Source organism: Xiphophorus maculatus, chromosome 23 (assembly GCF_002775205.1).
Source record: "Xiphophorus maculatus strain JP 163 A chromosome 23, X_maculatus-5.0-male, whole genome shotgun sequence".
Lineage (NCBI taxonomy): Eukaryota > Metazoa > Chordata > Actinopteri > Cyprinodontiformes > Poeciliidae > Xiphophorus > Xiphophorus maculatus.
Genome location: NC_036465.1, coordinates 25,027,665 through 25,086,276, shown reverse-complemented (window position 1 = coordinate 25,086,276; position 58,612 = coordinate 25,027,665). Strand labels below are relative to the sequence as shown.

General features: G+C 41.1%; 3 protein-coding genes across 4 annotated transcripts; 1 reads left to right on the top strand and 2 right to left on the bottom strand.

The window, feature by feature from the left end:
- Nucleotides 1-33,618: 33,618 nt before the first annotated feature.
- On the bottom strand, nt 33,619-36,549 carry LOC102230313 (c-Myc-binding protein-like). Its single transcript, XM_023328228.1, has 5 exons — nt 36,425-36,549; nt 36,207-36,279; nt 35,638-35,686; nt 35,398-35,527; nt 33,619-34,951 (listed from the first exon to the last, which is right to left on the bottom strand). The coding sequence occupies exons 1-5, from the start codon at nt 36,437-36,439 to the stop codon at nt 34,877-34,879; spliced, it is 342 nt and encodes a 113-aa protein (XP_023183996.1). The 5' UTR covers nt 36,440-36,549; the 3' UTR covers nt 33,619-34,876.
- A 3,548-nt stretch (nt 36,550-40,097) lies between these two features.
- cysltr1 (cysteinyl leukotriene receptor 1) lies at nt 40,098-43,617 on the bottom strand. Its single transcript, XM_005810941.2, has 2 exons — nt 43,225-43,617; nt 40,098-41,655 (listed from the first exon to the last, which is right to left on the bottom strand). Exon 2 carries the CDS (start codon nt 41,594-41,596, stop codon nt 40,481-40,483), a length of 1,116 nt encoding a protein of 371 aa, XP_005810998.1. The 5' UTR covers nt 41,597-41,655; nt 43,225-43,617; the 3' UTR covers nt 40,098-40,480.
- A 7,634-nt stretch (nt 43,618-51,251) lies between these two features.
- Nucleotides 51,252-57,927, top strand: LOC111606907. 2 transcript variants are annotated; one of them, XM_023328333.1, is made up of 5 exons: nt 51,252-51,808; nt 52,750-52,802; nt 52,900-52,945; nt 54,599-54,772; nt 57,027-57,927. In XM_023328333.1, the coding sequence occupies exons 4-5, from the start codon at nt 54,738-54,740 to the stop codon at nt 57,718-57,720; spliced, it is 729 nt and encodes a 242-aa protein (XP_023184101.1). In that variant the 5' UTR covers nt 51,252-51,808; nt 52,750-52,802; nt 52,900-52,945; nt 54,599-54,737; the 3' UTR covers nt 57,721-57,927. The 2 variants fall into 2 exon arrangements, with proteins under 2 accessions (XP_023184101.1, XP_023184100.1); XM_023328332.1 differs by lacking the exon at nt 51,252-51,808 and having other exon boundaries at nt 52,691-52,802.
- Nucleotides 57,928-58,612: the final 685 nt, after the last annotated feature.

Below are 58,612 nucleotides of genomic sequence, written 5' to 3'. Positions count from 1 at the left end.
TATGGATACCACTCTTTAGTGAGCAGAAATAAGGCTAGGTGTTTACCTTACAAAACAAATAAATCAGTTAAATTGTAATTATTGAGACAGTTTTACTCATCTGGTTTGTAAAAAGAAGTTACAGGAAACGGATAAACCATTTAAGGTTTATCAGCCTAAGGCTGCTGGCCCTGGTTGGTTATTACTCTAGAAAAGCTGTGCAATCGTTCTATTACTACATGAAATGAGAACTAAAGCTTAAACAAATGCACACCACTGAATATTTTATCCTAATTCAAAGAATAAAAAGCATCTGGAGAGCAAAATCAAATAGTAAGTAAAACCTGAAATATATCTTTTAACACTAGTTTTGTTTTCTTTCTTAAAAGTTGCTCCCACATGTTTTTTAATGCTCCTGGATTTGTTTGTTCCAGTGCCCAAATCTACTTAGACATGTAACAGGCCAGAAAAACCAGAGATAGGGACAGTTTCCAACCCTCACATGCCGAAAACACACACACATACACACACCCACACACACACACACACACACCCACGCACACGCACACACACACACACACCCCAGCTACAAAGGCCCTTTCTCTGGAGTCTCTTTAATGACACCCATCCCCTGCTCTATTTTGGGAGGTGACTATTCCTGGGGCACCATTACTGTCATTAACACAGTCTCATATTATTACACCATTATCTGACATTAGCACCATTATGCATGGCACTCAGTGCCTTATTACTGTGCACTGGTGTGTGTGTGTGTGTGCGTGTGTGTGTGTGTGTGTGTGCGTGTGTGCGTGTGTGTGTGTGGACGTGCTGCTGTCCCTGATGCTCCACAGGATGCAGCCTTGTTGAATGGACGTTTATTGTTTTATGGGACATTTACTCTTGGAGAGCTACTGTAAAACGTTTTCTGCTTCCTACTCGCCTTTCTCAGGAAGCAGCAGAGCTTTGAACTCTTGATTAAAGTTTGTTTTTTTTTTTTTTGGCCCACCAAACAGAGGCTGATCAAAAAGAAGAACGCCGATAAGAGCGGGACAGATTGTCTTGGAGCTGAGATAATTGCCTGAGCTGCATGGCAGGGATCCACGCAGGTCCAGAGGGATGAACGGGAATAAAAACCACTCCCTAGATGGGATGTGTCTGTCTGCACCGCATGACGTCTGGAGCAACTTGCAGGCACCAGTAAGATCAGAAAATCCAATTGTTGTGGTTTTTAGGCCATGTCAAATCACTCAAAAAGTTTTTTCTTAATGGCAGTAACCCTTTTACCGCTATGGGTAAACTGGGCTGCCATTTAGATAAATTAAGAAGTTTATTTGACCTGCTGAATGTTTTACACTTTCTCGTTTGCATTATTGCAACATTTCAGACAATAGCGGGGGACGTTTTCTCTTCCTTTCCGACTTAAGGAATCTCGGCTGGAATTTCAAAACAAACATGTGTAGATGCGAAACCGTCTTCTGCCACACAACATTAGCTTTTTATCGGCTATCCAGTTTTTTAGTCGGCCAAACTGAATTTTCTTGTGGTTTCTCGATGAGACAAAATGAGACACTAACAGTCTTCGCCGTCTCACACGGCGGAGGAACGATGCCTGAAACAACACCGTAGACCACAGAGAAGGTTGTACTGGTCCGGTCCCATCCATCTAATTCCCACACCTGCTTAGTCCTCTATAAGCAATTAAGCAAAGATTGTGAAAGAATAATCTTTCTTAAAGCTGCAATATGCAGCTTTTATATAAATTTTTTTTATATATATTTGTTGAAACTGTCATCGTGTCATGGTATGAGACTGACAAGCTCAAAAAAAAATCAAGCCCCGCCCCTTTCTCTCAGGGCTCACCAGAAACAACCAATCAGAGCCAGGAGGAGGGTCTTAGCGCTATCAATCATGCTCGTGTTTTCGTTTTCTATAAAACATTCTGAAAAACCGAGTCAAATTGTCCTACCACCTTATGGTTTCCACTGCGTTGTTTCCCTCTGTCCTGATGAAATACTTTAAAAGTGACAAAATGCGGAACAATTTAAAGTGGTTTTCAGTGTAGCAGAAATATTCCGCAGAAAACCCAACGGGACACTGCGAGAAAATGTAAACTCTACCGAACAAGGTTATGCTGTCGTTCTTTTCTTGCCCACATTTAAACCTTTTGAATTTTGGAGTGCTGTTTGTTTCCATTGTCGGTTGTTCATCAGAACCGGTCACCCATTTACTTTTTTCCTTGCTTTCTTTCCCTTGGAGTTGTGCGCGCTAACTTCCTCCTCTATCCGCCGATATGAGACGTAGAGATGCTCGAACCATGAGGAAAAAGTACAAACAAACCCGAGGTCCCGTGCAGCTGTTTGCTATAATTACACTAATTATTTATGACCATCAGCAGGTCAAAAGCCTGAGACTCCCAGATTTTTTTGTTTGTGACTTTTATCTTCGAAGCCGATGGCTCGCAAATCTCTGGTTCGCTATCAAACGGAATCTCAACAAAGGTTTCATAAATATGTCGAAAGGAGCGTCCCAGCTGATGATAGCGATCGAGGGGATGGAGGTAAAGAAATCACTGACCGACGTTCACTTCGAATGATGCATGTGGGCTCTCAGACACCTTCACCATAAATTAGCCGGCGCCTCAAAGATGTAAACACAAAATCTGACCAGGTATTTCCTAGTTTCTCCTGTAAACATCTTAGTACAGTTGAAATGAGTTGCAAGTAACTTTTCATCAAGATATGGGAGCTTTGTTTAAGAAATATAATTTCTTTAGCATAGATGGAAAAGTACGAGACTAGATCTTGTAAAAGTGAAACAATCTGATTTGTTTTTATATCTATATCTTGCGAGTTAGTTTTTTTAAGTGTACTAAGATATTTGCGCTAGAAATTAGACCAGATATTATGTTTCTACAGTGCGACTCCCCATCAGAAGTAACTCTGCCTGCAAATCTGTGCTGTGTTTTAAGCGCAGGCCAAAAAGTGGGATTGTGCAACATGAAGCGGTGGTTTGCACACAGCAAAGAATGCAAACGAAACAGAAAGGAAGAAAAAAAAACATGCGCTGGAATGACAAAAGGCATTCAGGAAACATCTGATTAGTGGCGCGACTCTCCCAACACAGCAAACCGCACATCCACAACGAGCCGTAACGCTGCAGTTTCTGTGTGTTTTCCTTCCTTCTGTGATGTTCCACCGGATCAAAGCCCTGTGGTTGTCGTGTCGGTCTGAGATCGTTTCAGTCCTCGCCTCTGGGTTTTAGAGATCAAAACATGCATGGCTGCCTTTTTACAAGAAGCAGTTCCTGTTGTTTTATTTTTCGTTTCAAGAAAAAAAGAAGCATATTTCTGTTAGGAGAGAATGTTTTTTTTTCTGGAGACGACAGCTTGATTCTGCCCTCGACGGTTGTTGTTTCTTCTGCGGATATCCTCATCGGGAGGCCGCTCTCTCGCTCTTCTTCCTGTTTCTGTCTCCCCCCAAAGCAACGAAGACAAGAAGTACAGCCAGGGTTTCCGAACTGGTGTGTCTCCGTGCCGTTTCCCCTCCCCAACACTCACGGTTCCTTCTAGGATTTCCCCAATTGGTGCTCTGCTGGGAGATGGCGCGGTCTCAGGACGCTGACCTCACATCGCTTGGCCGACCGTGTAATGCGCCGTTCTGTTTCAGACAGACAGATGTTTGTGGTTGCTGGTAAAGGCTCCATTTATTATCCCACCTAACTGGTGTGGTCTTACAATGGCGCTTAATTTCTTTGTCTATAAATTCTGGTTTTAGAAAGTTTTTTTTTGCAATATTTGCAATATACAAAGAATGGCACTAACAGTACAAGCAATTGTGCTTGTTGATCTGTTTTTCATGTCGTTAGATTGAAATCTGCTTTGTTTTCACATCATGTTTCATCCAACAAAATGACATTTCCGTTATTTTCTTGCAAAATTCTATTTTTACCTCTACTTCGAATCTTGAAAATGTGCATAGAGTAGAATAGAAACCGCATTTATTGTCCCGCAAGGGGAAAATTCACGTGTAACAGCGGCAAGAGATGCAAAGGTTCACTCAAAAATTTCTTCAAGTGTGAAAGACAAAACATGTGATAGACAGAGAGCAAAAAGTACTTTTTTTGGTAGCAAAAGTTGCAGACCGTTAGTGTAAGATTATCTAACGGTACTCATGTTTTAAATTGTAATTTCAGCAATGCAGGTGGTGGTGTGACTTTTCTAAAAAAAAAACCTGGAGCATCAGATTTACAGTGAAAAGGTTTTCGTCACCTTACAAATATGAATTGTTTTGGATTTTTGGTTACACACAAATGGATCATTAAACTAGTATTTTTTTTTATATATACATATTCATTCATTCATTAAAGAAGAAAAAAAACCTGTTGATTCAAACCAAGCTGATTGTACATGAAAAATCAAACTCTTCTGTTTTGAAATCGTGAATAAACCTTGACAAACGTTTTCTTTTTAAACAGGTAAGGTCAACTTTTGTAGCCAAGAAGAAGAAGCTTAAACATTTCTTTGTTTGCAGAGTGAGACACTGAAACATCCAACTTGTGCTTGTGGTGTCACAGTGAATTAGGATAAAGTCCATAACATGACCTGACAAACACTCAACTTTTGAAAAAAAAATAAATAAATAAAGGACTAAAGAATCTTGATCGTGCTTAACTAGAAATTTCGTCTCGGATCAGTGACAAAACCTAAGGTAGATAAACATAATCCATCCTAAGACATGACTGAGAGTGACAAACACCTGAGTGTGTGTGTGTGTGTGTGTGCCTATAAGGTTTCTTGTATCTCTGGTATCATTTCTGACTAACGCTTAGTTGTGTTTCTGAGTTGCTTTCTGAGCGTTGCTCTTCCTCAGCCTTGTTAGCAGCCTTAGCTGCTCCACAGTTTTAAAATTTAAGAACTTTTATGATGAGTCAAAATATTTTTATCGAGTGAAAGGTCGGAACTTATTCAACAACAACAAAGTTTTTTGGTGTTTTTTTTTGTTGATGATGGCATATTGTAAGCAGAACAGAATTTGGCATTGTTCTATACATTAAACAAAAATAATCAAAGAAACAATGCCTGGATTGTGTCACGTGTGCCTTTAAAATAGATCTGTAGTAATAATAGCGACGTTATAAACACAAACGTTCCCTTATGTTGGCTCAACGATCTGTCGCTGTTAAAGGAGTAGTTCAGACTCTTTTCTTTTAAAATGTGGGGTGCTGGAGAGTTGCTATCTGTGCTTGGCTTCTTACTTTCGGTAGTCTGAAGGATCTCGGTTTACTTCTAGAGACCTGATCTGTTGGCTCGTCAGAATGGGGGGAAGATTTCGGTCATCTTAGACGGCTGTGCAGCGACTGGGCTTCTGCTGGTCCAGATTGATTTGTGGTTTCCTTCGAGTTCTGAACTGACCTGTCAGATCTGATGTGACAAATCCCAACGTTGTTTCTGAAAACTAAATCGGTGTATAAATGTCACATTGACCATAAGAGAAAGGAAATGAGCTGCATTTAGAGTCAGACAGAAAATGTATGGATTGTAAGATTACCCCCAATTTATGCGTGGAAGCATTTTTAATTAACTCCTATCAGATTTTTATTAAACTTTCGGAGTAGCACTGGCAGGTTGGGCCATTTGTGGTTAATAACGCTCAGTGTGGTTTTATGGAGTCCCAAACAGAAATGGATCAAAGTCAGAGTGACTTTATTCCTCGTCTTATTTTCAATTTCATTCTATCAAAGTGTGCTGTGTTGCTTTTTAAGATTATTTCGTCTACATCACGTTCTTAGACAAGTTCTATTCAAGCAAGGTGAATGGCTTTAAGTAAATAATCCCCCAAAATTGAATTCCAAAAACATTTTAAACCCTCAGCGTTCACCTTTTGATCACCAGCTAAGTCAGCCTGATCTGGAAATGTTGAAGGATTCCTCGTGTGATGCTGATACAGTTCTCTCCAGTGCAACAGAATCGATGCAGATCTCCTCAAATATTGCAGAAGTCATATAAATGGAAAGCTGAACAAAGATGGATGGCACTAAACAAGATGTAATCCTGAAAGAAAACCTGCGAGACAAAAATATTATTATTATTATTATTATTCAATCTCATGCAACTTTGCGCAGATGCTCTGTCTGTACTAATGAAGATTAGCTCACTTCAAAGCAACAAATCCTTGGAATGGCTCCTAAAGACGCACCCTTACTTATTTCTTTTAATAATAAAGCTCAAGTTTTATTGGCACTTGGGCGCTCTCTCTTACGGTGCATCCACTTCTTTGCGTTTTCTTTTTTTCTCCAGGTCATTAAGCATGAAAATAAAAGGCTAATGCAGTACGACACGACACTCTCCGTCCTTCCTTTTGGTTCAAACAAACTATCCAAAGCGAAAACAGAAAAGAGATACGCAGTCTTCAAAGACAGGACGGGACTCAGCTTAAAAACACGAGAAGCACGTTTTTAGACATGATTCAGATTAAAAATGGCAACCTGCTCAAACTTTGTTCCCCAGAGCTTTAACCCTCCTGTTATGTTCGTTTCTAGGGTGCAGCAAAAATGTTTGTGGGTCAATTTGACCCGGGGAGTGTTTAATCATGCAATAGTGTCAGAAACCAAAACATTCCTCCAAAACATTTTTGTGTCTGATTATTAACTCCAATACTAACAACTTCTATCAATATTTGTGCAATGAAGTTTTTTTTTTTTTGTTTCTCAGAAATTAAGGATCAATGACGACAACCTGCTCATTTACTCATTTGGACATAAAAAAAATGGAATTTAGATTTTTAATGTCCACTGAAAAAAATCTAGACACAAAAAAACTATAATTTCCTTGAAATGGATTTTTGGGTAAATTTTTTTATATTACAGTTTTGTTGTTTTTTTTCAATGATTGATCTTTATAATTGAACTTGAGACACACATACTGTTCAGGGTCAAATTGACCCGCTGATTAAAATCAAGATAAATGAGTCATGCAGAAAGTATTTATGTTTTCCTCCACATCTGCTGAGTGTCACTCAGTGTGGGTGGAGTTTGTCCACAGGAACAGAAAAGGTTCCCGTCAAAAGTTGTGTGAACACCTGCTTTCTCGCAGTTTCCTAGTGAAGTAAAGAGAGCAGTGAGAAAGTGGCTTGTGTGTGTCCACATGCGCACGCATGTGTGTGTTGTGTTTGTGTGTGTGTGGTGAAATATGGTTCATAGTTGCAAGGAAACATATAGAAATGGAAATTTTTTAATCTTTTTTTTGCACTTTAACTTGACTGCCAGGTCAAATTGACCAGAACTGTATCTATGTAAAAAGTAGACCCAGGGGTTGGTACAAATGTGTAAAATGAATAACTTTTCAATTTATATTTATGTTCTATTAAGACAAATAGAAAAATTTTCATGCAAAAAAAATGCTTCCAACTATTTTTAAAAACTTTTAAAACTTTAAAACGGGTCAGTTTGACCCGGAACATAACAGGAGGATTAAATCAGTGTTGTATAAAGTACTGAAATCTCAAAGTCAAGTAAAAGTATAGGTACCTCTCCAAAATATGACTTTGGTAAAAGTCCAAGTCACTGACTGAAATGTTACTTGAGTTAAAGTCTTAAAGTATCTGAAACTTCTTGTACTTAAGTATGGAAATTACTGTAAAAATGGATGTACTCAAGTAATGTAATGAAAAGTACAAGTAAAAAGTAAAACAAGGCAAATGCAGTTTGAATGACATTTTTTATATTTCGGTAAACTTGTCAAATACACTTAAAATAATGTACACAACCAAGTGCAGGCAAAATTAAACCTGCTAATAAATTGTTCCAGTTTTAAAGAGTAGCACATGTTAATGGTTTGTGGTTTTGAATTTGCATGCCTTTCCTATATTCGTTAAATTTAGTCTAAATTGCTATCGCTATGGCTTCTGTCCCCCCTTGAACAGAGGAGTCTAGGTAGCCTGCTACAGTCAACATTAGGCCTCAGCTAAATACACCACGTGTGGAACTGAAACAATGCCAAACAAAGTTCATTTATACAGGTAACGTTATGCTCAAGATTTCATAATAGTGTCTAGTGACCAAGCTATAGTTACTGAAACAGGAGGATTATAACCATTTCATAAGACGTTACCTCGATGTGTTTCTTCAAGTTGGACGGGGAGTTTTTGTAAGATAGAATTTCCACATCTTCAGGCAGGAATAACATAAACTGCATGCGGTACGACGAATCTTTAACACCCACGAAAGAGTGTATTGTGTTTAAATAAGGCCATGGGCTCTCGTCACCAGCTGGTGGTTCCCCTGGAGCAGTGTCCGACGTAGTTGCAGTCGTTGTGGTCTCCGTCTCCTCCTCCATGTGGCTGCTGCTGATTGCGAGACTTGCTTTGTGTTTAATGGGAGAAGCGAAACAGGTGTATCCTATTGGTGGTGATGAACAAGCCCAGGCAAGTAGGCTACGGACTTTGTTCGGTAGCCTACTTGCTACTTGCTAATCAGTAGGTGGGGTCAAAACACCTTGTTTCTCTCTCTCGCTTTTTTGTAACGAGTAACTAAACCACACATTGAAAATGTATCGGAGTAAAAGTACGCAATTAAGTTCGGAAATATAGTGAAGTCAAAGTGAAAGTCATCAAAAATTTTCATACTCGAGGAAAGTATGAAGTACTCCAAAATATACTTAAGTAAAGTAGTGAAGTATTTTTACTTCGTTACTATACAACACTGGATTAAATGAATTCGATCCAGTGCCGTCTTAGGCTGTAAACACTATAGATGTTTATTGCTGGCTTTGACCTGGTTCCTATCAGTTTGAGTGGTTAAAAGCCTGTTGCTTTGAGAGTAGGCTGGCCAGTGAACAATTTACGAGGCGGTGAACAGGCCTTGTAAAGGCTTTTTCTTTTTCTTTGTTTGCAGCATCTCGTCAAAGATATCTTCTAACAGGACGAGACAGAAACACCGAACAGCCGTGTCAAGAACATTACGTTATTTTTGTTGGCCCGCGCGATCCGGTCTCTCTCAAAACAAAGTAGAAAATGTCAAAAAGGTTATCCCAAACACTAATGATTACTTACTCACTATCTCGAACAATGAGATGGTGGTTTTTGGCACAATTTTCCCTTTCTTTTTTTTTCGCCTTTGTTGCAACGTCTCAAAGGTTAAAACATGTTTTCGGTTTCTGGTGCAGAACTCAAAGCAGAAGCAAAGTGACAATAAAACGGGAATCTATTTTGTTTTCCCTGCAGCTCCCACAGCTTTTGGAAACGGCGTTCTGGCATTTGGGGATCATAACGCATCTGGCAGTTATCAGTCCTCTGGCTCTGCGTTGCTTCACAGTGCGAGATGTGCCTGTTTGTGCGCTCGCCGCCGCAGTTCGGTTTGCGTCAGACCCGGGACGCCGCGGCCGAGAGGAGGCCATCGTGACAAAACAATGGGATTCCATGAACCCTGTTTTGTTTTTTTGTTTTTTTGAGTTTTCAAAGTGAGAAAAACCAAAAGAGAAGAAAAAAAAGCTAAAGAAAACCCATCAAAAATGCATGTTTGAATAAAGCTGCATGAGGAAACAGCAGGAGCGTGACCTCACATTGTGCTGAGGATTGATTTTTTTTTCTTTTTGAGGGCATTTATTTCTTCCAAGTGGCAACGCCGATAACCCCGGTTAACCACCGGAGACATCAACGTTTCGCGATCCATCATCGCCTCGGGAACAGGAACGGCACCTTGACCTCCAGCAGCAACGAGTTGGGGAGGAGGGGGTTCATTATTGGCCGGGCAGAAGTTGCAGTGTTTGTTAGTGTTGAGACAAAGGGGGTTTTAATCTCCCTGGTTAGCCACAGTATAACAGTGGAGGAAAAGCACAGTCAGGATAGGTGTGTACTTCCTTTCCGCTCAAGCTGAGTGCAGGAAGCCACATGCTGAGACTTGAGAACAGATGCAGGAATACAGAAAAATATTTAAAAAGTCATCCTGAGGGCTTGTTTCAGTTCCCTAGATGTAATCTAAAGATACATAATTACTTTTTTTCTATTAGATGAAAGCAGAATATGAATGCAGATGTGAGTTTTTGTTGTTGTTTTTTGTTTTGTTTTTTTTGCCTGAATTGACCCCGCCTCATCTGACACTTCAGAACAGAAAGCTTTTGTTGCTGGAATTATCAAAACCGGGAACTTTTCCACAGTTTGTCAATTTGCCACCCCCCCCCCCCCCAACTTCACTGAATTATTTCAGGATTTTGTGAGACAAACCAAAACAAAGCAAAGTGCATCTCAAAGCAGAAGGAAAAGGACAACGTGGTTTCCAGTAGTTGCTTTCAGAAAGTGGGAATCTAGAGTCCACTTGTTTTCTTTATTGTTATTATCACTATTTAACGTCCATCTGCGAAAGGCTCAGAGGTTTTGTTAGAGAACAAAGACCAAGAAATACAGCAGACAGATCAGGAAGAAAGATGTAAACAGCATAGACGTTTGACCTTTGACCGGGGTCGAGAGCCATCTTCCTGGAGGACAGCTATGCTAACAGGCAGCCAGAGCAGCAAAGGAATGAGACGCGTTATAAATCCAGTATTTGTAACAAAACTAAGATTAGTGCTTACTTCACTGGTAAAAATATTAACAATGTGTTATTTCTCTATTAAGCATTTTTGTTTGCGTATTGCTGAATGTTTTTCTCAAAGACAGTCAAAAGGCGCCATGTAGGAAGCTGAGAGTCAGTCAGATTCAGTAACTGCGTTTCCATGACAAATATATGCAAAACGTTGTTGACGTTACGCTATTGTCGGGGGAAAAAAAACGCAACAGTGTTCCCTATAAATCAGGAACGCAATTAAAATCACGCGTGAATAAGTTTGTTCACACGATAAGTCATTAAGTAACATCCTGCACCGTGGTCCTCCGACTACTTCCTGTTGTCTTCTTCTTCGCGGTTTCCACCAGCGGCAACATCCGGTTGTCCATCGTGTGACTGGTGTGATGCAAAAAGAGTTTTTGGATTCCAGTTTTGCTAAATAAACCAATTTTGATAAAGCCAAAAAACAAAACAAAACAACAACAAAAAAACACCACCTCATCCTAGCAGCAAAACTTTGATCAAAAAACACGTTTTATTTCTGAAATGTTAAATTGCGCAAATTATATGGTCATTGGAAACGCAGTGAATCACTATTTATTTATTACATGTAAATAAACAGCCAACCCACAGAATAATTAATGATAATAACAATAAAAACAAATTAACTCTATTTTTTTGTTGGCTGTACGTTCCTGCCTTCCTGGATGGGGAGCAACATTGTCGATATCAAAAGCTGCCATTTGAAATGTGAAGACATGTTCCTCCTCACTTACACACTCGTTCTTTAATTGATTTTTTCTTTTTCTCACACCAGCTTCTATCTGCCATTAATCCGTTCGGTCTGATGCCCCAGTGAGTTCGGGATCTGGGCCGACGTGCCGTCTGGTTTTCCCACCAGCAGTGGTGTGCTGTGCTGCAGGTGCTGCGGTCTGCCGTTGTCCCCCGTTGGACAATTACATGCTGATTCCCAGCTGCACTTCCAGAAAGAAAAAGGAAGGAAGCCTGGCAACTCTGCAACATTCTCATGAACTTTCTGATTGCTGTTTTAGCTTTCAGCCTTAGCGACTTTACAAAAAGTAGAGCGCGAAGATGGTTTTTAAGGAAAACCGACATCTGTCTGTCTTCCTTCTGTCTGAAAAGTAGCAGCAGAAAATCTGAGCGGCGAGTTGCAGCAGGGATTTAACTCCCCACCTATCAGCCTCGATCAACGTCTACAGCAGGAGCTTTTAGCGTTTCCCACAGGCTCTGGAAAATATAACTGCAAAAAAACCCGTCCAACGCGGCTGGCATGCTGGTTTTCCGCATTCCTTTAAGTGCTGTGTGTTTTTATCAAATTGACCTCCAAATTCCAAATGCGGTTAGGAAAATTAGGGTCCATTACTGTTTTCTGTAGATTAGCTTTAAGTAGATTATCAGCGAGATGACACGCAGCATTCCTGGAGAGTTCACTCTGTTCACCCAAATCGCTGGGCTTTTCTCCGTCCTGCAGCCAAACAGTGCGCACACACCGAAAACCCCACAGCGTGAGCTGTCAGATTATGTACACGTCATACGGTCCTCTGAGCCAAAAAAGAAAAGACTTAAAAAAAGCACGTGAATTATGTTTTTAACGCTAATTTTTTTTCTGACGCTCTAGAAAACAGCTGAGCTTTTCCAGATCAGTCTGAAATCTGACATAAGGCGACGTCACACTGATCAACAACTGTATACAAAGCTAAGCGGTTCAGTTTATTGATCATTGCCTGATATTCATATATATATATATATATATATATATATATTGACTATTTTAAAGTCTTTACTGGACTTTTTGCCTTAAACAAAACACAAAAAATCGGATGTTTTTTTTCTTTATTCGTCTTTTAGTTTCACATGTGTCAAAGTTAAATGTGAAACACAGCCACGTCTTCCTGTTGCATTACAAACCCGACGTACAGGATTCACGTTTACATTCAGACGTCGCACTGTTCTTTCAGGAATATATTTCTACGCACATCATCGACAGCAACAAATGCGACCACCGTCTCACCTTCAGTACACGTTGACAAGTGAGGTCGAATATTTACAGGAAGTGGATTTAAAGAGAAGTCATGCATCAGATGACCTCTGTACAAAGGTCACAGACCTCACAACTGCCGGGGGGCGGGAGGGGGGGGGGGGGGACAGTCTTCGCATTAAGTGGAGGGTCAGCTTTGGCTAATGTGCATTTTCATGCTTTTTCTTGCTAACAGATTGTGAAATTCGGTGTTCGTTTGTTTGTGTGATGGGAATCTTTCATTTTAATTTTGATGTCTTTCGATCAACGTCCAGCCCAGGAACTGGGTTTGCAACTTAGCCTGTGGCCAGAAAACCAGAGTGCAAAACAACTGGTGCTCTGTTTTTAACATGTGACATTGTGTTACTGTGTTGCTCTTGATTGAATGAGTTTGAACTGAACTCAAATAAACTGAATTTGAATTGAATTGAACTGAATTAAACAGAATTTGAACTGAACTGAGAAACACAGAAAACAGGCTGGAAATGTGAAACCTGCTGTGCAAATAATAAAGACAAGCAAATCCAACCAAAGCAAACTGAAAACATGAAGAGGAGGAAACCAGATGACTTGACGTGACACACTCCACTGAAACCAAGCACACACTATAATCCCTCCACTTCCACACGGTCACAAAAGCAAAATCACTCAAACACACAACTGGAAACCTCCCCGTCTCTCTCACAGCATCGAAAGCTGCTCTCCAACCAGCCTGTGATGCTCTACGTCAGATGTAACGCGTCTGTGCGAGTCAGCGCTACCGTTTACCTGAGAGGTCGGTCTGGCTCTCGGCTCCGGCTCCAAACTGCAGCGGCGCCTCTGAAGCCTCAGAGACAGGGAACAAAAAATGTTTGGGTTTTTTTTTTTTCAAAGAAATCAAATCTGGACTGTAAAACATTTGATTTTAGATATTTACTGAAGCACTTGTTTAAAACAAATAAGTTGTCCTCGAATGAGACTTTTTCCCTTTTTGCTCTCCTGAGTCTGTTTGATTTTCAAGATGCGATTTTATCTCTAGATTTTAACCGAGGAAACTCCCATGATTCCTCTGGGTGATCAGCGTCTCGGTTATCAGTTATGATCGAGGTTTGCGACCATATTTATTCAGTCCAGCTCAATGAGGCTTGTTTAGAGCTTCAAAAAGACAGTTTATTATTTTACATGTACATGTGAAATGCATGTACAAAACATGTACTTCAGGAAATGTATCTCTTTTAAATAGTCCCATCTGTTTTTAGTTTTTAGAATAAATTGAAACTTTTGGAGAGAAGAAGACGGATAAGTTTCATTACGTGGGATCTTATGTATGAAAAATGAAAAAGAAAAAAGTACATTGTTCCCAACTTCACGACCAAAAATATAATCTAAAACAATATCATTAGTATTTTAGTATTTTTTACATGAAAAAAAAAAAAAATAGGTAAAACAAGTATTTGTTATTACATTTTGATTTAAAACATTATTTGATTCCTTATCATCAGCTTTAGGACTTAATCTAGCCAGACATCCAGGTTTCCATGGATACAAGGTGAAGTCCTGTGCTGCTCCGCTTACGAGAAACGGCACAAAAACCCAACGTGGAAGGAAGAGTTTCCCTCCCTTCCCCTCCAAGAGCTGATAAGATGAACTGAAGTAGCGATAAGTGGAGATGTTCTCAGACAGAGTTTCTCAGAAATCCAATAAAATCTCCTAAAACCACATTTACCCAGCCTTTGTCCTGGATCCATTCAGTTATCACAGCAGAACTGGGTTGTTTTGTACTTATTTTTATGCCAGTTTGATTGATAAATAAAGTTACACACGGAATCAATAGGAGGCTTTGTGGTTTTTCTCCAGATCATCATGAGTTTCTTGTTATTAGATATAAAAACAATAGAGCGTAGCATCAAAATAAGTCAGATTGTTATGTATAACACAGATCACACAGAGGAAACGTAGAGAAATGTGCATCAGATAGGTAAACTGATAGTTTAATTGTGTGCGTTGAGGATGAGGATTACGTCATTTATTGATTAAACACTAGCATAACTTAGTACAGCGCTAACATACTAACAGATTGTCTTGCTAACTGCGTTAAGGATTTCCAGGAATCTGTTTTTCCCCAGTTGAGCTTTGTTAAATTTCTGAACAGTAAGTCAAAAAGAAGAGAAGAAGAAGAATGAGCTGTATTGCTGATAAAAAAAAAAGTAGGAAAGCTTTTAAGCCAGCGAGCCGCCATCTTCTCTTTCTTTATGCTCTTAATTTATTAGCTGTTGAACCGCCTCTGGGATCAAGTTCATCCGTGGCCATTATCCGCAGCTTTACTCTGTCCGCTTTCAGAGATTTCCTTCCCCTCCGGGAGCGGTGAAGTAAGTGTTGGAAAAACAAGCGGTTTCTCATTTAAGAAGGTAAATTTTTTTGTCCTGTTTAAAGACGTCGTGGTTTGTGTTTCCTCGTGTCTTGAGTGTGAACTCAAGATTGAAGGAACATCAATCCGAATGAGAAAATGATGAGCTTTTTCTTTTTATACAAGTTTTAATCTGCATACTAGTGCAGTCTTATCGTTGTGCGTGACTTGGTGAAAATATATTGAAGTGTGTAAAACGACCCGTCATGACCTCAGTCGCTATCCGTACGGCGATCGCGCGTTCGTTCCGGTTCAGATGTAAAGATTTGTAAGCATGAGACGCACAAACGTACAGAAGAAGAAGACACCAACTGTGTTTACTTTCTTTCTCAAGTGCCTATTGTGTTAGTCTCTACCCGTCACATGACACCTGGTCACGGTCTCCTCATCAGGCCTTCCCCCGCCGCCACCCTCCACTTCCAGCCTCACAAAAATACACACACTCACAAAATCATGCACTTCAGCGCACACAATGGCCCGCTTGTTTTCTCCAGCAAGTGTACAGGAAGGGAGATACGGGAGCCAAAATCATGATGTCGACGTGCTGCCCGCATGTTCCCCTTCCCCGCTCGCCCCCACCGACCTCATCAACGCGGCTAACCGTCCCCGGCTCAGATGCCAATATTAATGTGATCGAAAGCCAGTTTATGAGTTTATGAGAGCAGGAAGGCCTTGTGTTATTCTGTTTCCTTGAACGAGCAAAAGTCTCAATGCAAAGCCAGCATAAACATTCAGGGCACAGATTTTTATTTGTGTAAGAGTGTGAGGCATTGGGTTTTCACTAAACACACCATCGGGCTTCTTCCCCTACTTGGTACTAAAGGGCACTGAAGAGGGCGACGATCCAACCAGTGACCTGGTGACGGACTCTCAGGGTTTTTATGGCTTTCTTGGTCATGGTAGTTTGGGCTAGCTGGTATTCATCCATTCATCGAGACATAAAGTATCTATACCCGCTTTGTCCTGCTTTGGGCTGAGGGGCCGGAGGGGTCGGGTCTGTCCCTCCAGACGTCTGGAGGGTAACCCGTCCTGGTTCCGCCCCAGGACGGGTTACCAGTTCAACTTAGGGCCACAATGAAGACATACGAGACAAGAGGCTATTCATGCTCACATCGAGGTGCAAAACCCTAAACGCCACAGTGTGTAACGTTTTTAAGAAATACGCATATTTTTTTTTTTTTGCTGATTATTTTGCATAATCCAGGATATTTACTGGAAAATAATAATATGGGACCACGGCGGGAGAGGTGAGAAACGGTAGTTTCCCTGCAAAAACGTGAGACTTGACAGGTTTGTTGTAATGTGATAAAAATTTAAAAAGCTAAGAATTATCAATACTTCTGTGAGGAACTTTATAGGGGTCATTAAATAGTGTCTGGAAATGTACGATTAAACAACACAACGAAGCGACTGACTGACTGACTGGGGCGTTTTTCAGCACTTCTGCTCTGGCACCTTCATCACCCCGGAAGATTTTCTACTGGAGAAACATTTCATTTCCAGTCACAGCTGGAAATGAGACTGAAGGCCTGTGTGCCAGTCAGCAGCAGGCCGGACATGATGCAGGCGGAACGCAGTGAAATGTTGGACGGTTTTCATCCACACTGTACCTTAAAAAGAAGGAGGTGCAAGTTGGTTCTATTTGTGTTTTCAGTATTATTTTTTTCTCCCCGCATTGTGAATATTGGTAACAATAAATCTAATAATAAGATTGCATCTATGACCTTCAGAACCTTCAAATGAACTTTTCCCATACAGCTCATAAATCCCCAAACATTTTATGTATTTATTTTTATGCCGGGTCATTAAAGATGCCATATTTATTTCCAGATTAGATATGGAAAATGTACATTTTTTTCCATTCTATTTTTGGGGGCTACCTCTGCCACCTTATCGTGGCAATTTATGCCTGAACCCCTTCCTACGTGACCTTCCGTTCAACTACACGCATTCGGATTTGTAAGGTAGACGTGCGTTTTTTGGGGGGATTTCGAAAACAATTTTCCCGTCTTTTTTTTTTTTTTTTCCTGTTGCCGATGACGATAAAAGGCTGTTGCCGTTTTTCACATGGAGGGGAGGAAGGAAGACAAGATGTAAAGCAGATGTACAGCTGCGCCTGTTAGCGCAGCCAAACCCCCGCCACCCACCGAAACGCGCAGGACTGAGAAGCTGAAGCATAAATTCTGACAGGACACCACCCATACGGGCCGAGCGGCGAGGTTAGGCGTTGCAAAAGAGGTGGCGTGTTTTGTCTTCGTTTTTGTTTTTCGTCGACCTCCAAGTCTCATCCGGCGGCTTCGAAAACAACATCCGCGGGGCGCGCACAGATGCGAGAAAGCTGCAGACGTTTCACAAGATGTGGGACGCTAAAAGATGCTAAAAGACTCTGCTGCCAGAGCAGAGTCTCGCACTGAGATGGGGGGTGAAAAAAATAATAAAAAATCACCCCAAATCACATTTACTCTGTTATTTTCATGGCCCCTTTGTGAACTTTGAAAATTCTCCTTGTTTGCGTTGTGGATGAAACGTCAACGTATATTTTATCTGACAGAAAAACAACCGGCAGCTACGTGCTTCCAATTAGGCCGTCTGCCAGCCAGTAATGGGACGCAGGAGAGTCTTATTAGGAGAAGATGAACCCCTCAGTTATAGAAAAAAAAAAAAAAAAACGACCAGGACGTCTGCATCTGCACACACACACACACACACACACACACACACACACACACACACACACACACACACACACACACACACACACACACACACACACACACACCCTCTGTGCTAGGAGCAGCTGTGGACACTTGGTGGACACCCACTCAGCATTCCTTACCAGCTGCCACACACACTGAGCAGGCTGGCCCCTAGGAGCAGAGGAGCCATCTTTCAGCGGAAGGACAAAAGATTGTCAGGCGTCTTTGTTCCCAAGCAGCCGCTACGAAATGCCCTTGGGCAAAACATCTGTCCCTTCTGACGGACGTTTGTGCCGATCGACAGACAATCCCGCGCTTTGGCCTCCCTCTCCAGGGGGCCACACGCGTGACCACATGAGCACAGAAAACGGCAAAAACAAACAGCGCTTCACGCTGATGGCGTGTGAAGGAACGTTTGGTCGCATCTAACGAGGGGTTAGAACCGAAACTGAGCTCATTTATCTAAGAAACATCCGGTTCACATTAGGTGTGTGTGATGTCGCCGGGTGCCGATCTGTTGTAAATGTTGCTGCAGATTTGAAAGAGGCAACATTAAAGTTGCATCGTTCAGTTTTCCTGAATTCGTCTTTTAAAAAGTCGAATTCAATTCCTGGAAAGTAAACAAAGACACACAAGAGATTTAATGTGACGAGGTGATGACGCTGAATAACAAACTGTACAGAGATAACTGCCCAGTTACAGTGACACAGTGCATCCAGATAATCTACAAATGACAACTAGCTATAAGATATGATATGCTAAGCTATGATGAGAAAATCGATCAAGTTTATTTTTATAGCACATTTCAGCAACATGGCAGTTCGAGGTCCTTTACATCGTGGAAACATCAACAGTTAGTCAACAGCTGTGAAAACCAGCAGCAGACATCACATTTTGTCAAAGTGTCGTCGATAAAATCATCAATACAAACATGGTGGTCAAAGTTCCTTTTATTAATGATCAAAAGCAGCTGGGGCTTCAGCCTCGATTCAAAGGAGCTCAGTGTTCCAGCTGTTTTGCGGTTTTCTGGAAGCTTGTTCCAGATTCTGGATTCACAGAAGCCGAATGCTCTGCTTCTTCATGTTTGGTTCTGGTTCTGGGTGTGCAGAGCAGAACCATTAGACCAGAGAGGTCTGGACTTTAATCTGAATTCTGTCTTATCTATAAGCGATAGGAAACAACACGGGTTTTAACTGGGATGCATTGAGGAAAAGAGTTCAGATCTCCCAGCTGTAACACAACTTCAATGTTTTATATCGCACGAGTAATGAATGCTGCATGCAGTGGGAAGTCGGCGTTGTGCTACGTCGCTCTTGCACAAGCGCTTCCTGGCACCGTGCTGTGATTTATCACAAGTGCCTCAAAATTGACTGCCGCCATAAGTCAAACAATATGTTGGCGTAGGATCCAAACACAGAACAGGACATAGGCAGAATCGTGAGGGAAGTCAGGGTTTGATATAATAAACAGTTCAAAACAAGAACAAGTGCAACAAATAAAAAATAAAAAAAGAAGCAAAGCACAGACCACAGACTGGGCCTGGAGCATTTGAACATGGAGAAATGGAGGAAGGAGAGCACACGCTGTCCCTGGGGACTTTCCTGACCCGCACCTGCATTTCACGGGAGGAACAATAACACGCTGGTTGAAGAATGGAGCAGCGTGTGACCAAGTTATGACGAGGAGCAGCCGGCTGTTGCGGTTTTGTTTAAGATTTAGCACGCACCAGTAAAGCTACACAAATAAAAAGTAATAGTAAAACTGTTAAACTATTGCTTCCCAACTCAACTACCCAAAGCGAGAGAGAGGCAGGAGGATCGTCTTCCCTGCGCTCTCACTGACTTCTGTGTTGACTCCGTTTTTTTTTCTTCCTTGATCCATTTTCATCTTAAAACGGATTGGTCTGCTTCGTAAGATTTTACTACTTGGATTACTTTTTTTTCCCCTTGAGAGAAAAAAACAAATCCCCAAACGACGTTGCTATGCCTCTGTAACTACACTAATTTGGCAGCAGTCTCTCAGTGCTTTGGGAAACGGTTTCTCTAACTTTTACTTGCGTGTGTGGGCTGATTATGGCCGGTCCTTAATCTAAACAGGTTTTTTAAAAGTTGTATTTATTATTGCATAATTTAAGAGTTCTTTTTATTTTATTTTCTGTTGTACCTTTAAAAAAAACCAGATTCAATTGCGTGCTGAAGCCAAGTCCTGACCAAACTATCATGGGACTCAGCAAGCCTTCCAACAGTCTAATATGTTTTACTATAAGCACTGATGGATGTGTGGGACCGCAGCCCAGAGTGGTGGAGGCAATATCAGTGTGTGTGTGTGTGTGTCTTTCACCACGATGACCCAGTTTCCCTGCATGCCACTTGCTACGGCGTGTTAGCGTACGGTCTGTTCGCCCCATCCTCCCACTGACTTCTTCTCCAAATCCTCTTTCTTTTTTTCCCTTTTCCACCTCATTGATTTACAAAGTTTGTTTTTTTTTCTTCTCAGATTTGCTACGAATCGTTTCCTTTCAGCCTAAACTGTAACGTCTCTGCCCCACACTGTTGTTCCTCGAATATTTTGCCAAATATTCCCTCACAGTTCTGGCGTACGGCAGTTGCGGACTCTTACTGAGACCCACCGGCTCGAATGGCCAGTTGTGAACATGCTTTTTCCTCAGTAACCATCTGCAAGTCAGTGAGCAATTTAAAAAGGTAAATACTTGGAATAACTGTGAATATGTAGTTGTTTTTTTGTTTTTTTTTTGGAGAATGAGAGATTTAGGTCTTCGGTTTATGATGGAAATCAGCTCGAACTGCGTTGAACCAATTTGTTTAGAAGGGAGGGAAACTTTCAACAAACTTGGTCTCTGGGAGCGTAGACAAAAAAAGGAAATGACTCTTTTTCCAGTAAACAGCTGCACTCCGACTACAAAAGACATGAACTGGCTGCTTTACTTCATGTAGTACAGATTTCTCCAAAAGAAAGAAAAAGGAGAGGTTTGGTAAAAACTGCAAAACCCTACTGAGGATTTCAGTAGCTCACATTGCATTCAGAGAAAAACACAAGCCCCAGAATGTTGTTATTTTTTATTTTTTTAAATTCACTAAAGGAAAAACCTTTTTTTATTTATTTATTTTCTTTCTCTTCCTTCGTTTCCGTGGGAAATAAAAGGCCAGGGGGCTCTGTGTGATTTTTGAGGGGAGGGAAGCAATGTGGTGATAACATTTTTAAAGTTAAGCAAACTGAAGACCCTTTCTCTCTGCGCGCGTCACAGCGGGGGATAAAAAATTACACTGGCAGACAGAAATAGTTTGGGTGGGATACGCAGTCGCTTTCGGGGACACTGCCGCCACTCACAAGCTTCCTGTTAAGAGAGACGGCAGGCGGCCTGAGCGGTGCCTCGTCTGCAGGGTGAGGAAGGTCGAGACGAACGAGGACGGATGCGGGTGGCGCACGGATTGGCCTGTCTGAGGAGAGCTGTCTGTTTTTGATTGACGGACGTTTGGCTCGACTTAATTCCAGTAGCTACAGGCTGCAGGCTACTGTTACCATTTTTTTTGCATCCCTGAATGTGATGAGAATATAGGGACATAATCAGAGAGGCTAAACAAGCAGCCCGGGGCCGCAGTAGAGAGGAGCAGAACCAGTAATGCGGACTGACCGCCGCCAAGAGGACAGAGGGAAATGTTCACTGAAGCATGTTGCCTGATCTGAAGCCTTATAAGTGACGTGTGACGATGGTTCGGCAACTTACATCAAAACAGAATCGGCTCTTCGTGTTTTGCCATCTGGAGAACGGGGCCGTGCGATACGGAGGACGTCGGTATCGATCCGATATTGGGTAAATGCAGGGCTAGTATCGCCAATACAGACACCGAGACCAATACTTTTTTCTTGAAATGTCATTATTGTCGAACAACTGGCTGATTTGACTTGAGTCGGTGGACTTTGATTCTGATAAAATGCAGGAAAAAAAGATATTCACTAACTACGACGTAATAAAATGTAGCAGAAAGGAAATAACATGTTTCACTTTTCACCTTCTGCTGCACACGGCTGTCAATGTCAGATTTATTTGCATAACACATTTAAAACAACGGCAACTGAACACAGGGCTTCACCACCAACCATGATGGCATAAAGCAATGATTAAAACGATGAAAATAAAAACACAGAGATATTAAACAGAAAACAAGTTGAGTAAAAGTGTCTTAGCAACTACGCTAAAGGCCAGCGATAACAGATATGTTTTGAAAAAGGGTTTAAAAAGTGGAAGTGAAGATGCCTGTCTAATGTCGAAGGATCGGGTGAATCGTTTATTAAAGTCTTTAACTGCAATCTAATTTCCCTTCAGTATTTAACGCAGAAACGTGACGGCATGTTCTGTCTTATTAATACTTGTAAACATTAAAAAAGATATTAAATTCTGCTCTCTAGTTTAAATATGTGAGCTCTTGATATTTGGCCTTCTAACTCTGTGAGCAAGTCTGTGTGATTGATTGGACATATGAAACAGAAAATGCTAACGAAACAACAGATCTTATCTCGCTACCGTCAATCCAATACCAATACTCACCTTGGTGTCGATGGTATCGATATTTAGGTTGTTAGCCCCGCCCTGGTGGAGAATGGTGGTTATATTTAGTTTAATAACCAACATAAAAGAGGGTTGGAATTACAGAGGTAATGTGCAACTTTACAAAGCCACAACATTTCTAGTCAAAGATATGGGAAACTCTATCCAGTTGTGGTCATCACGTGAATTCATCCGTTCATTTCAAATTCGTGGTACTAGCCTTTCATTAAAATGTGACTTCTTTCAGCCGTGTGCCCTGCTTGAGACTCTTATTTTGAAGCAGAACAGGAAGTTGTATTTCTGTCGCTCTGCTCTCGGGACAGAATTAAACGTATCTTGCCGCTGACAGCGCTTCGTTACGTAAACACTAATAAAACTACCACAGAAAAGAAAAAGAAAACAAAAAGTTAACATTAAAAAGAAGTAAACACCCAAGAAGTTAGTCCATGTCAGAACAAAACCCCGGACTTTACCGACTGGTAGCTCAATCAGAGGCCCGTGTCTCTCCAGGCCAGCTTACATGCATTTATTGACCTACTGCCCCCTGGTGGTGCCGCTGTGCATTGCCATTTGGTTTCCCCTCATTTATTCTCGTAAACTCTCATCTCGTTGTCTTGAAGTGAACATCTTTCATTGTCTCAGCTGGATATTGTGGAAAGGACAGGTGTAGGGTGGGATCTGGTAATCTAAGACAAACATTATCCAAATTGTTCTGTAGAAAATTAATAAGACTTTCATTCAAACTGGAGATAAAGAGAATGGTTCATGCAGTATTTATGTGCTCATTAGAGCCAGAAACCCTTAACTCTTTGTGTGTAATGTTTAGGAGCAAAGGGTAACGCAAGGTCACGGACTGACGATCATGAGCTTCTGTTGGAGGGAATCATGTGAAGCCAGTAAACGGAAGAAGGACGAGTTTCGGTTGTTAAACTCTGGCTGCTTTTCACTCAAAGTCACCAAAGGAAACACACTGAGTTTGAATTATCCTCCTTATATCTACACATTCAAAGACATCTGAGTCTATTCCTTTATCCAAATCTAATCAACTTTTGGGTCTCTCTTGCTCCTTTTAACTAGCAATTTACAACTTCTGTGAATTCACAGTCACAGATTCCTTTAAATCAGCTAAATTTATATGGAGGGCAAAAAAGGGCAACATTGTCAATAACAGTAGCTCCTCCGGGCCCCACAAAGCGTCACGGCCAAAGTTTAAGAAGGTCATTAGATGCATCCCTGAATACTTGGCTTGCTGCGCTCCGAGCCAAGGTTAATTTAAATCTTTTTAGGGAAATTTATATCTAAAGTAATCCGGTTAAAGCTGATTTCAAATCCTTTACCATCATGCAGGGCGAGCAAGTAAACAGTTTAAAAAAGAGAGAAAGGATAGTGTGTGAAATGCAGTGTAATTCTTACTGTAACCTGGAGTTTCATATCATTGTAAAATGGATATAAAATCATCAGATTTGTCCTTTCACCTAATCAGGGAGAAAGGCCCAAAAATATAGAGACAAAAAATGATGGAAAATACAACAAGATTCAATATATATTTATCAAAGGTGCCGTTTGATGAGCCAAAAACAACATCCTCAGAAGATGTAACATTTTTCCATTTAGAGGGATTTGGAACCGTTTTCTACTCCCTCCATCTACAGTACGTAATTGTGTTGGATAACCCAAAGTATTTAGAAAAATTTCATCTAATAGACGTTGTGCGCAATCGGATAATTACGGCCCTTCAGACATGGCGCACACAGGGCAAAACAAGACAGTTAGACCCTCTTTTTACGTTTCCAAACTTTCTGTGACAGACCAACACAAAGGGGTGCATTATTGTAACAGGAAAGAAAATGGCTTTATTTGTTTATTTCAATTAATTTGCCCCTGTGGGGCGATTTCAAGGGACACGAGTAGAACAAGTGACTTAGACTTAGACTTAGACTTGTACTTTATTGATCCCTTGGGAAGACTCCCTCAGGAAATTGAAGTTACCAGCAGCTCCCAGGCAAAAAACAAAGATAACACACAGTAAGCAAAAGTGCAAGAGAATACAAAATACAAATTAAATACTAAGGTACACACCAAATGTGAGTAACCAAAACCTTAAATTATGCAAGAAACAAGGAATACGAATATAGAATATAAGAATATAAGTAAATAAAAAAAGTGGGCTCTGACAATAGAATTCATCAAATTCACACATGCTAATAAATATTTAATATATGTTGATAGTAAAAAGTAGTTTGCCAGTTGCCTTCGGAAGTCGCAATATAAAATCTGTTTTTCTGTGGAGGCCTTTCTGTTATGACTTTGTCATAATTTATCTGAGTTCTTTGTTTGCGATACACCCATGATTATAACTAATTCTCTTGTGTCTGCTTGTATTATTTTTTCATTTATTGCAGCTGCCACTCATCAGTAAAAATCCGTCACTCCTAGCTCTCCGTCATTGTTTTCAGCTGAACGCTCGTCGCCATGAGACAGCGGCTTAGTTCGTCATCGGTAAAATCGACAAAGCGTCGCACGTTATGCAAATCTAGTAACACCCAACGATGAGTAACTTGAAACAATCCAAGTCTAGACGTGGTCTTACAGCTCGATACTTAGCTCCCATGAGTCTGAACCGGAAGTGATCCACCATCTTGGTAGGCAAGCACAGAGATGAACCATGACATTGAGACCAAATAAATGAAAGTAGTGAACTCAAAAATTATAACTGAGTCATAGTTGCAATGTTTTACAAATTAGGTAGGAACGAGGTGAGAGCTGGTTCTAAGCTTGTGGTTTGTTTGTTTGTTTATTTTTGTCATAGCAACTCCATAGCAACTGTATTGTTGGCCACGGATGGATCCCTACCAACATGGCTGTCGTCTACAAACTTCGTGGGAGTGTGACGTCACATGAGAAGTATATTTTTACTTCTGGTTAAGTCAAATTATTTTGACGTAAAGCGACTCATATTTGAGTATAATGTCTGGTTACTCCACCCGCATTTGCTTGAACCAGAAAAAAAATCTAAAACTTGTATTACGCTAACCGAAACCAACCGCCTTAGGCAAGAAGAGCAGAGAAGAAAGCCACGGAAACTCTGGAGGAGCTGCAGAAGTCCACGGCTCTGGTGAGGAGAATCTGTTGACATGACTACCATTAGTCGTCGGCTTTCAGTTGTTTTGTATTTGGAGGAACGATTTAGAAACCATGAGTCGTTTCCCTTCAACATAGCAACTGTTTTATTGCAAAATAATCATAATAGTACATTGGAGTCTGTGGTTTTAGCATGTCAAAAACCGTCCAAACATTCTGAGTTAGGCACATTTTCTGAAAAGAACAGCATGTCTGAAGCAACAATAAGTGTTTTCAGATATAATTAGGAGCGTTCCAAATATATTCAGCAGCGGTGCCAAAAATTACAGGTGATTTACAGCTCTGGTTGTCCCAGTTATTCCCACGCATGCAGAAAAATCATTATACATTTACTCAACTAACAAAACTCTGCCTTATAAGTGTGATCATTTAGAACCTGCTACCACACAGAGAAAATATGTACATTTTCTGCAGCTGCAAAACTTTCTACCCTCTACCCCCCTCCAGCAACAGCTGCCTAATTCTTTTTTGGATTGAAGCTCATACCTTGTGGACGTAATAAATATGTCCAAAACAGCAGATGTGGGGATCAAACGTGAAACTCAAATGTGGATTAAAGGTGTGACGAAGTTGTCTGGCGAGGTGCATGTACATCTGCTTGTATAAGCAGTGTGTTTCAGAGGAAAGCTGGGTCCAGTGGTACCGGTGCTGATGTGTAGTAAATCGGAAGAGTGTTGCATCACCAACGTTTTGACCTCAGATGCATCACTCATCTTATTTAGTGCAGAAGACAGCAACACGAGCCTTCGAATTAAGAGGCCAAAACCATAACTCCGTTTACTGACCAATTATTTTTTTTAAGTTAATTTGAATGTTATGCCACTGGATTTTATTTAAGGGCATCAGAGGAAAGGAGGTGGATACAGCCTGTGCCCCACATTTACAGAACGAGACATTCCTGCCATCTGTACATGGCAGGAACGAAGGAAGATTGATTGGACTCGAAAGAAAAATGAAAAGTACCATTCGGAAATCCCAATGTTTCTGTGGATGTTTGTGTTTGACAGTTTGCTTGACGATTTGGTCGGACCGGCGGTCAGGATCCTGAGCTGCACGGGTCAGCACAGACATTACCAAACCTTTGTCAGACGCATTGAAGACCGGCCCTGTTAGGATCCTGTGTTTTGACGTTTGTTTATTCCGTCGGTTGCTTTCTTTTTGTTTGATGAGTCTTGTTTCTGTTTTCCTTCAGTGATTCTAGTTTACTACATTTATTTCTTGTGTCTAGTTAGTTATTCTTTGTTTTCTCTAGTTATTCTTTAATGTTAGATTTATTTAATAGTCCCCTGTACCACTCACTCACTCTCATTCTTTCTCTTTGCTTGCCATCTGCTCTCTCCTCTCACACCTGCTATCAGCCCAGGTCCATTGGTCCACATTCACTCTCCCAGTACTTAAACACTTCTGCTCCTCTCTCCTCTTTGCTGGTTCCTCCCATTAGATCCAGTTCCCCGATTGCGCTCTCCGTGCTTTTTGTTTGCTCCTGATGTATTTTGTACTCTTCTGGCTCCCTGTGCTTCCATCAACTCGGCCCCTCCGTCTATCTGCATTTGGATCCACTCAACAAACACACGCCATATCACTGAACCGTGTGGAGAACATTAGCAGGAGTTGTAAAACAAAACAAGTTTTATTCTCACTCTTTCTCAGAACGTAATGAGTGTTTGGGCTAAATTACTTAAGGGGAGTGATGACTTTAACAGCCAGAGTTTTGTTTTTGTTTGTTTGTTATTTTGACCCACCACTTTAGAAATATTCAGCTGGGACTTTCCTTACACGAACGACTTGGCAAGGTACGTTATTAACGATGTGACCCGCCTCCCCCTGTTATCCTTGCAGACTCAAAACAAACATGTTCTTGTGCAAACGGAGGCGGGAGGCGATCATGTGCTCGATATTATCTGTTTATGAAGCAGAGAGACAGTGGTCCTCTATGTGCCTCAGCAGCATCCTCCCTCCCGGCTGTTTTGTATTTCTAATGGAGCTGGGGGCGCTGTGCACAGGATGTCTCATCATCATCATCATCATCATCATCATCATCATCATCATCATCATCATCATCATCATCATCATCGCTGTGCCTTCAAAGATAGAAGAGGACACGCTCTCCATGATCCACTTTATTTGTGTACATAGCATTTAAAAAACTGCCTCCTGACTCATCTGGTCCAAAAAAAATTAATTTGTAAATTAGCCCTGAAGAGGTGAGGAGGAACATTATGATGAGTTTTGCATGCAGAGGGGGGGAAGAAAAAAAATAACGACCAACAGACAGGAACTAAATGATGTGTTGGTACACCCCCTGCTGGTCAGAGTGTGTAACTGCAGTGCAGTTAAAGGACGGAGTGCAGAGAGGCAGGTGAGTTTCTGATGCTACATTCATATTTGCAGAAAATATACCCAGCAGTTAAACTTAATATTGACCTCAAACGTACAGGCCAATACAGCGTCAATTCGTCTTGGGAATGACATATACAAGTCCTGCACAGTGGTCAGAGGGATTTTAAGCCATTCTTCTTGCAGGATAGTGGCCAGGTCACGACATGATGCTGGTGGAGGAAAATGTTTCCTGACTCGCTCCTCCAAAACACCCCAAAGTGGCTCAATAATATTTAGATCTGGTGACTGTGCAGGCCATGGGAGATGTTCAACTTCACTTTCATGTTCATCAAACCAATCTTTCACCAGTCTTGCTGTATGTATTGGTGCATTGTCATCCTGATACACGGCACTGCCTTCAGGATACAATGTTTGAACCATTGGATGCACATGGTCCTCCAGAATGGTTCGGTAGTCCTTGGCAGTGACGCGCCCATCTAGCACAAATATGGGGCCAAGGGAATGCCAAGATATGGCAGCCCAAACCATCACTGATCCACCCCCATGCTTCACTCTGGGCATGCAACAGTCTGGGTGGTACGCTTCTTTGGGACTTCTCCACACCGTAACTCTCCCGGATGTGGGGAAAACAGTAAAGGTGGACTCATCAGAGAACAATACATGTTTCACATTGTCCACAGCCCAAGATTTGCGCTCCTTGCACCATTGAAACCGACATTTGGCATTGGCACGAGTGACCAAAGGTTTGGCTATAGCAGCCAGGCCGTGTATATTGACCCTGTGGAGCTCCCAACGGACAGTTTTGGTGGAAACAGGAGAGTTGAGGTGCACATTTAATTCTGCCTTGATTTGGGCAGTCGTGGTTTTATGTTTTTTGGATACAATCCGGGTTAGCACCCGAACATCCCTTTCAGACAGCTTCCTCTTGCGTCCACAGTTAATCCTGTTGGATGTGGTTCGTCCTTCTTGGTGGTATGCTGACATTACCCTGGATACCGTGGCTCTTGATACATCACAAAGACTTGCTGTCTTGGTCACAGATGCGCCAGCAAGACGTAAACCAACAATTTGTCCTCTTTTGAACTCTGGTGTGTCACCCATAATGTTGTGTGCATTGCAATATTTTGAGCAAAACTGGGCTCCTTCCCTGCTAATTGGACCTTCACACTCTGCTCTTATTGGTTCAATGTGCAATTAATGAAGATAGGCCACCAGGCTGGTCCAATTTAGCCATGAAACCTCCCACACTAAAATGAGAGGTGTTTCAGATTCATTGTCCAACCCCCGTAGATTAAAAATGTGTACTCGGTTTAACATGAAGACTGGAAACGCTGACAGCTAAATGCCGCCACTTTTGTACCAAGCTATATTAATGCTCGCAGAGGAGTTTCTTGGCATTAGCAAAGCTGCACGTTTTGTCTGCCTGCGTCTTCCCGGCCGTTACCGCCGCCGCCGCCGGCCTACGACGACGTAGCCCAAGATGAAGACAACATGGAGGCAAGTTAAACCAGAGTAGCTTCGGTGAATCCAAGAAGCAAAGAAAGTTTGTGTAAACCTTTTAAAGGGGTTCTCCAGTGGTGTATTTCTCCACTAACAAATAGAGCTGGCTAATGAAGTATGGATTCTCACTGCAGGATTTCACCAAGCGCCTCACTCCGCTTTGTTTATTTCTTGGCCGATATTATCAGAAGAGGCTCGAGAATCGGGCGGATCGTTTGGCGTTTAGTGAACACCACGGCAGACCTTACAACCGTTAAAAATGGCAGTTTTAACTAAGTTTGATAGAGATTCTGAAGCGAATTTATAAGGGTAGAAACGATTAATCAGATTAATTGTGACTAATCAATTTAATTAATTGTCAGCTAATTTAGTAATCGATTTATAATTAACCGGAGTACATTGACTGAAAAAAGACTATTTGCTTAAATAAAATACTCAGAGCATTAATGAAACCAAAACTGTACAGAATATCTCTATACATATTTGCATTTATTTAAAAAAAGGATAGAATAATAATAAAAAAATGGTTTAGCCAAATCACCTGAAGTACCATAGTTTAACTTCACCGTGTTCAGAGTCACTAAAGCTGCACGACGTTGTTGCATTGTTGGCAACAGGCTGTTCATTTCCTTATTCGAAAAAGAAATTGGATTATTTGTTTGTTTGCATCTTTTTATAATAATTTATACAACATTTAAAATGTTGCGTAAGAAAGGCTGAAGTGGCTTAATGAAAAAAATCTTTAAAATGTGCCATTTTAAAAAATTGAATTAATCAATTAATCAGAATAATTAATAGTATAATCGATTACTAAAACAATCATTAGTTGAAGCCATGCAAGGAGTTCATCCTGACATTTGAGCCACAGTTTGACCCCTAACCATGGCACCGCAGTGGATGGAGAAGCTAAAGCAAACAATTATGGAAAATGGCAAAACAAATTGTCAAATCCAGGAAGACATGATGTTCTGTATATTGCAAACTGTACCAGATGACACTTTGATTTGATTGAAAATTCTGGTTGGTAACTTCTGACCTCCTTTCTTCTCAACGGTGAGCTCCATCACCAGCTCGGAGCAGCAGCTCGAACACGATCAGACTGCTGTCCGCGGCGTAGACGGAGCTCTCTCCTCAGGACGGGTGACTGAAAGCGACGGCGAAAGATCCAGAAATACTGGTTTTGGAGGACAACCTTTTCCTTCCCAGCAAGCACAGCCACGCTGCCTCCCCGTCCTTCTCCCAATCCGCAGAGATTTCCCAGGAACTCCAGCAGGAGTGCATGAGGAAGCTCAACGTCCCGACAGGCGGGGTTGGTCAGTGGACCCAAATCTCAGCCCTCTGTCCTACTCCAACAGCATCTCTCCATCAATGAGGACAAACCTCAGATCCCCCCCGCCCGATAAAATGGGGAGACTTTACGTCCGCTCGCTGGTCAAGCGACCTTTCTGTTTTTCTGTCACTATTTATAAGGCAATAAATCCCACTTATTAACCTGACAGGGCAGGTTGACCTATGAAGTGAAAACCATTTCAGGTGACGACCTCTTGAAGCTCATCAAGAAAATGCAGAGTGTGTGCAAAGCAGTAATCACAGCAAAAGGTTGCTACTTTGAAGAAACTAGAATATAAGGGGTATTTTCAGTTGTTTTACACTTTTTTGTTTAGTGCATATTTCCACATGTGTTATTCATAGTTTTGATGCCTTCAGTGTGAATCTACAATAGAAAGATCTGCTGCCCTCTGGAAAGAGGTTCCGCAGCATCCGGTGCAGGTCCACCTGGTTCCGAAACAGCTTTTTCCCACTTGCCATCAGACTGCTGAACTCTTAACTGGACTGCACTCAAAAACTGGTCTCCACTTTATACCTTGCACATGTACAGAGCTAAGTAACTTCTATTTTACTGTCAGTCCTGCACTTTATATTTTATATTTAGATTTATATTCATATTTTATACTGTATTTTATTTTACTCACAACATTGGAAGCTCAAAACATTGTCCTGAGCCGTATGCAACGAAATTTCGTTCTGTATACACCCTGTGCATGCAAAATGACAACAAAGTCAGTCTAAGTCTAAGTCAAATAGTCATGAAAATAAAGGAAACTCATTGAATTAAAAGGTGTGTCCAAACTTTTGGTCTGTACTGTATATATATAATATTTCTGTGTGTATGTGTGTGCCAACCTCCCACTAATAAGACTAACTGTGATCCTATCTAATAAAAACCGAAACAGGAAATACAGCTCTTTTTTTCCTAGAAGCCTTCTGCTCTCTGATCATTTCTATGTATTTTACTTTGAAGGGCTGCTTTGAAGACTATCATTTCCTTGTTTTAAACCGTTTACTGTTTCCTGCATTCGAATGTGATACAGTGAAGCATAATTCTCAAACTTTCCTCTTTTAAAACTTGTTTTCAGTCACTTCTACAGTGGCCTTCCTCACACACTGATGCTCCACTGGAGAAGAAGCCATATAACAAAATGCAATGAATGCTACTTCACCTGTTGAACCTATAAAGAATAGTGTATGCAGTATCATCACCAGAATATTCCTCCTGTTCTTCTGGGCTGCACGCTGAAAGTTTTAGCAATGGTAACAGTGCAGGTTTGGTTCAAAATCCATGTCCGCTCAGACCAAATCAGTCATACTAAATGTATTTTTATTTCTTTTTGCTGTATTTATGGTATAAATTTAAGTAACATCATAATTGCACACTGGAAACCAAATTAGCTCTACCTCAAAACCTAAATTCAAATGATCTCCTCTGTTTGGGGTCCAGCCAATAAGCGCCCAGGAAAAAGGATGTGATATATTTTCACAAATTGACCTATTCCAATCTCTGGGTAGTTGATTGGTGGGCGGGGCAATAAATCAGCAATAGTATTAATAATTTCACTGAACTTTAATCCAACCTCCGACAACCAGCCACGCAAGATGGGTGGCATCAACTAACTCGCTCATTCTTTGGTAAGCTAGAAACACTCTGTTGAATAACTTGCACAGCAGCAGTTTCAGGTTTCGCCATGTGCCTCATAACAGCTTAAAAAAAACAACAACAACAGAGCGGAGTGTGGGGAGAAAATGTGGATAAAACGGGAAACGTCACATCACCAGTTTGACAGTATTTCAGATATTTAAAGCAAAAGAAACCTAATCAATATTTATCGATAGACTGATTGCGACTGATAGTTTTAAGCCATTTTGCCCCGCCCTATGTTGAAATATTAATAAACTCACCAACACTGAGTATGTTCATGACCAACTGTCATTCATGCAGATGTATGCATACAGGTATGCATGTATTTCTGCATATATCTGCATAAATTATGGTTTCAACTTGATTTTGTAATAACTACGTTGATCCTTAGCTTCCTGGCTACACAAACACAAATGGTGTTTATTGAAAACTTGGCTCCTTACCCCCTCACCCATTTAGTTGGTTGGCTGTGTGTTAAACTAGTCCTGTGAGTTTTACTCAACATTTAGTGGAGTCAGGTAACAGCAACTTGTAGCCTAGACGCCTGAACTGAAACCTGATTTGATCAGATTTTCTTCAGGTGTCGTTTGTGGCTCATTTGGGAGGAGTTGTTGCTGGGCTGACTATCGGATACGTCTCCTTCATTGATTTCAATGTGAAGCTGTGTAAAAACCCACTTTTCTGGATTTGCATATTTGGATATGCCGTCTTCCTCATCTTCGCCGTGTTCTGCAACATCTTCATCTCTCCTGCATCATGGCACTGGAGAAGATTTCACCCAGAGTTTTGCTCAGGAGTCTTGTTTTGACTTGTCTTAAAGTCTTTGTGAATATCAACAAATTGTTTATCTTGATACAGTACTGATCCAGATTTTCTAGTTTTAAAGCTTGTATTGTGACTTGGTTTATGATAGGGCCATTTAGTGGTGTCTCATAGAACTGCAAAGACACTAACTGTCTTATTTTTCAGCTGTTGGGCCACTTGCATGCAGTCAAAGCCACATTGTGAAGAGAGTTTCATTCTGTATCGCACTAGGTGACAAACAACCAAGCAAGGAAGGCTGGACTGGTGCCGTGACAAGCCAGGAGGGTTAAACACTATAGGCAAAACAGAGGTGTTTGGAATATTTAATCAAATCATATTTGATTTTTTCCAGATAAGACGTTAAACTTTCTTAATTTCCATATACTGATTTAATGGAAACCATTGTTTGCATCAACATCTCTCATCCAGTGTGCACAAAACTCCTGTAAATATGAATTATTCTTCACAAGAAGAACTTTTTTTTTTTTTTTGGCCAGGCAGTGTATGTTTGAAATTGAAATTATTTGAAAGTCGCTTTTCGTATTTACTCAGAAACAAATAATGCTCAACAGAGGCACGAGGCAGTTTCTGTACAGATTATCCTTAAACTGAACAGAGAAGAAAACAAATCGGAACACAGAACAATTTAAAACATTTATTGTTTATGAATTTGGTTTGGCTGTTTCAACAAAAACACTGAACATCTGTTAACATTTACCGTCCAATCAGAACAGGATTGCTATAATGTATGAAAAAACCCCACCAAAGCTACAGACTGTCTGTCTTTAAACTCAAAGCAGTAAAGACTAGTGAATAAAAAAAATGCTTTTCCCTCTTATAACATAGCTCTAGTTTATTCACAATATGTATCTAAACTTATAAAAGTAAAAGGTCATGACCTATGTGCATCAGTGAGCTGTGAACTTTTCTGGATTGGTTGCGTTCACAAATTTCTAAAAGACATCAAGGATTTTTAAAACCTACTCATTTTTTTTAATGGCTCAAGAAATTAAGCTTTTTATTTTTTCTTAAATTATCAGTAAAAGTAGCAAATAAGCCTTTGAAAAATAATCACTTATCTAGAGGAGCTTCACTTTTTGAATTCAAGTCCAAATCAGACTTTTCATGATGTACTGCGTTGAGATGCAGCTGCATCTCTATTGAGAAGTCTGCAGTACTTGTTTTCTTTTATGGTAAATGTCCATAACTTTTTCAATGGAAAAACTCAACATGAATCAGTTTTTGTGCAACCCTGTGGAAATCTGAATGAGGAGCTCAGGCCTCAGAGAAATCTGGTATTGGCCACTAAAAGCTGTGCAGTGAGGGTTTCAAAACTTAAACTAGACTTCTGAGCATGTTGGTAAGCAAACAGCAGAACATAACTGTCCACAATGGCAACAAACTTTGTTTCTGGAAACAATTAACCTATTATAGCGCAAGACCTACTTGGACCCCGGCCGTCTTCACTTCTGTAGTTTAATGTATTATTGTTTCTGAATGCATTTTGCATGATCAGTGATAAAAGATCAGGGTTAAGATATCGTAGGAGTATTGTAAAGAAATGCAAATTGCCAGCAGAGCTAGAATAATTGTAGGTTTGTTTCCCCCCCTCATGCCAGTTTCAGACCACAGGCTGCATAAATCCAACAGATTAAACGATGTGACTTCCCTACACAATGAACACGTGATCGCGTTTCGAGACTGAACCCTCAGGAAAGATACATACAAACATATACAGAATAAGTTAGAATATAAGAAAAGCATAAAGTTAACATTTAGAGATAAACGTCGCAGCCACATAAAACATTCGACTTTCACCTTTTACAGTGTCGTCCGATCTTTAAATTCAAACTGACAGCAGCATAAACAAACAAAACGTCTATCGAAACGAAGACCAGTTTGTTGTTGAGCTCTAGTTGGCAGCGGCGCCATCTTCTGGAGCTTCTGGTTCATCGTCTTCTGGAGCGTCTGGTTCATACCGCTGCAGCTAGGAAGACATCCCCAAAACACTGCTCTTAGCTTTGATTTCATTTGACCAATTACTGGGTTTTCATAATGAGAATCATTAGAACAAAAGAAAACATCCCATCGGAGGCATCAACGCAAACAAAAAACATGCAAATAATCCTGACACTCTATCCTTATTAAAACTGGGCCAGTGATGGGAGGAGGTTCTATAAGGGAGTTTTATTTTATTGATTACACCCATGTTGGTTCTGAAATCCATTTCATTCACTTATAAAGTCAATAAAAGACTTTTTTTTAAAAAAAAGCTATGAAAAAATAAAACTACTGATAGAAACCAGCGAAATGTCATTTGCACATAAAAAAACATGACAAAAAAACCGTATTGATTGGAGTAAAACGTACATTTCGCTGACTATTCAGAGCAATTATACAGAATTACATTAGAATAAAAAGAAGCAAACATGCCTTTGCTTTGAGGTCTTCGTTTTCCTCCTCCAGACATTCACACCTCTGTCTCAGGTCGTTCGCCTCCTGCTGCAGAGCCCGTGTGTGTGGTGAAGTCAGGGTCACGGCACCAAGACGCTCCTTCACATATCTGGAAGGAGTTAGTTCAAGGATCCACAGCCAGCGAGCGCTCAACGAAAACCTAAAATCACCGCCGGCTGCACCAACAAATCAAACGTGGTGGCAAAACGAGAAGGATACTCCAGAGCCTGGGCAGGCTTCTCTTGTTGCTCATACAGAGACGCAAAAACTAAAAAGGAGCAGAAAGAGGTTACAACATAAATCTCTTGTTTCTTGGAAGACACGTTTATCTCACTTCTTCATTTAGGAAAGGAAAAAGGCGAATATAATTAGTCAGTTTATACCTGTGTTATTCTAGTAAGTGCGAGGCAAATACGTGTCATCTAAGAAATAGATACTTGAAAACTGATAGTAAATTCAGGACGTTTTAATAAATGCTATGAAATTTGAACTTTGTAATCAATTCCACATACTTTAAAAGCAGTAGAAGATTTTTTTTTCTCTTATTTAATCTGAAGCTATATCTCACGTTATGATTTTTATTCTTATTTATTTATTTTGCCTATAAAACCGTGAAACTTGAATTTTTACTTAAACAGTGAGAATTTCACATCGGCTTCCATGAATTGCAGAAGAAGAGCGAAGCGATCAAACGCGTCTTGTCTTGCGACTCCATCGTAAAACCCAGGAGTTTACAGCCTTTGTAGTGCAAATAAATAAATAAATAAAAAAAAACATAAGCGACCCACCAGTGGTGAGACTGTCCACAACTCCACTTCTTTCCAAATATCTCCTGAAATGTTCTCTGTCGGCGGGAGAGACCTGTGGGAAGAAAACCGCGGTGGTTTAACAGATGATTTTTTTTCCTCTGCAGCCTCCGGGCGGCTAACAGCGCAGCTAAGCCTGCAGGATCTCCAACCGACCTCCTTTACGCGGAGAAACAGAGAGCGACATGAAAAACACTCACTCTGCGACGCGCCATGACGACACAAAGCTGCGAAACGGACCGAATGCAGAGCGGAGATATTTGCTCTACGGGTTTATGTCGGCGCGAATGGAAAACAGGTTCAGTTCGACGGCGGGACCGGGACCGGGAGCAGCTTTTTTTTTTTTTTTTTTTTCCAGCTAAGAGGAAACCCGGGTTTTCAAGAGGTTCGTATAATATTGACTTCCTGCTGTCATAACAAGACAGTTTATAGCGTCTGGTGAAAAACACAACTGTGTTTAGATATATTAGATATATTTAGATATATTAGATATATTAGATATATTTAGATATATTAGACATATTAGATATATTTAGATATATTAGATATATTAGATATATTTAGATATATTAGACATATTAGATATATTTAGTTATATTAGATATATTAGATATATTTAGACATATTAGATATATTTAGATATATTAGATATATTTAGATATATTAGATATATTAGATATATTTAGACATATTAGATATATTTAGTTATATTAGATATATTAGATATATTTAGACATATTAGATATATTTAGATATATTAGATATATTTAGATATATTAGCGGAAGCGGCCGTTGTTGGGTCAAAATGTTTATTCAGCACCAGGCGCCCGGCGGCTCCGGGGAGTCGGACTGGTTCCCCATAGATTTGGGTTCTGGTGAAGAGGAGCCCGGTGTTATACAGAGCTGTGTTATGCCGAGAATTGCAGGCCCTGTCGCGGGAGCGCGCATCGCTCTAAACTCTCGCATATTGATGAGCAAACGAAATATGACCGAAAGAGGAAACTTTTGAAGATATTCGTAACATCATCGCGTTTCTTAACCGTGTAAGCCATAAAACGGTGGGTGTTATTTCGCGGATTAATTGAAATAAATACAGTTTTTATAGCTTTATTGCAGGGGTCTCAAACTCAATTTCCCCGGGGGCCGCTGGAGGTAGAGTCTGGGTGAGGCTGGGCCGCATTCACACACACGGTCTCCTCAGCCGAACCTTTCTGATTGCCTATTACCATATTTTATTTATTACCATATTTGGCCGTAGTCAGGCGCTGTAACAGCCGTAATTGTGTAGTGTTTCTTTTGAGATACTCTAGTATTGCTAATGATGTCAGAAGTATGCGCCATGAAACGTGCTAGATGGACATGTTAGCTCCCTAACTTAAACACAACCCAGGCGTTACAGCGCCTAACCTTAATTACGTTACACTGATCAGCAACTTCCGGGTCTAGACTGGATGCTGAAGCACGTGAAGCGGGAGCGGCCGCGGAAATTGCGCATGTACCGCATGCAAATAATGACAAATAGAAAATGCAAATAGGCCCGGCCGATGTCCCGCCCCCGAGAGCAATATACTCCACCGTGATTGGTAAGTTCGTTCAGCTCCGCACACAACACTGAAAAGTGCCAATTATATCAAACTCGCGGGCCGCACTAACATTAAACTTTCATATTAAGGCGGGGGCCACAAACTATCGTCCCGAGGGCCGCAGTTGGCCCGCGGGCCGCGAGTTTGAGACCCCTGCTTTATTGAGACATATGAGTCGAACGTTTTTCAGTCAGTGTTTGATAAAAATGTTCTCCGCAGATGGTTTGAAATTCTCCATGTTAGCAGGGGATGCATTTTTTGGCAATATGGATTTTGTTCCTGCCGATATCTGCATGCCCTCTCTGTTTTCCTCAAATATCATCCTATTGATGTGAAACTCATACCAGTAGCTAAGAGGGTAAGTGTAATTATGTAGAAAAGGTGAAATCCCTCTTAACTCTTTATTTTTTCAAGCTAGGAGGGGGATGCATTTTTTGGCAATATGGAATTTGAGCCTGCCGATATTTGCATGCCATACCTATTTTCCCCAAATATCATCCCATTGATATAAAACTCATACCAGCAGTTCTTAGAACTACTCTGATTATGTAGAAAGTTAAAATCCCTCTTAACTCTTTATTTCTCCATTTTAGCAGGGGATGCATTTTATGGCAAGGCCTATTAAATATAAATATCATCCTATTGATGTGAAACTCATACCAGTAACAGCACTTACTTTAAGCGCAAACATAGGTGTGTTTGCGCTTAAAGTAAGTGCTGTTTAAATATATATATATATATATATATATATATATATATATATATATATATATATATATATATATATATATATATATGAAACCACATCTTGCTGGATGGCATGTTATACTGTTTCACATTTCCACATTGACACTTTCATCTCTTTGCTTCTCATAAATGTCCTTGTTGAGAGGATAAAATGTTAAATTAACATTCTAGTTATCCAATTATGACATATTTTATTATAATAAACAATAATTGTTCTTGCTTTTCTCGCCTTGTTGCTTCCAAGCACCTCTTCACATCTTTTTGGGACTCTCCAAGTGAGTTAAGGAAACCTATTGTTATGAATATTCTTTTGTTGAAATTAATGAAAAAGTGATTTAATTTTTATGTTAAACCAAAAATAAAAATAGTTTGTGCATGCTTTACATTTAGCAAGGTTGCATTGTCAGATTTATTTCCTTCAGTATCCTTGCAATAGCGATAATAAAAAAATAACATTTTCTACATAATCGCATTTGTTCCCATAACTGCTGGTATAAGTTTCATATCAATAGGATGATATTTGAGGAAAATAGAGAGGGCATGCAGATATCGGCAGGCTAATGATAGGCTTTGCCAAAAAAATGCATCCCCTGCTAAAATGGAGAAATAAAGAGTTAAGAGGGATTTTACCTTTTCTTCATAATCAAACTTGTTCTATGAACTGCTGGTATGAGTTTCACATCAATAGGATGATACTTGAGTTCAGTCACTCTCACGGCCTGTTGCTTATTTACCTTCCAGACACCAGAGCGGTGTCGGTTGTGTCATCTGAGCCAAGACAACGAAGTCGCAAGCAAAACCTCTTTCAGTTAAAGGTTCCCTTCAAAACCCTGTTATTAGTTTTAACAGCGTTTCTGTTGCAACGACGTGGTAAAGTGAGATGAGATAAATACATGAGATGAAATGGTGTCATGTGATGGATTTCTAATGGGACGTAGTAAGAAAATAGAGTAGGAAAAGAAAAAGAAAATAGTTGCTACGTTTTGGATCAAGATCAATTTGCATCGCCCCGTGGAGGTACTGCTTCGTGTTAACTTTGAAAAGCATTAATTGAGATTGATTTTGAAAAATCATTTTGTCACTATCTGCTGTAGAGAAAGTTGTTTCAAGACTCAATTGAAGAATGTCAGCCAGTCGTTTCTGTTTTGGTTTAGTCAGGGGTTCTCTCATCTGCCTTTTCACAAATAAATGGAAATTGGGTGTAATTAAACATTCCAGACAGTCGATCAGTTTTTTGATCGATTTATCAATTGACGACTAAAAAGGTTATTGTGGATTTTTGTTGTTGTTGTGCTTTTTAAAGTGAGGTTCAGAGGTTAATAGTTCCCGAATCTGTAGCAGAATGTCATGTAGTCCTGAGCTCCTTGAAGGGCAATTAAGTCATTACTGTAGTACTGGAAGTTTAACAAGCTGGTAAGATCTTATCAAAGTAAAAGCAGTTTAAAAGTTGAAATAAACTAAGGCAGCTTCAAAAGCTTTGAGAACATTTCTAAACTGGCAGTCGCTGAATGTAAACACTGCAGTGGAAGAAACTGGACAGAAATATTTGTTTATCCACATGATTTATTGTCTTGACGTTGTGTTTACGTCCACAGCATTTCACAAAGACGGCACATGTCCTTCATAAGAAACGAGACACATTCATGACACTCAGGGTTCAAAACATCTGTTAAAACGTTATCCAGGACGCATTCCTACAGCGATATGATCATACACTAACCTATGAAGTACAACAGGTTGCTGTTTACTGTTCGTGTGATATTATATTACTCATTTAAATAAGCAGTCTTTTGAAAAATAAATATCCATTTCAATGAAACCTGTCTTCATTAGTCTTATAACTTACTGAACGTTTAATACTCATGCTGCAGCAACATTTGTAAAAAAAAAAAAAAAAATTAGTTTTTTTTTCCTTTCATGTTTCCTTTATATGTTGCTTTCATTCCCTGCTTTAACCAAAGACCCTCTGCTTGTTCGAAGATCTGCCAGGCATGCCGGAGTTAAGCCTTCGACCTGGTTCTGGTTCTCCCCGGACTCTGAGCTCACGATCTGCTTCATCTTGGACGGGCGACGCATGGCGCTGTTTTTCATCGTGTTGCGCAAGGAGGACAGGCGACTGCGGAAGCTCTCTCCGGAGAAGAAGTACAGCATGGGGTCAAAGCACGAGTTGCAGGCGGCCAGGCACAGGGTCACCACCACGGACTTATGCATGAAGCTCTTGTCTTCGCAGGTCATCGCCGTGGAAAGCAGACTCAGGTGGATGGTGCGCTGTATGTGGTACGGCATGAAGCTGACCAGGAAGGTCAGCAGGACGATGACGATCATCCTGATGGCTTTCGAAGCCGAGCTCTTCTGTCGACGGGCAGCCGGGTTGCGAGAAAGCAGAGTGCGGACTATTCCGGCATAGCAGATTAGTATAACCAGGAAGGGCAGGATGAACCCCAGCACTAGAGCAAAGTAGTTCAGCGCCTGAAGCTTGGGTAGACGTCCACTATTGTATTCCGGTGGCTCGAAGCATTTGGTTTTGTTTGACTTTGGGTCGAAGGATTGACCAGTCATGAGAAAGGGCGAAGATGCGAAACTGCTGAAGACCCATATCCCCAGACACACAAAGCGAGCGCGGTTCACCGTGGCCATCCCCAAGTTCTTCACGGGATAAACTATAGCCAGGAACCGCGTGACGGACATGGCGGTCATGAAGTAAATGCTGCAGTAGAGGTTCACGTAGAGGAAGTAGGAGCTGATGCGGCAGAGGAAATCCCCTTGCTCCCACTGACCTTTTCGGACATAGTAGAGGACCCGCAGAGGCAGAGTCATCACGCACAGCAGGTCGGACATGGCCAAGTTCATCATGTAGACGTGAAAGGGCGTGATCTGGCGGTACGTTTTGATCAGCACGATCAGGGCGAAGCCGTTCCCCACAAACCCCAGCACCGTGATGAGGGAGTACGATGTGGAGTAGACCTGGTTACGGAAGTCGTCGATGGGGTGGCATTCTCCGGTTCTGTTGCCCACGCCGTCTGTCTCGTTCGAGTACACCATGTCTGGTCGCAGCTTGCCGAGGCAGAGGGGAAGACCGCGGGATAAAACTCTGCAAAAATCTGTGAGCGAAACACACAGGGGGAGAAGATACATACATTATGAGAAGCTGTTCTGATGAGATAGGTTGATTTAGATTTGACCTATTTTGAGCAGCTGTGCATGCTCTGGAGGGAACCGAGAGAGCAGATAAGCATTTTTAAGAACGTCGTCCTGTCACGTGACAAGAGATTTTATCAAAGCAGGAAAGGTGAAATTACTAATATCTGCCGCTGCTGCACAGGTTTTGACAAACGCAGTCCTGTCAGTCATAAGAAATAGGCATAAAGCAAAACTGCTCTCTGAAACCAACACCATCACTGGTGATAAAATGACTTGCAAACACACGCAGACTAGTTGATGGAAGGTTTTATTCATATGCTTATGATATTATTACGTGCTTCAGGGAAGCCAAATTCTTGACTTGACTATTATAGTTTTAAATGGTGTTAAGGCTTTGTTGAGCATTGTTGTTCAACAAAGGACTGCTGTTCTACAAGCAGTCCTTGTAAAGTTGCATAATTGTGGTTTACATATAGGAAGAGGCCTCTTCTGCGCTTCATCTACAAATATTTTCAGTGTATAAAAAAACGTTAAAATGAGAACAGAGCTTCAGTTAGATACTTTGGCGTTTTGTTTTTTTATCCGTCTATCAGAAAGACTCCAATTTATTCCATGGAGATTAGTTGTTTCTGTTGAAATGCTGAAGATGAAATAGTTTGAGGACTTCCTAAAAGTCTGTAAAAAAATTTTTATATATTATTTGAATTAACAGGGCAGTTTTAAGTTTTTTTTTACACCTGTTGTCTCCTGATTAGGGGATTAGGATTTGATCTCCGGTCCTTATTGTTTGCTGAAATGTCTTAAATAAATGTATTATTGAAAAAGTGAAGTACATCAGTTTCTAGTATTTTATTATTGTCTGGATTCTCAGACATCTCTTTATCTGCTGCCGATGTTTTTAAACCCGCCGCTTCTTCTTTCGTCTTCCTCTTTTCCTTATCTAGGAGTGACACTCCACATTATGCTCAGATATGCTAAGTAAGTCATTGAGTAAACAATGGTTGATCAATTTCCCGGCACCATTTCAGTGTGCCGTTTCCTGTCATTTTTAAGATGTTAAGAAAACAATGGTACGTATTGACAACGGTGGGGGAAAATGAGTGGCTAAATTGTGAAAAAGTATATTTTTAAATAGCTTTTTTTCTTTTTCTAACAATGCACCAGTTTTTAAGTCGAGTTGTTACATTTTCTGTCCTCCAGGTATTTGAAAATACACGAAATTCACACATCCTGGGAAAAATATAATAAGAATGAAGAAAACCACCTGGAAATATGAATTAAATGTAAGGAAAACGAATTTATCTGAACTTTTTTTCATGCATATTATCTGACCGTCTCAATTACAGCTTTTACATTCAAGTTCATATGTTATGCACGCGTTAAAATGCAAACATTGTAAAAGGACAAAACAAGCAAACGCCGTACGCTTAAGCAAACACTCCTGGCCAAGTCAAGAAGGCAGAAAGTAAAAACAGCCAAACAAAAACTTTCTCCTTCATCAAATAGGGCTTCAAAAAGGTCGTCCTTACCACCAACTTTCCAACTTTCTGTCCTGTTAAAGCAGGTCCAGGTGGTGCCGCTTCACAGAGTCCCCTCCACCGCTTCGCCTCATCAGCTGCGGAGGGATGAAGCTCTCTCTTCCCTCTCTCTCTCTCTTCAGGCTGTCAGCTGTTTTATGTGTTTGTCAGCGTAGGACCGGTCTGTCTCCTCGGCTACGCGGCGGAGGAACCCGGTGACATCACAGAAAGCCACAGACAGTGCAGCAAACGCAGAAACAGGTGAAAGTGAGGGGGGGGGGAGAAGAAGAAGAAGCAGCGGTGCAGAAGGGTTTGGTTTCGGTAATGTCTCTCTCAACTCTCCATCCTGCAGCCGTTTGAATACAGCTTAGTGCCGCTCTGCTTTTTATGCACTTCTTGATGCGTCTTGAATCTGTTTCCTGATAATTACCCCCCTCTCTGTCCCTCCCTTCTCCCTCCCCCCCAACCACAAACACACACACACACACACACCCTGAATACAGGACATGCAGGATTATGTGCGGCATGAACTTGTTCTCGGTCACATGTTTGCTCTCTCGTATCCAACCTGTTGTAACGGATATCTCCATATTTACAAAGTGGTTTGCAATATAGGCTACAGGCGAGCAGACGTGGCTTTTGACAAGGCGTGCACACGGACGACACGACCGGACTGTGTCGCCATGGAGAGCCAGCGGGTCTGCACTGACGATTAATTTTTATTCATTGCATAATGTGAGAGGAGTGTCTGGCGTGACTACAGTGCCGAGTCTGGGCTTGTCGAGATCTGAGGAAACTTGAGCTCACACGATGATGTTTACAGTTATATATACACACACACACACTTAGGCCAAACCCAGTGATGTGGAGTATTTCCTCCCCGCCTCGGTAATGAGCGTCATTTGCAGTGAGTTGATGGCGTTTGGAAAAGCCGGTTGGAAATGGAGGCACTCGTTCCGGAGGCTGGCGAGGAGGTGGAAGGGCAGCCCGATGACCGTAACTCGATTTTAATCATTCGACACCAGCGACGGAGGCCAAGATAAAACGGCGGTGAAGTCGGCGTGTCAACGCCAGCGAGTCTCAGAGGCTTATGGCTTCACTACGGCTAGCCTGTGCATTAAGCTCATCTCAAGCGAGTGCACAAAGTGTTTTGACCCCTTCTGCGAGTTGATGAAAGTGCATTTGTACGTTTTTTGAGTAATTCCCTACCGATTCCTCTGAACCTCTTAGTAGTTCGTGAATACACACTCGTGTGCACGCGCAGCGCAGCGTTGGCTTACTGTTTCAACTTTTGCAAAGTGGACTTGCAAATTCTTTGGAATCCTTTAAAAGTCCAATTTTAAATAAAATATTGTAATTCATGTATGCTGAACTTGGCAAATCAGATTTAATAGCATTCCTCTTTTTCAGTAAATCAATCTTGGTCCATGGTGAGATGAACTTTTGTTTTTACTGGTTGGACTGGTGCAACACCCAAATTTTTACATTGCAGTTTTACTGTTTGTTTTTGTGGGTTTTTTTTTTATCACTGCCTAAATTATGAATCAACGATCTATGGAACACGGAGTTCCTTATTTGAAGTTGAATTTTACAAGACGGGCAACTCTTGCGAAAAATAATGAAAGTGTTTTAAAGTTCTTCAATGAGACAAAATTGAAACTTAAAAACCTCTCGCGATAAAATACATGAATGAAATAAAGCGATAGCAGAAAATCTAAAGGGCGTTTTGTAACGTCCAAGCCATTTTTCTGAAGAATTATTTCACACTTGAATTTATATTAAAGGGGAGTTACTCTTTTGCGATATTAAATGCGTGATTATTATCTCAGACGACCGATTTACCACCGAAAGGAAGCAGAGAGACACCTGGGTCGAGCATTTCTCCACCGTATGTAATGTTTTATAAATGCATAGTCAAAGTTTCTATTTGAAATGCATTATTGCCTCCCCGCCCTCTCTAAAGTAAATGCAGTGCACCATATTATTGACTTGACCGCGTGGTAGCCAGGGAGATCTGGTCAAACTGTCTTCATGAGCGGCGCTGGGGAGCCGTGGGGTCTGTAAGTGGCTCGTTTACGTACACTTACGTTACGTTACGTAACGTTACGTTACGTTACAAAGGCAGCCGTTAGGTCGAGTGCGCGCACGAGGACGAGGAGAGAGCGGCAGCTAACACGCTACAGCTTTGCAAATCGTCACCTTCCTAAATAGGTTTTTTTTTTTTTTGTCAAAAATGGGGATGTTTTTTTACGCCAAAAAACCCAAAACACTTCATTTTAAGGAGGCGACGAAATTATTGTTTGTTCACAGAAATATGAGCTCAGATTGGTAGCGCAAATATAGCGCCAGGACGGAGGGAGCCACTTTAGCAGAGCGGTTTTTGAGCAAAACTGGTCTCTGTTTCGGAGCATTTGTAAGGATTTTCAAGCAGGTTAGGTCTTAGCTTTTCCATATTTCCTCCTCACTCGCACTTCATTCACTGTTTATCTTACTGGCCTAGCCTAGCCTAGCCTAGCCTAGCATAGCCTACTCACCTCTCTGACTGCAGCACACACCTGAACCCGCTGGACCACGGCTAATCTGTGACTGTAAAAAAATACCAAGTATTTATTTATTTTTGTCTAGTTTCTGGTTCAAACCAGATACTACACTGGTGTACACATTTAGTACACTTGAAATTAGACAAAACTAACTTACAGGTAAAACTTCAGCAAGATACCAGAGTCAGTAATTCCTTAATATTGACATTAAAAATACTAGTTCTACTGGCAGATTATTAAACGGATAATGAAACATTTCCCCATGTTATAAGTGAAATAATCTGCCAGTAGAACCAGTATTTCCTTTTTTAAATCAATATTAATTAGTTACTGAATTAAAACAAGCTCCTATATCTTGCCGAAAGGTTACTTGTAAATTAGTTTTGTCTTATTTAAAGTATACTAAGATATTATGCACTAAAAACTAGACAAATAATACTTTGTGGCAATTTGTGTTTTTGCAGAGTTTTCACTATTTCTGATTGCTTTAGACCACAACGTGGGGCTAGTGTATGTCTGCTGTTGAACCACTGTAAAATGTTCAGTATGGGAGATGTGTGTTTTTTCTCGTCAAACGACCGATTTGACCTCAGAATTTATTTTGAATGCGCTGCGGAGTAATCAAGCTGTATCTGGGATTAAACTGGTTCCACTCTAGAGCACTAACTCAGCTAGGCAGCAGCTTGGATCAGACTTTGATTAATTACTAGATTGACAAAGGTGTTACACACATGCAAACCCACAGTCTGATTTATGCGTTTCCAGCTCTCAAGAAAGTGTTGTTTTTTTTTCTTTGACTGAATATCTTCTCAATCAAACCATTTCACACCGGAAACATGCACAGGAAACACAATTCTCACATTTACAGCAGTCAGAAAAACGCCCAAGAACTTGCCGCAAATACAGAAGCCGAGATAAAAGTTGAGAAAAAAAACAAACGTATTTTGTAATTTCATCAAACAGAGATGAAAGGCTGACTGAGTCGAGTGGAGTTTGCAGAGATGCTGTGGTTACTTTGTGGATCATAATTGCATTGATTTGCAAAATCTAATATTGTGGGTGGGAATTGGAGATACTTAGTGCGCTAAGTGCATTGTCCCAACGAGGTTTCTATAAGTGGATTTCTGATGAAAGCCACAGAAACTTGGCTTGTTTAACTTGTCTAATTTAGTTAACTTGCCTCCACACTTCCAAATTATGATTAAAAAAAAATGCTGATATAGTTTAGTGACAAATTGTAGTCAAAATGCACGAAAAGTTAATTTTTCCTGATTTGTGTTGTGGTTGTACATATTATCACCTCTGAGTTTTATCTACAGTGTGTGGAAAATCATTTTTTTGGTCATTTAAAAAGTCCTGGTGTGAAATAGAAGTGATGGAAATGTTGGAACCCAACAACAAGATCTTCTGGTTGTCTGGATGGTTGGGTGTTAGCATGTTAGCATGCGATTTCTGTATCTGCTGCTCATCCAAAATGCTGCTGCTTGAGTCCTGAGCAACGTCAAGATAATACACTGCACTGAACTTTACTGTGTGTAACGTGCTGAATGGTCTTAAAGGGACAGCATTATGCAACATCAACCTTTTTTAGCGTTCCGTCACGTTATAATGTTATTACCTCATCAAAAACATACCTGACGTGTTGCTTTGATTCTTTCATGCATGTCTGAGAAATCCCTTGAACCTCCCGTGGCAACCACTGGGGGTTGTAAACCGAAGCATTGCTGTGATGATGTGCTGAAGGCGAAGTTTTGGAAAGAGCAGGAGCTTCTTAAAAAGACAGAGGCCCAATTTCAAGGCGTCAAACTGCGAAGTCAATTTTCCTTTAGATCCTGTTTGATACATACAGCATTTTCATAGGAACTGAAGGCGACATAGTTACTTGACGTTGCTATGAATGGCACTCTGTGCCTGGAAGTTACACAACACCACCCCTCCACCGTTGGCTTTGTTACTGCGCTTTCCAGACATAAACGTTTTTGCCATTTAAATGCACGTCTCCTTTGATGTCGTTGAAAGCACTTCGTCTCACCTGTTGTACGTTCGTTTATTGCTACGGAAATAAACTTACAGAGAGACAGCTGCAGCAACTCCGCTTAAGGGGAAGGGCCTCTCCAAGGAGCCACTGCACATAAGTGGCTTAAATTTAGATGTCTTTTTTTTTTTCAATGAGTGATCCTTCTACCGATCTGTGGACTCAGTAAACTATCACCTAACAAGGGAATTATTAGCTTTTTCTGTGTAATAAGTGGATTGAATTTATTACCTCTTTTTCTCTGTGATTGTCTGTCGTTCTTTGAAAGTCTTAAAGAGAGCAAGGCCAAATTGATGACGAATGGGAAACGTTATTGCATCTACACTCACTACTCAGTTATGATGGAAAGATTGCGTGTCCCAGCTGGTTACTTAGTCAGGAACACTTGTTGAGTTTTGTTTACTTGATTCAGACACGGTGCATATTTGAACCGAGCCCAGCAGCTCTCCTGCTTCTGCAGCGGCACCAGTCCTTCCATGGAACCAGTTAAAACTAATCATAACGACGCGATAGTCATACAGTCTGTGTGATTTCACACCGGTGGAAAGTTGTACGCTTTCCCCTGCCGTAATCCCTATTCAGTAGCAATGCAAGTAAACAGCAGGACAGCTTTGTGGACACAGAGCAGAGACTGTCTTTCTGCTGGGGGGTCTGCTGACAGTGACAGTCTGTCTTCATGAAACCAGACAAAAAAGGTCACCCAAGGTTTTTCTTAGCAGGACTGCATACGAGGATGTTTATTTGGGTCATCTTATCTCTGAAGTTGATTGATTCTCAGTTGCAGAGTTTCACAAACGAGAGTTCAGCAAAGCGTCACCAAAAGGCTGCGGTGGTTTCCGAGGAGCTGAGATTGTGCTGACAGAGCGACACCGCGTCAGAGCAGCAACGAAGATCTGCTGTTTGACTCCAGGAGGTCATCCGGTTACACAAACAGCAACAACAACGCCGTGTATGTTCTGAAGAGGACCGTGTGGGTTTTCTTTTTTTTTGCTTGGTCGAGGAAATCGACCTGAAATGAGCCAGACAAAACTATGCCAAGAGGCATGGCAGCTCTTCACCGTGGAGGGAAAGTCATAAAATGTCAAAGGACGAGATCGAAGCTTAACTGCTGGGCCTGCCTGCAAAGCATTGCATGTGGTGGAAAACATTAGGGAACATTTAAGCACGTGGTTACAAATTTATTGATGGAACTTGACTTAATGTCGTGTTTTGATTGTTGATTCTATGTTGCCTTATGTTTCTGTGTTTGTAATGATGTAAAGCACTTTGAAATGCCTTGCTGCTGAAATGTGCTATACAAATCAAATTTGATTTGATTTTGATTTTACTATAATCTTTTACTTTAAATTAAACTTCTGTTTCTCAGCCTCTGCTGCAGAACAAACATAAAATCAATGAAAGAATCATCTCGCAGCAGACGCCCCCGGTCTGAAAGGCGCAGATGCTACAACCGCTGGTTCCATCCGGTGTTAATGGGTTAAATGGGGGGTAAAGTTGTCAACACCGCCTGCGGTCAGGCTCTAATTCAATCAGTGTCATCAAGTCAGTCTCTCAGTTCTGTGGAGTAAACAGCATTGACTCTGTGACCACTTAAACAGCCTTTGGTTTTTAATTGCAGTACATGACTCACAATCAGATCAATCTTTATGCATTATAGATGTTCAGTCCCAGCAAAACACTTTTCCTCCTCGCGCTTCCGATTAACGTACCCAAGAAGGTTTTTATGCAAGTGATGATGCAGTTGTACCAGTAAGAGTGAGAAAAGCGTAAAGCTGTGTCAGAAAGGTTTAAAAACTCCAAAAAAAAGGTGATTTGCCAACATGAAAAGATCTGAAAGGAGTTGAACGTTGAAGGATGCGGATAAAGTCGCAAAGGCTGAAATGTGAACAATATGATTTGGTTTTGATATGGTCTAAATATACATCCAACCAAATGATCATACTCAGGTAAGCTCAAGAACCCATAGTTTTTGCTAAAATAGCTATAAGTATTTTATTAATATGTGGTGGCAGGAAAAATGCATCTGATTTTGGCCTAGAGCAATCATGGAGAGTAAAATAAGTTCCCAATCTGGAGGGAGCTAGGCTGTCATCATCGACATCCTGAGGGGTGTAATCCATCCTCTCTACCTCGTCTTGACCTCAGTGGAGTGGATGCGTCGGGCTACTGGAGATCCAACTCGCAGCGCCGCCTGCATTCTGGTCAAGACTTTGGGAGAAATCGTGGAGCTTTTTACATCCAGCGTTCTGGATATTCTCCCAAAAGATAAATGCTCCGCTGAAGCCGTCGAGGCGATCGTCGGCAACAAAGTGCCGGAAGCGTTTGCAAGAGTTGTAAAGGTCTATGGAGACTTCAGTACCGACCACACTGAAAGGTTAAACAGGCCTATCGTCAAGAATGTGGTCGATACAGTCAGTTCCTCGATGACCTCACGAGAAGTCCCAATGATTCATGACATGGTTGAAGAAACCAAAGTCAGAATAAAGGAACTTTTTTGTTAGATTGCACGCTTGTGAGGAATCCAAGAAAGTAAAGAAGGTCTCCATCTTCTCGAAGATCAGAGCTGAAAGTTCAAAGCTCAAAGATCTTCCAGGAAAGATGAAGGGATTCTTCACAAAATTCTCTCACAAACATTCGGCGAAGGTTGCTCCAACACCACAACAGCAGGAAACGTCTTCCACTGAAAAGATGCCAACACTGGGCAGCCAGGTGGAAGAAGAGACAAAGTCTGCAGGAGATTCTGGCAGTCAGCCAGCCGAAGTGAGAGAGAAAACTTGCCCCATGGAGACCTTTGTTTATCCAGTTATCCTGTCAACTGAAGATCTACAGCAGGGGTCCCCAACGTCGGTCCTCGAGGGCCGGCAACCTGCATGTTTTAGTTCTCTCCCTGGTTTAACGCACCTGGATCAAATGATGGCTCGTTAGAGGCCTAAGAAGAGCATTGACCTGCTGTAAAGGTTGTTGGTACCACCAGGGAGAGAGCTAAAACATGCAGGATGCCGGCCCTCGAGGACCGACTTTGGGGACCCCTGATCTACAGGAAGAGGAATCAGAACCAGAGCCAAGGTGAAACCTCTCCTGTGGAGCCTTTCATTCCTCCAGATGACTTATCTGATGTCGTAGAGCTGGAAAACTGCCCCTCCAAAGATTTGCAGATACAGGTGTTAAAACCAAATGTTTGCTTTGGTTTTAACACCTGTATCTGTAACACCAAGTGTTACAGGTGTTAAAACCAAAGCAAACATTTGTCCTGGAAGATTGTTGTTCCAGGACATCTGTCAGATTTGGATTGGGAGGAATTTGAACCGGAGCTATGGTTTGATGAAAGGAGTTTTATATCCTAGCACATCCGGGGGCACAGGAGTTTAGAGTGTATGCAAGGTTTAATGAATTCTCAACTCCCTTGTCTGCTATAGAGGAAGTTTCAGAGTATTCCTCTGAGGCATCTGAGGGAGAAACGTTGTCTGTCAGTGAGATGCCAGCTTCCTCAGTGGAAACAGAGTAACAGGCTTCACAGGAAGACAAGAGAGGTTCGTCGTCCTTGTTGATGCACTGCCTCATTGCCCAGGCCATTAAAGCTTCAGGTTTCCTCTTGTCTCTTCGGGACGTTCGTAACATTCATGAACGGTTCTTAGAGAAAGTTTGGGCTGAAGTTCAGGGGGAACAAATTGATGGTGACCCAGAAGCAATCTCCATTCACAGCCAGACGATTGTTGAGGCTATTTGTAAAAAACTTAGGGGATCCGGTCCAGTTGCGGGAAGTTTGCTTCTTTCAGAAAACGTGGACCTGGACAGAACAGTTGTGGCGTCAGTCTTAAAATATCTGAGAAGACCTGCAGAGAACCTGTTCATAGTTTCACGTTTTTTCAAAGGCCTGGGTGAAGTCATCTCCAAACCCTTCAAGTGAACGGACACATGAGTGAAGTCCGCCCCACCTGTGCAGAGTCCAGTCAGCCAAGAGGAGACCCTGTGCCCTTGACACGGAGTTACCAGATTCTGCAGGGAGTTGCTTGGCATTCAGGTTGTTTGGATCTTTTTGTCAAAAGTTGCTAAATTTACTGCTAGGATCTGTTTTTAGGTCCCATCATGTCAATTTTACCCGTTGGTTATTTTGATAAGATTGTTAAAATAAATAAAACTATCTAAGATCCTGCTTTACAAAAACAAAACAACTATTGATTATTTTTGGTTAATCTTTTAAGAGTCCTTAACAATTTGCCTATATTGTCATTTACCACGTTATTTATTTTCATAGTGCTTTCAACATCTTTTGAAATGCTAATGCTGGTATTATTTTGTGAAGGGTGGTTGTATTGTTGTTATAATCTGATCTGTATGCAATCATATGATGTGCACTTACTAATTTATTTCTTCAATACTTTACTTTCGAGGATGACAAACGATTTTCTTTGTTGATCATAAGGTTGGGTTTCGATCTGCCTTGAATTTCTTTCGTCTGGTGGAAAATTTTAAATGGGTTTTCTTCTTGCCACTCTTCCATTAAGGTCAGATTTATGGACGTTTTTATCAAAGTTGAAATGTCTCAGGGCTACCACAAGCCTCTTCTCTGATCAATGCTGCTCTCTGGCCCTTTCTCTTTAAGTTAACAGTCTCGAAGTATTCCTTCTAATTTTTAATAACGGATTGAACAGAGCTTGGGATATTGTTTTATAACTTTATTCTTCTTTATATCTTCCACATTATTCCTGACCTGCCTGATGCTGTTCGTTCACTGATAGCAATAGATAGCCTCTTTACATTTATGTTATGCTTTGTGTTGATCTGTAACACAAATTAGCAATAATATACAAAATAAAATCTCCCACCCCCCCACCCAAAAAAAACGAGGAAAACTTTCCGTCCACGTTTTGCGTTTACATGCTTACCAAAAACAGGATTGTAGAAAATAAACGTAAGGAAAAAACAAGTCCTCATGCACACTGTCTGTGTCGCATCCGGGAGATCGGAGGAATGTGGCGTGAAGATCGCTGGGAAACACAAACAACCTCTCACTGGTAAACCAGCAGCCACAAACACCAGTGAAATTGAAAATATTCAGCATTTCCTGACACACCTGACTGTTTACATTCTTTTCACTTGGTTCCCCCGCAGGATCCTCCGGGCAGTGGACCAAATCAAGCCATCACTCGCTGCTTTAGTAAGCAAAGCTCGATCTAATTCGCCTCAGCAACGACACACAACAAAAGCTAAATGTCAGCTCTGCAAGCCTAGACACAGAACTGCTTTTCTTCAGCACTTTTCCTAATATTAACACAACACCACTGTAATTATAGATAGCGTAAACAGCTCACACCGCTACATTCTGTGTTTTGACGCCATGCGTTCATGTTTCAGGCACTCCGCAATTATCTCGGTAATTTATGCACCGTAAAATTTTGATGGTGTAAAACTTTTGAGCTCATTGGCTTAAGCTAATGGAACACAGTTTTTACCACAGGTTACGACAGCTAATCCCACCTAACACCAGTTAAAGTCTGTTTACCATTGATGGGTCAACATGCAGGAAAGTAAGATTGACACTGATTACTATCAGCACGACAGAACCGTATTCTTCTAAGCTTCACATTAGGTGTTTAATGGGTTTTAAAAAAAGGGAAACAGTTTTTTCTGTGATAATGATAATGTCAGTAATGGTTCAGCCTCTTTGGCTCCCAGGGGCCTTCGCTTTGGGTTTTCAACTGCAACGGGGAAGGGTGGGAAATGTGGGTATTAATGTCTTGATTGTTTTTATATCTTTAATGTGCCTTTTATTATGTTTTTAATGTTTTTAAACTTTTTATGGGTGAGAACAACAGATTACCTCATAATTTCCTCTGGATTAATAATATGCCATGTAATTCGACTTGTTTTAACTGAATTCAGCCCAACTTAACTTAACTCAACTTAACTCAAACCAACTCAACTTAAGTGGCTCACTATGGACTAGCCAGGTCTTGGTGACCCAGTTCTGGTTCTTGCTTAGCTGAGTGGTTGGTTCATGGCATCTCAAGCTTAAGAAGCAAACTTCCTCATGTGGAAGCAGACTCAAGAGAGTCCAGTCAATCAGGGGATGGACTACGGGCAATGTGATGGATCATGTAATCCAGCTAATGGGCTAAAGCTCAAGGGTTACAACTACAACTCCTTGATGCATCCCTTCTGAAACACAACCAAGTCAAATGGCTGAATTCCTTCATTATGGCGTCATCCCGTTTTGCAGAGTCGTGGTAGTGAGTCATTCATGTAGTTCAAGTGTGTAGAAAGAGGAATGCATCAAAAAGCTACTGGATGGGGAGGCTCTACATGACACAGTCAGACTTGTTGCTCTGTGATGTCAGATAACCTCACAGATGTGAGGTTAGGGAGGCCTGTTGACACATATAATGTGCCACAGTGAGCAGAGTGGTTAGTCATTTCAGGGTGACAGCCACGTCATGTTTAGCTACTGAACTGCGGTCGCATCCTTTTTGTTGTGGATACGACTGTTGTGCCCTGAAGAGTGAACAACCAAAATAAGTCGCGACAGCAATAAAACTGCCCTCATCACGTCTCTTGTTCTGTACTCTGCGTTATTTCCACTTGATGTTGTTCTGGGGAAAATGAATTTCTAGTAGCAGTTCACAGCTGGAGGCCGACGTTCCCTCCATGGGGAGAACGTCGGCCTCCAGTCGCAGCTCCTTCCTTCTTTTAAGAGCTACCTGGAAAACCGACACAAGCCCGCACAGATGCCAGCTGAGCGGAGGAGAAGCCTCGGGCAAAAAATATTTTTTGCACAATCATGAGTCACATGTAGACTGGTTTTGCTCCGCAGGCGCGAGCGATGGCATGTGCAGGCTGTTCAGGTGGAGTCACATTAGCAGAGACAAAGCAGAGGAGGCTCCTCACGCACTTTTATTTCCCACACCGCCACACTGGAATTATGGTTATCGTGGAGAAGTTGTGAAACAAGAATGGTGAGCTTTGACCTTGACCTACCTCTACACGGGTGAGTTCTGATAAGCAGCCAAGAGGAAAATGAACTTGTTAAAAATAAGGACCACGGGGAGTTGGAGGGGGGCTGAACTTGTCTTTAGAGGCTGGGAAGATTGAAAGTTGGCGTGACCTTGGACAAGGAAGTGTGGGGAGATGTTGAGATTGTTGATTTAATCTAACCAACGTAGAAATGGAAACCTCATGTTCTCACCTGTAGAACTGCTGGAACGTCCCAAGGCGTCATCTCCAACTTTTAAACATTTCCTCCTCAGGTTTTCAGGGATAAAACCCTGGACGAGTTGAGTGTCTTTGTCGCCATACATTACCTGATCTATGCAGCTGAACTTTAACCTAACAGGCTTCGTTCAAAACTGTTTGATGAACCCAACACTACCATCTAAACACTAATACATTCCTACATGTTTTTCTTTTATTGGAAAATGATGACTTTAATCTTGTCAATATATGCTTAAAATACTATTAGCTAAACCATCAGAATGAGAGGGTTGATTCACTTCAAGTATTAAAGGTACAAAGTATTTTATAGCAGATAAATATACAGTTTAAAACTGAGGCTGGAAACTTGTACTTTTAATTGCAATCCAGCTGCAGCTATGTGTTCTTACAGTGATGTAGAGCACCTTAAACAAACGTTTTCACACCCCGTCAACTTGTTCTAACCATTGGCCGCATTGCAACCACAAACTTAAAAGTAATTTATGTAATAGGCCAACCCACAAAATGTCAAGTGGTGTAGGAAATCTGTGATTGTCAAATCTTTTTAGAAATAAAAATCTGAAAAGTGTGGCATGTTTCTGCTCTCTCCACAGCTTTCATTTTAGGCAAAAAAAAATAAATAAAAAAATCACAACTCTAAATCACAATGGATTTAGAGTTGCACTTTTATTTTACATTGTTGTGGCTCTTAACTACTTCCAAACGGACAATTTTGGCCCATATGCCAAAATGTTTACACACATGTGGTCGAGATCATAACATGTTTGTCTGTTAAAGTGGCCCAGTCAAAGCCCAGACCCAAATCCAACTGACGAGCTAACTTGGAATACCTTGATCACAGACACATTTCTTCCAATCTAACTGAGCTTTAACTGACATAAGCAGAAGATAAGAAACCGTATTTTTGGTAGGTATTACAGAGTTAAAAGTATTCTAAAGTACTTTAAAAAAATATATAATACAAGTAGTGACTCAAACGTAGAAGTACCCAAAACTGCAAAAGTAAAAAATAGCTTCCCAAGAAACTACTCAAGTTAGAAAATAATACTAGCAAAGTATTTAGTAAAACGTCTGCTCTAGTACTGTGTAACACCAATCATTTAATATTTAAAAATTACATCATCAGACAGAGCAAAAATACAAAGTTATGTGGACATTTTAGTATTTTAAAGACCACAGAGAAAATAATTCCAAATAACTAAAATATATATTTTTTTCTATATCAGTTTCTTTCTATGTAAAACTTATAAAACTTTGACAAAAACCACAGGCGTGTGTCTGAATCGGTGCATTCCTGGTTAAGCTCACTGAACACAGACATTAGTTTGAATCGGTGAATTTGGTTAACAGTTTAATGAAGTAAGACTAGCGATGCTTCACAGTAAAGCTACTCGAGCAGAAGTCAAAAGTCCAGTAAATGTAGCTGTAGGACGTGTTCTTGCGACAAACAGCTTGCGACATTGATTAGACGTTGACATTTCAATCTCAAGAATTCGACCACAAAACAATGTTGATTCGTTGACATCTTTTCAACATTGGTTAATTGGCTAGAATTGGGTGATTGATTAAGATCAGCCTTTTCCTGTGGGTTGTTTCTACCCAACTCTGCTCAGGTGTCTAAAATCAAATACAGGTCATTTTTTTCCAATTATAAAAGAAACCTAAAGCTATAAAACATCACTTGAGATGGTCCATTGTATAAGATAATTAAAAAACACTTAAGTTTATTGTAAAAAATTAAGTAATTTTGCACTAATAAAGTAAAAAATATATATACGTGTGTTTGTGTGTACTTATCTATATGAACAGAAGATATATTTCATGATGGTAGGCTGCTAAGTATATGATCAGGGTAGGCAGATATAAGCTTTTGCTCCAGCCTATTCCGTTTTTTGGTAAATTATGGGTTTGTTTATTGTTGGGGTTTTTTTGTGTTTCCTGTGTTTAATGTTGACAGTTTACCAAAACAAACTGAACTGATGAGGTTACCCCCCTCTCTCTGAACTAACATTGGTTTAAACTGTGTGCAGATCTCATGAAGCCTTAAAGTCGGTGTGGAAGCTGAGCTCGCAGTGCTGGCCCGGTTCGGTCACAGAGGGAGTCCTCTCCTCCTCCAGAGGCTGGCTGCGGCGCTTCCTCTTGCTCAAGCTGGTCACCGTGCTGCTCTTCCCCTGCGGCGATGAGCTCCCCCTGCTGGTCGGCTGCGTGTTCAGCCTGCGGGCTCTGCAGCTGCTCCGCTCCCCTCACATCTCCACCAAGCCGTCCGCCGTCTTCCTGCTCCAGCTGGCCCGGACGGACGCGCTAGTGCTGCTGCGCTGGCTCATCCGGCTGGGACTGTCCGTGGGACTGTGGGCCGAGGAGGCGGGAGCGAGCCGGGCTCTGAGCGCGCTCAGCGAGCAGCTGCTCGAAGCCCATCGCCTGGCCTCGCTGCTCCTGCTGGGGCTGCTGGGGCTGGAGGCCACGCTGCTGTCCCACTGGCCGCTGCAGACCCGGAGGTTCAGGACTTCCCAGTGGGCCCGGCTGTGCTGCAGTCTGACCTGGGGGCTCGTGCTGCTGGAGCTCGTGTGTTTGCTACACGCGAGGCTCTCTGAGCGGCAGACGTACCTGTCGACGCTGCCCGCCGTCTCCCTGAGCCTGAGGAAGGTGCTGTGGTTCGTCAATTCGTGGATGCATTACGCCATTTACAGGTTTAGGCCACAGAGAAGGACGAGCTCGTTTCATTAAGAGCTTCTAGAAACTCAAAGTGTTTCCACTCTGCTAAAACACTGAATCTTACAAAGTCTGGTTTTTTTCTCTTTAGTACAAACACTTGAAATAAGACCAAGCTAACTTACAATTAAAATTAAGTCAGCTTAGATAGCTGTTACTAATCATTGTAAATTCACCATTCTCTATCTGTGTATAAAATAAACAGCCTCCGATCGGAGAGTAAACCACCTAGCAGCAGCTTTAGCCACATTTAGGAAAAATATACTCTCTGTCAGCGCTGTAACGTTAGAGGTTCACTTTCTGTGTTTTATAAAACAGTGTTTACGTGCTAGATAACCGTTATAAGTCATTGTCAATTTACCATTCTCCAACTGTATTCAAAGGGACCAGCTTCCGATCATGAGTAAACCAGCTAGCAGCAGCTTTAGCCACAGTTTGGAAACATATACACCGCCGCCTGTCAGTGATGTAACGTTTAGAGGTTCATTTTCTGTATTAATGGAAAATAAAAACAAGACAAAAGCCACAAATAACAGTTGGGCTTGACGATATTTCTGTTTTTCCAGCAACAAAATGCGCATCTCCATGCACTGTTCATGTTTCTGTCACTGCTAACTGTCACAGAGTCTCTCCCAAAGACGCAAAGAAGGAATAAAAATAAATACACAAGAAAATATTAATGTGCAATGATTTGGATAAATAACTTTAATCTGATTACTGGATTTGAAATACGAACTCGTTAGATTATTCGTTACCGAAAAAGTGGTCCGATTAAAGGCATTACAAAGCAGCGGCGGCACCGGACATCTCTGCTTATAACAAACAAATCCCTATTTTATGGGATGAGTGGCAACTCCAGTCTATAATTTAATAATCTGATCAAGATTAGAGCCTAAAACGTTATAGT

Coding starts and splice junctions, on each gene's coding strand:
- LOC102230313 (XM_023328228.1), bottom strand. Junction 35,687..36,206: donor TGTGGACAGTCTCACCACTG/GTGGGTCGCTTA, acceptor GCTCCTTTTTAG/TTTTTGCGTCTCTGTATGAG. Junction 35,528..35,637: donor AAGCCTGCCCAGGCTCTGGA/GTATCCTTCTCG, acceptor AACTCCTTCCAG/ATATGTGAAGGAGCGTCTTG.
- cysltr1 (XM_005810941.2), bottom strand. CDS start 41,596: ATGGTGTACTCGAACGAGACAGACGGCGTGGGCAACAGAACCGGAGAA.
- LOC111606907 (XM_023328333.1), top strand. CDS start 54,738: ATGGTGAGCTTTGACCTTGACCTACCTCTACACGG. Junction 54,773..57,026: donor CTTGACCTACCTCTACACGG/GTGAGTTCTGAT, acceptor AACTGTGTGCAG/ATCTCATGAAGCCTTAAAGT.